Source organism: Lepisma saccharinum, chromosome 23, assembly GCF_977018435.1.
Source record: "Lepisma saccharinum chromosome 23, izLepSacc3.1, whole genome shotgun sequence".
NCBI lineage: Eukaryota > Metazoa > Arthropoda > Insecta > Zygentoma > Lepismatidae > Lepisma > Lepisma saccharinum.
In genome coordinates this window covers 4918877-4990965 of record NC_139251.1, presented here as the reverse complement: position 1 = coordinate 4990965, position 72089 = coordinate 4918877, and the positions used below count along the sequence as shown (strand labels likewise).

Genomic DNA, 72089 nt, shown 5'->3' with positions numbered 1-72089 from the left:
AAAAATGAGTAAACAATCACTAGACGCCCAAGCATTAAAACAAATGCTAAATTCATCAGTCGAATATGTAAAAATTCAGGAATTGGAAGTGGACAAACCTTACACGATAACTTCCGGTTCAATTGTTTCTACCCAGTATGGTCCCAAGGCGCGTCTGTTGCTCAACGCACAATACAGTCTATTTTTACCAGATCGATACGCTAACATGTTATCCGACGAGAAGCTAGCTATTTTAATCGAGAGCAAAACTCGAATCGTGTACAAGGGTACAAAAGAACTTCTTGGTAAGAAAACAAAGCACGTAATAGAATTTGTGTAACGGCTCTGCGCGGAGTATATCCTTGAAAAAAAAATTACACGGAACAAAAAAAAATCTCAGAACATTTATATATAAATAACATACCGAAAAAAAATTACACAAAACAAAAAAAATCTCAGAACATATATATAAATAACATACCGTGAAGATAACATATAGAGCATCAACATGAAGCCCAAAGGTGTCGTGTACCAGATACCATACTCCAATCTGAAAAATCTAGGTGCCCTCGATGGGTTACTCACCAAGAAACAACGCGAGAAGAAACGTTCTTGCTTGACGAAAGGACACGGAATGAAATTACTTCTCAGCACACCTCAATTGAGACGCTTGCAGCGTTCGCGGAAACAGCAAAAGATCGGAGGTTTCATATTCAGCATCCCAGCCATCCTGGCAGCATTGGGGGCCGTTGGAAGTTTGACCGGCGGAAGTGCCGCCATCGCGAAAACCGTCATCGACTCGAAGAAGAACAAGGCAGAATTGGAAGAACAGAAACGTCACAACCTGGCTATGGAGAAGAAGGGGAAAGGTATAACCAAAAAAACAAAAAAGCAACCTCGATGCTTTAAAGAAATATAAAAAAAGAAGAAGCCCTGTCCAACTTCGATATTGAATCTCTGATCGAACTGTTGGGAATAAAGAACTTCAGGGGTGTTTTCATGTCCGATTCTCTACCCTCTGCTGTGAAGAAAAAAGAGTATGGCGTGGTCAACCTGGACAATTACAAAAATCCTGGTACACATTGGATATGCTACCTCAAAATTGACGATAACAATGCATTTGTTTTCGATTCGTTCGGTGGCGCACCACCTGCCAGGTTGGTAAAGTATCTCAGTGTTGCCAACCTCTACTACAATGACAAACGCATCCAGGGTTTCACCGATGTTAACTGCGGCCACCTTGCCTTTCCGTTCTCGCATACATGTCTAAAATAAATAACCCGTCGGTGGAACATTTTCAGAAAGCATTGTGGAATCTTAAATACGATGGGCGTGTTCCATCTCACGAGCGAATCTTCAATCTTGAAACTCACGCTGCACGATGACATCGTCTATCCTAAATCCGTAGCTCTGCGTGCATTCTACAGCATGTACCTCATACCTAACGTCACGCAGCACAACAACAAAATTAGTGTCGGAAGCGAACACATCGTCGTCACGCCAGGCCAATACAATCTTTCCAATTTGCAAGCTCAGTTACCCAAAGGCACGTACCTTTCTCAAAATTCGGTCACGCACAGAGTGGAAATCGTGTCGGCGACGGAGACCGTGGACCTGGGCACCATGGGAGAACTTTTAGGTTTCGAGAACGACACCAAACTCGAAGCTGGCATCAAGCATACGGCAACCAACATTCCTAAATTTCTGGCCATAGAGACTCTGAACGTTCACTGTAACGTGGCAGAAGGCATGATCACGAAATCCTCGGACGGGGAGTTGCTGGGAAGTCACAAGCAGACGGGAATCATAGCCACGTTCAAACCCAGTTCCGAATTCATGGAACCGATCATCTACACACCCTCTTCGCCGATCTATTTTCCAGTATGCCGTAACCGCATAGACGACATAGAGTTGGTGGTGACAAACGAGAAAGGAGACGTGGTGGATTTCGCAGGTGCTACTACGACAGCCATCGTGGAGATCAACGTATAATAAATAACATGCATAGTGAAAATGGAGCAAATCGAAAGTTACGAATTGCAATCTTTCCCTCCCAACCGTCGCACGTTCGCCAATATCAACGAAGCGAACAGGGAGATCGAATACGACGTGGACGTAGGCGACGGGTTCGTTCATCCTCACAGAGCGGACCTCTACCTTCAATTCGACGTGGTGAAGAAGGAAAGCGGAGACGCGTTTCCGCCCAATGCAAATTTGATACTCGTGGACAACTTCGTGCCTCACCTGTTCTCGCAGGTGGAGGTGAGGAAACACAACACCGTCATCGACAGAATAGACTATCCAGGCATCACGTCAACGGCAGTGGGAACATTGAAATTAACCAAAACGGACGCAGCATACTACCAGGCGGGAGGATTCGAAGCGGGGACCAAAATATCGACTAGAAGTCACACGGTGCTCTTTCCCATGCGTCTGCTACCAGGATTCTTCTCCGACTACAAAGAGATCATGTGGAAGGGGGGATTGCGCATCACGTTTCGAAGAGCAGCCAACGACAACGACGCACTGATGCGATACACCAACTTGAACGCCGACGGCACGCCGATAGCCAACACATTACCCGAAGCGGCCAAGTGCGTCATCCGGAGCATGGAACTGAGAATGCCGATCGTGGAATACGAGACAAACTACGCCCTCAAGTACAAAGCAGAGATCTTGAAGAGTCCGCAGGTACCGATTCACTTTCACGGTTACCAGTGCGTGCAGAAGATGGCGTCGGGAAGTCACATGGAATTCGACGTGACGACGCAGTTCAACAACATACAGTTCGACATGCCAGATTTCGTCGTGGTGCTCTTTCAAACCGGTCGCGATAACAACCAGGAAAAAGATTCCAGCAAGTTCGACGACTGCAAGATCAAGAACGTTTATCTGAAGAATGGACGCAACGAAGTCTTCCCGCGCGAGAATTACAACCTCGACATGACCAAAGACGATTACCTCAAACTTTACGAAGCTTACACCTCTTTCAAATGCGTGACCGAGGGAAGCATGGACATGTACTACACGCCCAGCGAATTCAAAACCCGCAGACCCATGTTCGTCATCAACACATCTAAGAGAAAGCGGGTGGTGGTCAACGATCGAACCAACATCAAGGTCGTCTGCGAGTTCCACGAAGCGTTGCCCGAGGACACCGTATGCAGCGTCATCCTGATCGCCGAGAAGTCCTTCGTCCACGACGTGAAGAACGAGAGGGTCACAGAGCAGTTTTAACAAGTTTTTAACATTTTTTCTTGCACAATAAGAAATTTTTGTACTAGCACAATCAGTTACAATAGCACAATACGAATTTCACTAGTTTAGATCAGTTACAAATATCAATTTCATCAGTTATCAGTTACAATATCTTTTTTTGCACTATAGCACGAGAAACAAATCAGAAAATTTGCACAAAAAAAATTTGTTGTTGTTTTTTACACGAGAAAATTAACAATAAATTTTTTTCTTTTTTATCGTTTCAGATGCTGTCGAAACATCAAAAAAAACACATACACACGCACTAGAAAAAAAAGCATGCAACTTTATTTGTAACACACACACATACATTCTCCATCTTCATCAAGAAAATATTATAATAAACATAATTATTTTTATCTATATCTCACAAAAAAACTCTATATCCAAAAATATTACAACATCAAAATAACACTAGAGTCGTTAGTACACGTTGCATGCATTACGGAGGTCCTCTGTAGAGTTTCATGGAAGTTTGAGAAAAAAAAACACGTGAAACTCTACAGAGGTGCGATTATCTAGAGCCGCAGCCGTTAGATCCTTTTTGGGTTGGGCACCACGCACCCTGGCGGGGTTAGGGGCCAGGCATCCTAAAAAACAACAATTATTATTTGTTTGTTTGCGTCACAATACAGGTGCGCGCACGCGCGCGTGTGTGGCACATCGTTCCCCCGAGAGAGGTTTACAAAGGTCACGATATACATTGGCGCCCAGAACTTGGAAATAATGCGTATTCGCTCACCACTGTTGCCAGCTCTAGGTCTCTCCCCCTCCTCATCTTACAGCAATGTTGGTATCTCTATCTTTTTTAGTTGCAGGTGGGTTGCCAACACACTCTAGTTAATAATACTACATATTATACACACACACACACACACATACTGTGTTGCCATCCATCCATCCATCCCTCTCTCTCTTTTACGGCAGTATATATTTGTTGCCGGCTCTTCTTGCTCAGTGTGTGTATGTTACGTCAGTATATAAATTGGCTAAGCCTCAAGCAAGGTAGCCCTTGCCAAGTAAGAAAAAAGGGCTGTAGGTAGGTGTTGGTAATACTGTCGGTTGTTTAACTCTTCCCTCTCTCTCTTTTTCTCCTCTCTCTCTTTTTTTTGTAAAAAGCTATGGCAAAAGTACCAGTAGGTTGGCAAATTGCTTTATGTACTGTAAGGCAAGCCTCAAGAAAAGTTGCCAGCTCCTTGCTTTAGGTTAGGTTAGACCAAAATAAAAACCTTGGTGATTTTTTCGAGTAAAGTGTTGGCAACACTGCAAGCACACAAGATTGCCAGCTCCTTGCTTTAGGTTAGATTAGACCAAAAAAACCTTGGTGATTTTTTCAAGTAAGATGTTGGCCACACTGCGAGAAAATAAGGCTTATGCCTTACAAGAGCAAACCATTAAAGCAAGCCTCAAGCAGTGTTGCCAGCTCCTTGCTTTAGGTTAGGTTAGACCCCAAAAAAAACCTTGGTGATTTTTTCAAGTAAGAAGCTGGCAACACTGCAAGAAAATGAGGCTCATGCCTTACGAGAGAAATCCATTAAGGCGAGCCTCACCGAGCCTCATTTTCGGGCGTTGAACCGGCCCGGCTCACCTACTTTTAGAAAATAACTCTGGGCGTGTACTCTAATATTGTACAAATATTCAACACGTTATTGTCTATTTTCATAATTATAAACTGGGTTTTGTCCCTTTCAGAATAGTTAGATATTTCATATAAACGAATTGAATAGCTACACTATATTGCAATAGCAGTACGTACGTCTTTTCTAATTTTCATATCTTTAAATGTAACTAAAAATTAATTGTTTTCCGACATTTCGTGCCCTCGCGGACGTAGTTCGCTTATTTAGAAAGTTATGAACTTAACAGTAGTTACGCACCCGCGTTGAGGTCGATAAATCAATTGATTGGAAAAGATCGATCAAAGATCAATTGATGACCAAGCTGTGTGGGCAAGCAAGGGTGGGGGTTTTGAGTGTTTTGATTGGTTGTTGGGAAAAAAGGGGCGGGGCATAATGATATGGATTTCCTGTTGTTAATGAGGAGATTAATAAGTGTTTCCGGTCGGGAGTTCATTGATGGTTTGGGGGGCGTTTGCGGTTTGAGGACTTTCATAAGTTTGAGATTGTGGGAAGTGTTTCCTGTTGTTATAGGGGGATTGATATGGGTTTCCGGTTGTTGATGAGCTGGATGGTTATTTTGGGGGGGCGTTTCCTGTTTGAGACCGTTGATGAGTCTGAAATTCCAGGAAGTGGGTGTAACGGTTTTCTGTCTGAATGGAACATGCCCGAACATGTTTTGGGCGTAGGTTTGGAGTAATTTGAAATTTCTGGGTGGTGTAACGGTTTTCTGTGTGAACATGCCCTAACATGTTTTGGGGGTAGCCTTGTAGTTTGAAGTTTGTTTAACGGAAATGGTGACGTAGGGGGGAAAAAGGTATAAATAGAAAGGATAGAGGATAATAGTATCATGTGAGGATGGATGTAAGCGGTACAAGACTGTTTGATAATGGTGTGAGTTTCTACGAGATCAGTTACGAGGAGTTCTGGGAACTTGTTCGTTCTTGCGGCGATCTGGACAGCGATCGAACGGCCCTGCATCGGTTGCTGAGTTATTTCCCGTTTATGTATCTAGCGATACCTGAATCTCCCTGGTGTGGATTTTCCCTGGTCCACGGATTAGGAAAAGGAATTCACCGTCGCTGCGAGACTTTGAAGGAGATAGAAGAGAGAAAGAGAAAAGGTGACGAGAGAACAGGATTTCCGAGTCACGGATGTATCTGCGAACTACGTCGCAGGAAGGAAGAGTTGGGCGAAGCTTTGAAGAACAGAGTGAAAGAGTGGCTTTCTTTGTTGGCAGACAGAAATTCCGTGTGGTGTTCTGGCTGTGATCGTCCATTGTTACTTAACTTAGAAGGCCATCCTTGTTTCCCTGTTGTTCCTCCCGAAGGTTTCGGTGTTCGCAGACGGTTGTTCCCAGACGATTCTGAGGATATTCTGGCTGAAAGTTTATCGCCGATACCAAGGACCCCGTCACTTACAGTATCTGATTTTGAGAATGTTCTGGCTGAACCTTCATACCCGATGCCAAGGAGCCTGTCACCTACAGAAACCGATTTAATTCGTTTTTACCTCGTATGAGAGTGTTTACTCACCACGATTGCTGGACTCGCACCGAGCAGTATGTTATCGATTATCTATCGGTGAATTGGAGATACAGAACATACAGAAAGTGGCCTATAGGATTATGTCAGACTCCGGAAGAATTAGTGACTGCAGGATTTTACTATTCAGGCTTTAGCGACAGGGTATTATGTTTTCATTGTTCGTACGGACTTTGCGATTGGACATCCAAAGATTGTCCGATTCTAGGGCATTACATGTTGATACCCCAGTGTCCTTTCATACAGAGTGGTGCAGCGTTACATCGTAACTCCAAGAGCTGCAAGTATTGTGACAGTATAGAGACTGCTGAGAAAACATCCGATAAACCTAGTGTGGATTCCGTGACAGTGTGCAAAATATGTTTTTAGAATCCATGCAGTGTTGTAATTCTTCCGTGTCGACATTTTGTTTCCTGCGGATTCTGTGCTTCCCAATTGGACAACTGTGCCGTATGCCGGGGTATACCTTAACTGTTTTCACCTGTTGATCAAAATGGAAGCTTGTTTTTTGGACGTTCAAGGTCTTCGCGGAGCAGGAGGAGAATTGGTGTGGAAAGAAGTGGAGATTTTAAAATTTCCTTTCGATAGCGCATTTGACTGTTTAGTGAAATCTCCATATGGTTTGCACTTGTTGAGTGAAAAGTATCGCCGAAAAGAATTACCGGCTCCGTGCCAACAAACACGGTCTGAACTAGGGAGATGGGTGGCTACCGTATGAGAAATTAGGAGACGTTTTATATTTTATGCTTGTGAATCAGGAAGTGTACGTTAAAGGTATGGAGAAAATAAAATGGTTGGAAAAATTACTTGGAGAAAAACGTATGGGTAAAATATCTGTGCGCAACATCGAAGAACTTGAATGTCCAAAATTGGATAGTGTGAAAAAGACTACAGGAAAATGCAGAGAACATAGTAAATGTGAAAACGTAAAAAAAAGTGTGCAGTTGAAAATGTCTGGAAGATGTACAGTTTCTATTGTAATAAGTACGAGAAATAAAAGATTTTTTGAACATTTACAAATGTTTTATTTATAATTGTAGATATAGGTTAACAATATAATTCGATCACAATGTGAAATACAAGGTAGAATCAAAAAGTAAGGTAACAAGTTTTTTTTTCCACAGAAACCTTTATGTCGTGGTTGCCTAAACTGTGACAGGGTATACATGACACTGCACACTAACATTCCACATAGTCACCATATTTGTCTTAGCACGTGTTCCAGCTGGTGACCAATGCATCAATGCCACGAGTGAAGAAATCAGTGTCAAGGCTGTCCAACCAGGTTTTCACTGCATCCTGTGATTCTTGAACTGTGTTGAAGCGTCGTCCTCGAAGATGCTTCTTCATTGGTCCGAACAGATGGAAATCGCTGGGTGCAAGATCAGGGCTGTATGCGGGGTGTTCCAAAACCTCCCCGTGGAAACGTGTGACATGGTCACAGGTGAGCTGCGCTGTGTGAGGTCGAGCGTTGTCGTGTAACAACAATACACCCTCCCTGAGTGCTCCAGGTTGTTTCCGACGTATGGCCTCTCTCAATCTGTCCAATGTCTGGCAGTAGGTCACAGAATTGACAGTGGTACCACGTGGAAGGAATTCCAGGTGAATCACACCAAGGTGGTCCCAAAAGATCGTGGCCATTGTTTTCCTTGCACATGTTACTGTTTTAAACTTTTTGGATGGGAGCGATGATGGATGTTTCCACATCATGGAGGAACGTTTGGATTCCGGTGTCCACAATGGCACAGGTGTCCCATCACCCGTAATGATGCGATACAGAAATGACGACCCTTCTTGTTGATAACGGATCAGGTGGTTCAGACTCATGCCCATTCGTCTGCCTTTGTCATAATCAGTGAGATTTCTTGGTACCCAATGTGCACACACTTTGCGGTATTGTGCACAGAACCATACGAAATGTTCAGTGCATCTGCAATGTGTGACAGTGTGATTCGCCAATCCTCCATAATCATTCCCTCCACCTGACAAATGTTCTGGTCGGTAGCTGAAGTTGACGGTCTGCCACTTCGCTGATCATCATTAATGTCAGTCCTACCATTTTCAAACTCCTTACACCAACACCACACTTGTCTCCTGGATAACACGTTGTTTCCATACACCTCCAAAAGTTTCCGATGGATCTCGGCTGGTTTCTTCCCCTTCGCATGCAAAAACCTGATCACACTTCGCACTTCCACATTTGACCATGTTTCCAGTAACCCTGTCATCTTCGAACTGCGATTCTCCGCAACTGTGTCACCGTGCTGCTCTCTAGCGGTCACCAGGGATACTATCCATCAATACCTACAACACACAAAAAAAAACAGTTACTAGCATATCGTTGTACATTCTCAGGGCACTTGTTACCATACTTTTTGATTCTACTTTGTATATTTACATATGGACATCGATAATGGTAATTTTACACAATACATAAAAGTAACAATGGTTTATTTACAATATGAAATACAATGGATAGTTTACAACAGCAAATATATAACAGATTGTATTTACAATACCAATGTGTGTCCAAGATTGTTCTCAAGATATATTTCAATCATCAGTTCGTTGTACCAAAGTACATAAAAATAGTTCAGTACATCGGGTACTTCTTTTTTTTCTGAAACCATATTCTTTTTTATACAATATACAAAAGCCTCCATTTCGGGTTGTAATTTATGATAACGTTCGTTCATTAATTTTTGCAGAGGTCTAAAAAGATTACACATAAATAAATGTAGTTCAGAGGCTGTGAAAAATAAAAGCATCCGGTGACTGATGTTGATACATCGAGATGCAACGTTTCCCGAAAAAATTTACACCACTAACGGTGATATTTCCTGTAACCAAATAATTGAATCGTCGACCAGTGTCGACGTAATTCAGTAAGTCAGATTTTAAAGCACACAGTTCTCTAATCTGTTTAGAATCGATGTTTACGAGAGATCTCCCCTGTTGCGAAAACTCCCACACTATATTGAAAGGGTATTTTTTTTTCGAATCCTATGGCTACGTACTTGTTTTTTTCCTTGTTCAGAAAATATGTGTTTGCAAGATAGATATCTAAACATGCATCTACGTCATGTAGTTTAGGACACTCGATTTTGTCTGTGGAAATACCAATTTCCCTACGTCTCTTTATGAAACCACAGTCCGTAGTCACATCCATTCCCTCGTCAGCCGTCTCGTTCTTCATAGTAACGGTTTCTAATTTAATAGGTTGCACACGTTTGCGAGGTTTACGTTTGGAAACATCATTCTGATGGGTCATGCGTGTCACAAGTTTGTCGAGTTTCACCATTATAGAAACAGCAGGAGGTTCCATGGTGTGTTCACTAGAACTGTCTCGATGGCACTGAGTGAAAGATACGGCAGCACACATTTTAAATAGATTTCTTCATGACACGAGCCTGGATCGTGTGGATAGAAAAACACGTTTGTTCCCCTCTGGGACACTTGGAATGTGGTAAACATTTGAAGATCTGACGAAAACGGTGTAGGATATATCCATCTTTACTGATACCTGGTGGAAATGTGTGGATGAAATCCTTGGTTGTAACGTGACGCGCTTTGTAATAAGCATACACGCAACAGTAATGACCGCATGTTGTGGCCAATACAATGTTGTTGTAAGTCCAGACCGAGGAATGACTGTTCAGGAAAGTTACGAATTCTTGATAGAAAGGATGAAATCCGTATGAATCGAAATACTCGGCCACATTGTTTTTGTCGAAATAGAAGGCCACCCAGTGTGTACCCCAAGAGTCGGACTTGTCAGTGTTTGCGATGATCAAGGCCGGGGTAGGAAACGTCCGAGGTAAAAGATCTCTCGGGTAAACACCGTAGAAAATGTTTCTGGTGGAACAGTTACGAGATAGAATCTGTCTGATCTGCGACGTGTTCATGCTGCTTATGTTTTCAATAATGTATAATAATGTGTCTGTCTTTGGTCATTTCTATGCTTCCAGGGCTGCTGTCAAGTAGTTTAGGAAACAATTGTATGTTCACAGGTTTTGAAGTTGTCACTTTCAAAGAAACACTACTATGCTTAATAGTACGGGTTATCACTTTGGTGGGTTTTTCCATCACAAGCAATATAATGTTTACATCGGAGCTGTTTCGGTAACACTGTGAGTCAGAAACACAGGCAGACATATTTATGGAAAATTCGGTCTCACTGATGAAGGATGACACTTCTATCTTTAGGTATATCTACTGCAGATTCAAATTCAGCATACAAAAGGCGTTATATTTTCCGTCAGCTCAGGAGAAAACTGCATCTCGGCTCCGATGATGCCTTGTTCCTGGAGACTGGTGTGCGTGTCGTTTCCTGAAGAGTCTGGCGTTATGTCGTAAATCAGAAAAAAAGAATCCGTTCTCGAACATTTTCCGTGTGATCTGGTGTCCGTAATTTTCGTGGTGAATGCCTGTACCGGAAAATAGAGTTTGATAGGCACGTGTTATCAATCCGCTGTTTCCTCCTGTGGTGATTCGTAAAGGTTTGGAAGGTACGAGTTCTCCATATTTCACAAGATGGAAAGAAGATAGGTTATAACTTCTAAAGTCGAACGACTTTACGACGAAAAGAACAACATTCGGAAAAGGACCTTGAAAAGCATTATCGATCGAAATCTGCTGCGTTCCGGCGACGTAAGAATAAGCTTTGATGACGCTTCTGGGGAACGGATAATGAGCAGGAGCGTAAGTGAGTGCTCTGTCTATGGCCAAACTGGTGGTAGGAGTAGGAATGATGTGATTTATGTCGAGAACAGCCTTTAAAATTTTTATTCTGGTGGTAGGTGATGTCTGGTCTCCCCAGATGTAAAATGCGTCATGTGATCTAGCTAGATTTATGCGTACTTCAACACCGTTGAGCAGGTATTTAGACTGGTGGAACAAATCTATGTGAAGTTTTCCCATAAGGTCGACCACGGCTGTCACTTCCGTAGGATTTCCGGTCGTCGGATCATACTGAAAAAACTTTTTCCTTGTGGTGAAACCTGTGTTGTCGGCCGTGATTTCATCTTGATGTTCAGGTGTGTCCAAATACCACAGGGCATTCGTGAGATGCGTGTTTGCGTCATCGCTTCCGTAATTGATAGCTGCTTCGAAGATTGCTTTATATGGGTAATTGTTATCGGCGGTTGTTACAGCAATGCCGTTGAGAGTCACCGTACATTGGGAAAAAAGTGATTGGAGAAGATAATTCACGACCCCGCAGTTTTTTGTGAGGGCAATTTCGGTTTCGGAAGCACTCATGGGACTTCCATCCTGTTTAACCATTTGCGTTTGCAGACGGATATAGGCAGATGAAAGATAGAGAAAATCAGTTCCTGCCCCCGGTATGACAAACTGAATTATATTTTGATTATCGATGGAAGCGATAGGTTTGTAGGTGGCTGTGTACGTTTTTTCCACATTTTGCTGAATAGTTTTTTTTCCGGAAGAGGTCGAACTGCGAGATCATGCACATGTTATCCTCCATCATTATCCAAAAATATATTTTCCTGCGACCTTCTGTTTGATTTTTCTTTTACGTGTTCCCCTAGATTTTGCGGATGTTTTCCTTCGTTTTTTGGATGCTCGTTTTTTACGGATCGTAAATGTTCTAACACGGGTGGCTGAACGTTTTAACATCAACTGAGCAATTCTTGTTGCAGGTTTTGTTCTTATACCGGAACCTACCAGAGAGTCGATTTTCCGTTGTGCTTTACTTTGAAGATTTTGACCCGCTTCACGTACCCGTTGACGAACAATAGTTTTCGGAGTTTGTTGGGTTGTTGCAATATCGGTGATAATGTTAGCTCCTGTTTTTAAAGCTTCTCTTCCGATCGTCTTTGCACCGCTCCAGAGTAGAGGTTTCACCATTCTAAAGAGTCCGGCAATTCTCACCCTTTTTGATTTCTAGTTGAACGGTAGATGGGTCCAATTCCTCCACGGATTTGGTTACTATAATATTCGGTCTGCGAATTCATGGTGATTCATTCGCTTTTCGACAAAGACTGAGAGAAATAGTGGTCTACTGTTTTTTAAAAGGACTTTGCTTTTCTACGAAAATGTAAAACAGCGATTGTAGGTACGGATCCAGGTCTCAAAGGTAGGAGATTTCCTTTTCTATCGTACAACGCAATTTCTATTGTTTCGAAAGAGGCTTTATCCAGAGGAACGTAATGAATCTGGTCGAATGTATGATGGGCTACGGGTACTGTGCAAGATGTATTTGTGTCCGAACACTGTTTTCGGGTAAGACGCAAGAGACGTACCATTTCTCCACCGACCAATTGTTGTTTCACCAGATCGGAGTAAATGAATATATATGGGTTTTTATCCACAACGCTATTGGACATTGCGTGCGTACAATAAATAGATTTCAATATGTCATATCGAAATTTAGCATAGTCATCAGTTTCGTCTATGGGCCTAACGGTATTTGTTGGAGCATCGTCAGGTTCAGGCTTCGGAACCCCTATCACGGATAGATGTTTTGTACACGGCCTCTTTGAAGATAAACCTGAGATGAGTAGGAACAGCTACATTAGCAGGGTCTGTTTTCATTAAATATATCAGATCCTCTATCGTATATGTTGTTGCAGGAAAATAAAATGGCTGTTCGTTAATATAGATTGTGTTATCCGCACAAACAGTAGATCCAAATGCTCCCCATTTCGGTTCCGTCAAAAATGCCAGAATTTCTTGAGAACGGATTTCCTTATTTCCAGGTCGTCGGGGAGAGATTCTGTGATGGTAGAAATCAGGTCCTCAGCACTTGCATATGTCCGAACAGGAAAAGTTAACATTCCAGAATCGGTTTCCAAAACATTGTCGTATAGAGTTGAATAGTATAGTTCTGCCAATCCTACTTCCCACAATTCTGGAGACAGATCGATCCGTTTAGCAAGTTTTACGGTGAAATGGGTGAGTGTGTTGCATGGAAAATATTCCTCCGATGCACATGATAGGAGGTAAACATAGAAATTATCGTCCATTCTCGCCGAACGGCTCACTGGATCGCAGTAACGTTATATTTTGATATAAATATGTTTTGGAAATTATTTTCCCGATAACTGTTTTACGGAAGATGCCTTGATCCATGAATCGAAACTAGGCGGATATCCGAGCCAGCGAACCAGGTATTCCAAATTTTTACATTTTCCCCGGGTGTTCAACATCTTATCAATTTTATACTCGTCTTCAGGATCCGAATAAACTTTCTGTAGTTCGTGTTTGTAAAATGTACCTTTCACAGGTTCTTCATTTAAGTCGTCTAATATGTATACAGGTGCGGGTGTTCGTTGAACAAGGGAATGGATTTTGAAAAGTTCTCGAGACCACGATTGTTCGTATCCTTTCTCGAAATGTCCTTTGACGACAGAAATTCGTACAATATCACCAACATTAAGATCTGAAGACGGTTGTGAAACATGTTTGTCAGGTTTGTTGAGACGTTTCCACACAATGTAAACGTGTGTTTCGTTGACATCTCGAGTGGCCATTCCTATGGAACTGTGGATCGCTGTATTGTAACCTTCGAGAAGTTGCGGTAAAATATCTACATAACGTCTTGTCTGTTTTGAGGTGAAATATTTCCAGATCCGTTCTTTTAATGTTCTGTTGAAACGTTCCACTACACTTGCTTTCACAGGATAATTTGTTGCTGTCGGGAATTGTACATGTTCATTTTTTAAAAATTTCTGGAATGTAGAATTTGTAAATTCCGTTCCTTGGTCGGTCTGTAGTGTGACAGGATTCCGTCTGTTTTCTTCGAAAATAGTTTTGAAAGCTTCGGTTACCGAATTGCTTGTTTTATTTCCTAGCGGTAACGCAAAGGCATATTTTGAAAATACGTCGATCACTGTCAGAAGATATTTGTATCCGTCGTTATGTTTTGTATCGAGGTCATGTCGTTGAGATCAGCTTCTCAAAGCATGTCTATGTTCCATACATTGTAACGATTTCGAGGGAACCTTTTTCTCGCAGGTTTCTGGAGAGTGTAGGTTTCCTGATGCATCAGCCATTTTTTCACCGTATCGCGGGATATATTTTTATCCCGTACAGCTTTCCACAGACGGTCTACAGATGAGACTGAAGCATGGTGTCGGGGATCGTAATATATTTTGGTGAGAATTGTATTGTGTTTCAACTTAGGGACTCCCATGACCGATCTCTCTGTCTACGGCTTTTTCTCAGAGGAACCAGTTTGTAAGCGTCAGGTGTTCTCAGAAAAGGTGTAGTTTTCCTGGAAATACGCACGGTCACTTTCTTTTTCTTCTTCTTCTGTCGATGAGACGGTCCAGGGCTTTCCGTTGGCGACGATGAGAAGTTCAAAGTTTTCGGATCCGGAAGTGTTTTTTCCTGACGTTCCTCTATCAAATGTTGTGCCGTAGATTGGTACACATCGATGATATTCTGTAACCGATGACGTGTATTACGGGGTAATGTCTCTGCCAGGTTCTGAGGAAAATACGTCGATTCTGGTGAAATAGTAGAAGAACCGTCGTTATCTTGTACAAAAGAAATCTGTAATGGTTCTTTGGATTTTCGACTCAGCCATAAATACTCGTCCAGTTCCATTCTGTAAAGACGCCATTTTTGATCGTCTGATATATTTTTCATGTTTAGAATATCTATCATCTTCTTATCTAGAACGGATAATTTTTGAGTTACAGACAATTCGGAACCACGAATACGTGCTAACTGTTCCGGTGAAAGGACGATCATCTTTTTGTAAGAAGATGTCATTTCTCAATGAGGAATGAGAGTACCGAGAAGACCTGATAACAAGGAGCCTAGAAGTAAAGGTAGAAATCCTCCTTTCTGAACAAGAAGCTTTCTGCGTTTCTCGATGTTCACTTTCGGTTTCACAAGATTGCGTATGACCGACTTGTAAGGTGTCAGACGGCGTTTTGCGGACGGTTTATTTTTCACCTTTCCTTTTAAAACGTTCAGGCAGCATTCGCTGATCAAACGTATTGTCTTTTTCGGAGCACTTTTCAATAATGATTTACGGATTTTGGGCGGTGAATTTTTCAACACGTGCAAGAAAGGTGAATGTTTCTTGAAATAAGTCGAATGTCTATTCCTGTTAGAACGTGAGTTGGTACGTGTCTTCCTCGTTTTCCTCATCTCGATGTTTTATACATTCCTGAGGAAGATATACAGTTGAGTAATTCTGGTTGAAAACGTCTGCTTGATAACGTAAAGGATCCGGTGTTAACTGTGAGAGATCAATATACAAATAACTGTAAGGTTGTGTGGTAGCATCAATATATACTTTTTCGAGTTCCTTCATGCGGTGAGGATGAAGTTGTCGTGCAAAGACAGTGAATTGGTTCATATCTCGAGGATTTTTAAAAATAACAAAGTGCTTCACGTTCAACGAAATGTCCCTGCAATTTTTTCCTTGGTGGAAAAGATTCTGTGTTATGAACACCACCGAAATATTTTTGTGACGGCTGCCTTTTGTGAAAAGGTTGACGACTTTTTCCCCTTGTGCAACCATCATAAGATCATCTAGGATTATGAGAATAGGAGTTTTTCCGTTCCACGACTGCCAATCGACGATACCTTTATGATATTGCACATCTCGAAGACTTTGTGGAATACTGTTCTCCTGATCGTAACACCATATGATTTTCTTGACGGATCATTCTACAAGATGAACGATGGAATCGACCATATATGTCACAAAAGTAGTTTTTCCGCTTCCTGATGCTCCGCAAACCATCATGGTGAAAGGATGAGAAAGTTTAGGAATCATGCTGAAGAAACGCCTTACAGATTCTGAAGAAAAATGAAGATCTGTCAGTCTGCAAACACATTTTATATCAGCCCACGAAGGGTTCGAACTCTGGACCGTTACAGACATATTTTAGTCTGCACAGTATCCGAAAGGAAACGATAAATGTTCATGGTCGAGTCGTCGTTTCAACAATACTGGCTGAAACAGCTTTTTTTCATTTGTACTGATGACTTGGAACTGTTTTGTTCTTCTGATTCTGAAAATATTTTCGACCATAGCTTCAGGTTTCTCATTGTTTATCATGTCGCACATGGTATCGAAATTAACCAATTCCGATGTGGAGGTATTCAATGTAATCCCTTTCACTTTACAGATATACTGTGCTCCGGAGAACGGTTTTGTTATTTCCATGCTGTAACTTTTCGGTCCCGTTGAAACAAACTCTTCACAAACCGCATCGGGGCCGAAATCTGCCAATTCATCGGTGAGTTCTCCTAGTGCGTCACCTGTCTGGGGATGGTATTCCATTTCAGGACTATCTATGTAAATTACTGAATCTGTATCACAATAACATATCCTGTCACCCAACTTTTCTAGAAGTTCATACAGTTTCAGACGAGCATGGCATGTTGTGAAGGCTGCGATAGGAACGTTTACTTTCCTGTTCCGACTGACTGCCTCTTCAACGTATTTCCAGTTCACTAAAACGGTGTCCTGATTGATGAATACGACTCCTCCGATTATGATATTTGGGTCCGTCATTTTATCGAGGAAATCTTTCGATTCCTTGATGATGGTTGTCTGGGAAAGATTGTCCCGTTGGCAGAACTTGTCCCATAAAGAATTAAGGCATAGTTTAGCCCGAGTACGTTTCCCGTGATTGACTTCGATACTGTTTTCTTCCAACAGAATACCCTCCTTATCGAAATATTCCTGTATGTACTTCTTCTTATCCTCGTCGTTCTGACACCATGAAGGCCACCCGCTCGCTTCCTGTTTTATTTTCAAGAAGGTGTTGACATAACCAGAAAAAAGTCATCCAGTCTTTGTGACAGGGTCGTACATCGATGTTTCATACTTCCACACTTCCGACACTGAAAGTACTTTGTAGCCTAAACTACATGCTTTACGCACCTCGGCTATGACCCAAGTTCCTGAAAGTACACGTTGATCATCGGAATGGCTGCATGTACCTTCACATTTTAATCTGAAAGCACATTCCTTACAAAATATAAACATCAGTTTTCCGTGCATTTTGGTAGGTAAAACAGGATGTAAAAGGGTTTTCGGTGGCAGAATAGTACATTTGATGAGTCCCTCCATGTTCAAATCCTCATTTACCGAAGGAACAGAATTTCCTAGAAATATTGTAGGATGTCCGACAGGATAGGCACAGTATTTGTTCACATAAGGGTACAAACTTGTAAAATCGTTGCACTGCAATTTCCCGTTTTCCTTTATCTTGTAATAAGTCCTGACTGTTTCAACTCTTCCTCCATATAAGGCCTCTCGTGGATTTAAATTAATGCAGCAGAAAATAGGATGTGTCGATAGATATCTATTCAGTTCAGGATCTGCTTTCAATATTTTGTTGAAATCACATTCCCACATAGTGACGACATGGTATCCTTCAGAACGTAAGCCGCAAGTTTACGGCATGTTGTCTCGTATCTGAAGGCTGCAGTGTTCAACATGTCACTGTGTTTCTGACTGTTACTATCCTGATTGGTTCCATCTTCATCGTCATCTTTCGGATACATATCCCTGTTAACGGATATGCAACGTTGACAACCATGCCAGTAACAGCCCAGGGCCTCATACACTGTCTGCGTCTCCTCGTGATAACCGTACACTCTGTAACGTCCTCCTATGACATATTTTTCACGAGTACATCCACCGTGAAGAAGTATTACATCATTCTGTTCTTCAACGTAGGTTAGCCATTACAATGCAGACTTCGACATCTTATCTGCATGATGGTAACCTCCTTTAGGAATTATTCCTATAGTGTTAGCAGGCATAAATTTCTGTCTGTAAATTAGTGAACAGCAGATGCTATTGTGAGGCAATCCTTGAAAATGTCTATTTTGCATATGTCTAGGAAATTCTGTCTCAGCGTCAAACATCCTTGTCTCAACAGGGTAACATCCTTGATGCAGTATTGGAGAAGTTGGTTTCTGTTGTTGAAAGGTATGTTTCGCATGCATTCGGCGTCATACCAAGACATGAAACGTTGTTGATCTTCACCTGTTTACATGTATTCATAACCGTATGCAGAAGGAGGAGGCATCGGTCGAATGTAATTTCTGTTCTTGTAGGTGTTCCACAAATGCGGATAATATCCTTTCTGAACAGGCAAACCGAAAAGTTTCGAAAAGCCTGCAAGATTTGTCTGAACGTAGTTGAGACTCTCCACAAAATGAAGATTTTGGTATGTCATGCTGATGATTTTGGTACCATCTAAGATGACACGAGGTTTCATTTCTCTCTCCAACATTCTCCGTAATAGAAATGTACAATCGTAACCTTGTGCATTATGTGCACAGTTGGTTATGTCGGAAAACTTATGCTGCAATTCCAAATAGGACAGGAATGTGTCCACAGGGTCATCCCAGAATATAAACTCTCTTGTTCCACAAACAGAACATGGAACCGTTAAATCCTCTTTCTTGTAACATGCGTGACAGGCCGTCTGCACTACAATAAGATTCGGAACGTGAAGAAAAGTTTTTTCTTTCTCAAGATAAGGAACGTCAGTGTAGCATTCAAAGTCGTAAAACACAAATAGAAATTTCGAGTTCTGTTTAGGTTTCGGTATAGACATGTAACAGAAATGATTTACAGGTTTCACACAATTACATACCGTACAATATTTCATGTTGCATCTATGTACTTTCTCATATCTATTTTTCGTGAGAATAATTCTGAAACATCGGGGACACTTTTGGATTTCGCTGCAGACAGTGCCGTTTCGGAACGGTGTAGAAACATGATTCGTGACGCAGTTCTCATATTTGAAAATTCTGTTACATGTTTGACATATTCTACGAACACCCTGCCAGGCACACACGGTGGAGTTGAACAGCACATAGAACATAATTGTTTACAGAAATGGTTATGAGTTTTTTGAAATATGAGTTCGTTACACCCGCGACATTCTTGTTTTGCCGCAAATGCTCCAACACGGTTCACTATCACATCATAATGCTGTCTGAGGTTACCGTAGAGAAGGTATAAAAATTTGGAAGCGTTTTAAACCAGTCCTTCAAACAAAACATCTTTAACATCACGAAGATTGATGTATACAATAATCTTATATTCTGGGAGAACTTGCTGAAATTTTCTCAGTTCGGGAATTCCACTTCCGGCACACGTATTGTCCGTCAGATCTACATCTGCTTTTCCCATGATTTCGAAAACAGGTTTGACAAGATTTCTGTTTCTTCTGTATTGAGTATGGGAAGGATCGTTATCAGCATAAGCTTTCCCTATGACCAGAGCTTCAGCTAAACAGAGTGGTTTTTTCCTATTTGGCACACCGACGATACTTCTTTTTTGTGTGCTTAACATATAATTAGGTAAACAATATGTTCGAGTACCCCCACCACCTCCAACAGGTATATTGACATGGTCTGCTCGTAAAATTAAGCGGTCAGTATCAATGAAGGTTTTCGCACTTTGCAATATTTTGTACATAATGTTCCACACCATATCACTATGCAACTGATCACATCTATGCCACCCGAAATAAATATCTTTCACAGTGGGGTCAGATACGTTAGACAAAGTTAAACCTATTTTGTCTTCATCCTTGGTGTCTTTTTTAACGTAGGTGAGAAGATTTTCAACACCTTCGCGAATCCACGTGTGAGGATCGACATTTTCTGGCGGGTGTGAGACTGAATTCAACACGTCGTCCCTTGGAACGGAATTTAGGATATTCACGTTCTTGAAAGTTATGTAATGTTATATTCCCTATCTGTTCACGAGACACTGAAGTACGTTTCCTTTTCTTACCTTTTCCATTTGATACAGAAGCATTCATTGATGGCTGTTCTGCTGGCGGTAAGAGGTCCGGTCTCCATGACGGTCCTGGCAAAGGCTCCGGGTGTGATCTGGATGCAGCGTTTCTAGAAGTTCCTGTGTCGGATGCGACGGCTATCTGCTTCTCCTTGGTGACTCGGGATACAGGATCGGGTGTCGACGAGGGGGCTGTGGACTCTTCGGGAATACCTGTCCATCCTTCTCATGAAAGGTCGGGTGCGGATGTTGTCACCGTCCGTAGTAAGTGGTCATACTCCTCGACCAATGAGATACTTTCTCCCGCGAAGATTTTCTGCGCAATATTCACCAACACTTCCCGTAATTGTGCAGGTGTTGTGTAATATCCGCCACGATATAGCACTAACAGATCGTCAGCGGATAACTGTACATCCATGATCGTACAATGATTATTTCACGAAGACTGTCTTGTGGAGAGAACGCCGTTATTTATATATGCAAGCATGACGCAACAGTTATCTCCGATCCTAACGGTTCTACTGACCCTATGTAATTATCCCGGAAATGGTTAACAGTCTTCACCACATGTTTTCCTCGTTGATATCGCAATGTAACGGTTTTCATGTTTATCTGTAAACGCAGGAAACAGGATGTAGATAAATTCTTTAACGAAGAACCGTCTGAAATGCTTATCTATCGACAAAGGAAGAAGGACGTAGATAAGCAAATAGCTCGGCTCCTAATTGAACTAGAGAAAAAGTAATTACAGATTCGGAATCTGCAGGACAAGGCCTTTCATTTCCGAGCGGAAATAAAGAAAGTAGAAACCCGGTTAATCTGAAAGAGCATCTTTTTCTGAGAAAAATGACGTTCGGACCATCCTTCTATCTCAATTAGGAGCCGAGATATTCAAATTTGAAATTTTCAAAATTCGAACAGTCGTCCTGCCGGCCCTAATTGAGCTAAACCGGAAGTGATTGCATATTCGGATTCTGCACGGCAAGACCTTTCATGTGAATGTAACATCAAACGTCTCCGACCGGAAATAAAATTTAAACAGTCGCCCTGCCGGCCCTAATTGAGCTAGACCAGAAGTGATTGCATATTCGGAATCTGCACGGCAAGACCTTTCATTTGATTGTAACTTCAAAGGTCTCCGACCGGAAATAAAGAAAATAGAAAATTGCCGGAGGATGAAACCCAGTTCATCTGAAAGAGCATGTTTTTCTGAGTAAAATATATATTCCTTTTGAAAGCTTATAGAAGTTCGGATCCCACTTTAAAACTGTAGGTCCGGTCCCGCATAGCCTTACTGTGCATAAAGTGGACTTAAAACAACAATTCAATAAACCCCTTATAAAACATATATAACCGATATTATAAAATACATCTTTATTATGGGAGACACCTGCCTCAACTAATAACATCCATATTTGTAGACTTTTCCTACCGATATTACAACACTGGTTCATAACATTACATTCAGAAACAGAAAGAAGGAACTTTATATTAGAACAGTTTATCTCAACACTTCTCGACCGGGCTGTCAGAGAGCTGTATATTTAATTAGACCCTTATTATTTTTCTATCAGAGTCTGCCAAGCAATTAACCACATGCAGCAATTAGTTATCTCGCAAATGTTGACACCAACTTGATATGATACTGCAATCCAAATTTACCGGATATACCAATTAGCCTTCAATTACTTTATCTAGCAAGTGTTGACACCAATTTGATATGATACTGCAATCAAAGTTTACCGGATATACCAATTAGCAAGATTCAGCAATTAACTTACTATCTCGAAAGGCGATATGATACTGGAATCTTGGCTGATATTGTTTGCGGCAGCTGTATGTGTTCCTCTACGATCATTTCACACTTAGAAATTGTGAACGAAGGGCCAGAAAGGAGAACGGGGAAGATGTAAGTACCTTATTTTAATTTCATTTTGTCAAATAATAAGTTCATATTTATACATCGCAACCTTTATTAGTGTCGATCATCAGTTTACAAAATATATACACAGAAATTCTTACACATAGTGAAACTCTACAGGTGAGTAATTATATAATATCGGTGTTGCAACAAATCAATAGTGCCGATCATCAGTTTACAAAATATATACACAGAAATTTTTACACATAATGAAACTCTACAGGTGAATAATTGTATTGCAACAAATCAATAAACTTCCCATCTATCTCTTCGAATGCAACAGCAGAAAATTGAACAGTGTGTTAGTGTATTAGTACTGTTAGTTCTAGCTGTTAAATTTTCTCTTTTTCAGAAGCTCCACTATTCTCTTCTCCATTCCTTTCTCCTCGTCCCCCATTTTCTCCTCTTCTTTCTGCTGTCTGACACCTTTAAATAACTCCATCAATTCAAAGCACACTCGAAGAGATAGATGGGAAGGTACATACTGCCCACGTTTTATATTTTCGACGAAATCCCCGAATACCGCAGATTTTTATTTTTTCCCGATTATACATGAAAACATTTTTATCAGATTGTCGATTCTTACTTCCATATCTTTGCACATTTCTTCCAGATTTTTTAACAGATCTTTCGAAAAATGTTGTTTTCTTCTCAAAAGTCTACGTAACACGCAATATGTTTCTCCGCTTGCTTAGCTTGGTTCTTATTCCATAGGTTTCTTCTTTCTCCCCTCTCATTCTCGTTTTTAAGGTCAGTATACAAAAGGTCGAACTCAAAAGGTAACAATGCCATCTGAAAATAAAAGAAAAACTGTTATTATATGGACACGTCAGTATTATACAATTTACATCGAAACATCTTTATTTTGAGAAACAGTGGATGAATTTCATCCGAAATTATCTGAGGTATGTCACCAGAACTGAAATGGAACAGGCCGTCGCAGACATACGTGCCACCATGCTGCGACACCTCGAAAACCAGGAGGAAATTAGCAGGCGCCAGCACGAGTTTGTTACTCAGCAGAGCAACAGAATAGACGCTGCTGCTGAAGCGCTCGCGGAACTTTTTCGCGAACTGTTTCAGCAGGGCGAGTTATTCCGTGCGGAGATGCTGCAGGATAGGAGAAGAACTGCCGATCAGATCGACGAGGATTGGAACAGGTATCTATTTTCATATTTTTCCCATTTCATAATTTTTTAACAGACTATTTTTTCCAGACTTCGTCGTTCAAGAAACATCTCAATACATAATATGTAATTTTTCTAATAGCCGTTATTATTATTTTTCAGAGTTCACCACGCAACTCTTGATGCCGGTGCTCGTCTAATCGGCGACCTGCCCCGGCACCTTTTCCAGCACGAAATCATCGTAGCTGCTGGTCTTGCTGGGGCAGGAATTCCTATCCCTGGAGCCGCTCCGCACGACAACGTTGCTGGTCCTGCGGCTCCTGGCTAAGAGGTCGTGCCTGTTCCATCTCCTCCCCAAATCCCTCAGCAGGAAAAGGAGGAGGCACCGCCTTCTTCTCCATCTGTGGTGGATTTGGTGGAGGATGACGACGACGATGATTTTTTACGCCCTCGTTCTCCTGAATAAAGCAAATAACATGTACAGAATACAGGTAATATTTCTTCATCTTACCTTAGACCGCTCTAGTTTTCTTCAGCTTCCGAAGTATCCGTCTCCTCTATGATGGTCAGAAATCGACGTGTTGGAGGACTCAAATTTCGACTGAATAGCTCTTGAAGATGCTAGAAAGAAAATCATATTTTCTACTTAGGTCACTTCTTCTTACAGGGTTAACACTGTACTCTGAAAGCTCCTCAGGGTCCAGAACACGACCTTTCACCCCATCACTACGCCTGTCGGGTCTTTCAAACCTATGCCACTCTTGAACCATTTAAAAATTTCGTTCAACGTCAACACAGACTCTCGATAATGTTTTCGAAACATCTGCATCAACGTCGAAACATCGCAGTAATCTACCATCATGTACAGCCTGTGGCATCCTACCCGATAGAGACGAGGAATTTCGTCATTTAACAATTCTTCCAAATTCTCATATCTAACCAATTCGATTCCTGAAACAACACGATTTAGTCTCTCATCCGCCATCATCAGATATCTTGTTACCTCACATTTTGGAGGAACATGTAGATAATCTATATTTACATGTTCCGAATTTAATTCCGATTCGTTCTCTTGGCATATACAGTCAAATGACGAAATTCCTGACAATACGGCGAAAGGTCCTGCATTGTACCCGTGAGCAGCTATCTCATCTACAACACGGTCTGACCACACACCGTATGGTAGGTGGCAATATACCGGCGCTCTTTCATAAATAAAATGTGTCACGCATAATCCATGTCTACGGTTCTTGCAAAAATACATACTGATCGGAAAACCGTCACTTTCCATTTCCATATACGTTTCCGATGGTAAATCTTTATTATAAAAGGTAACCAAAAGGGTCTCCCTGTACCTCACAGGAGCATCGAAAATTAATAATTTTGAACCGTTATTTACAGCCATCTGTGGTTTACCAGACTTCACTTTTCCTCTACCAGAAACCGTAACAGGATATGCCAGACACATCGTCTCACCTGGAGGACGTTCCGTATACCCATATAAAGGATTGCACGTTAGATCCTTCAACACAGACTGCTTGCTTTTTCTCGAAGGTTCACCAGCACCGTCGATACAGTTTCGCTTACGGTGTTTTTTTACTTTCTCGTATGCATGATGTGCCGCATTCCTCTCTTCCCAAGATTTACGAAATTCTTGTTCACTAATCCAGCTCGGCACATCCGTATTCTCTTCCGTACTCACACCTGAACGCATCGGCGGCTCTGGTGAACATTGAGAAGTAGGATACAAAATCCATAGTACTCACCTCGGAATACAGATTTTTTACCTAGCTCGTCCAGGAACAAGTGTCAGCAAGGGCGTCCAGGAACAAGTGTCAGCAAGGTCGCAGATGATTACTACCTGATAGCTTACAGTCTGCCGAACTGTGTAAGTGAAACACTGCAAACTTCTTATATACCTACCTGCCCCTCCTCTGTAACAATTCCCTGATATTCTCTGCGCATCCTCTCGCGCAAGGCATCCAACGCCCACGTGCCTCGTCGGTCCTCCTTTTTTCCCGGTATACTAAGAAACTCCACCTCCTCCGAGAACACGACTTTTTTTATTCTATTCACACCTTGCCTCTCGGAAACTTTATTTCCCTTTTGCCCGCTCTCGATTCCGCCGCCTACTAACGTATCCTGCACACATTCATACCTTATCAACGTTCCCACGAACTTCTACACGCCCATTCCACGAAACAACCGACATTTCCCGACACGTGTTCCACAATCTCTCCATATCGCTTCAACATCCCAACACATTTCCTTTCCAACTCCTTTATCTTCTCAACCGTCGACTCTTATCAACTTCAACAGTCATTTACGCCCCTTTATTCCAACCGCAACGGAAACCCATATCAACTTTCCCAGAAACCAACCGTCACCTCCTCATTAACAACAGGAAACCACCTTATCAATCCCCTCAACCTCCACAGAAAAACCACCGCTTTTCCTCCTCAACAACAACCAATCAAACACTCCTCACAAAATAAACACAACCCATTTTATGACGTCACACCAATCAAATCCAACCTCACAAAATTAACAACACGCATTTCATGACGTCATCACTCAAAACACCACCCTTGCTTGCCCACACAACTTGGTCATCAATTGATATTTGATCGATCTTTTCCAATCAATTGATTTATCGACCTCAACGCGGGTGCATAACTACTGTAACTTTGTTTGTGTATGGGCTCTAATATGTTACATACAAAATATATTTACAAAATGTTCAAAATTGTCTATTTTCTTAATAATAAACTGAGTAAGCAATAACCGTTTGAAGATAGTTAGTTAGATATCTTGCATAAACGAATTCAATAGCGACATTTAATTGAATAAGCAATATTTATTTCCTTGGTTAATATAATGGTTTTCCGTCATTCCTCTCAAATTTCTACCTCTCCTCTGTAAAAAATTATCATGTTCAATTTTTAAAATTGAAATTTGAAATGTCTAGCATTTTTTAGTTACAGTAGTTTCCGTGGTGAAAATAAAACTTCTTTAAGTTCCCTAGTATCCATTTTCAAGATAATACAATGGACAAAATTTGAAACCTAACTTACGGTAAAGGTAAATTAATTTAGTTATATCTAACTCACTATCCATCACTGTTCATTTTCTTTAGTAATAAAATTAAGGAAATATATGTATCCTTCACCTGACAGATTCAGCTCATAATTTTCTACGGTATATTGTTAGAATGTATTTTTGTGCACCGAATAATTTTTAAACAACATGATCCACACTCTTAGTTTTCTTCTGGTAATCAACTTTCCTAAAACAATTTATTTTCCGTAAGGTATGGACAGTTGATTCGAGTCATCTCTTACGTGACGTCAGTACTTGAAAAAATATGACAATAAGGTATGAATTTTAACGTATGTTTCTAACTTCAATTACAGGCCTGGCTAGTACGACAGTATTACATGTCTAAAAAAAATTCATTAAAATAACCATGATGTAGCTATGCTCGAATTTTGAGTACTAATTAACTAAGTTAAACATGACTGTTTATGTTATGTCTGGACTAAATATATTTATGTAATAGTCATTCTTGTCTGATGCATGTTTTCTAACTAGGAATTTAATCATATGTGATGGTGATTTTCTCTAGGATAATAAAAAAGTTTTCGAAAGCACTAAAAACTTTCATTTAAGCACTGAGTGATACAAAGTGCATTTTTTTTAATTGTTATTATATTCTTTGGCATCATGTGTCGCCTCAGTCGAATATGACAGTGTACATTTTTAATTTGCATTGCAACATCTGTGCTTAAATTAATCCGTGTGATTCATAAATATTGAATCCTATGCAGGAGATTTGTTGGTATTTTAGATATCAAGATTAAATACTTTCCAATTTAGTTTGCAATTAGAAAAATATTTAAAGATGGTATGTCAACTTCAAATTTAATTATTGTATGTAAAAGTTGTAAAAGCCATGAGAAAAAATGGCGGATTTCTAGCCCCTGAACGGATATAGACGTTGCTAGGGAATATAAAACAGGCATTTTCACCCTTTGAAAAATGGTAAGTGAGCGTCTCGTGCTCTCGCCGACGTGCTTCGCTTATTGGAAAAGTGTTCAAAGTAATGTTATGTGTGTATGGGCTTTAATACGGTACAAATATTGTCTATTTTCTTAATAATAAACTAAGTATTTAATATCTGTTTCAAGATAGTTAGTAGGATGTTTTGTATAAAGGAATTCAATAGCGACACTAAATTGTATGAGGAATATTTCACGTCTCTTGTCACTTTCGCATTTTTAAACGTTATTGAAAAATAATTGTTTCCTGTCATTCCCCTTGAATCCCTACCTCTCCTCAGTGATAAATTCTGATGCTCATGTTTTGAAATTCGAAAAGTATAGCATAATTCCCTTACAGTACTTTTCGGTGAGGGAATAAACGTTCTTTAAGTTCCCTAGTAACGTCCGTTTCCATTGATAAAAGAATCACGGCAAGCTCTAAAGAATTGTTTGTTATTATACCTGTAAACATTAAGTTGAAACAAGCATGATGTAGATATTTATATTAAGTATACCAATATATACGTTGCAACGTCCCCCGGTTGTACACCAGTCTCAGAAAGTTAGTCCGTTACTCCCTTAGTCGGGAAAATGAGAATTTTTGCAAATCATCAGGGCTTGCTGGTTAGAAAAGAAACACAACACAGTATTCAAAGTTAAACGCAGTTTTATAATCACTTAATTTCCTATCGTATGTGGACTTACAAGCAAGGTACAGATTTACTTACGTTGCTGCCTGAAGACGAACAATTCTATAGCATATTAAATCACATCACAATCACTAAACACACTTGCATATAGAATTAACTTTGGTCAAGACAAACGTAAATGCACGAAAGTTTCTGTACTTAATTATTATTTCCGAGTATAGTCAGAATGAAACGAAAATAATTACTAATTACACTATTCGGGCATTCCATTAGCTGTTACCAAGTTTCTGTTGATTTATCACCTTCACCTGTTTTCTAACTCAGTTTGTCGTCAGGTAAAAAACATTCAGGTGGGTTCACTTCCTCTGCTGAGATGAGAACGTGACGTCAACAAAAACAGATTATGACGTATTTCTAAACATATACACAAGTTCAAACTACAACTGTATCAATCTAACTATAGTTGTCTGTGACAATTTTCATATTATTTGAAGTAACAAACATTTTTATAATCTTAACTTCTTACAAATATAAAACCTTAAAATCTCAGGTTCGTTACAACGTAATTTTATCTGGCTGGACTGAATCTTCTTCTTATGTAGATGTCACCCTTGTATGAGGCACCTTTTCAAAACCGGGAGTTCATTCCTGTCAGTGTGATCTGTGAGAAATATAATGGAACTAACCCTTAGACATTCGGTAAACAAAACCACGTGCACGCAGAAATTTATTTATTTTACATTTTACTTGGGATTACCGCTAAGCAGTTTTTCCCATATCTATATATGTACTGTACATAAACTTACATTTTTTAGTACATTATTATTAAAAGATACTATGAACAATTTTTTTCTATTAAATAGTTAAGCCACATTTTCTAAAAAAAAATAACAATATATATCCAACTGTAATGTTAGGTTCACAAATCAAAGATTCCAAACACTGAGGAAAAGGAATTTCACAGTTTATAAGAGTTTTATAGAATGTCTCTCTTTCTTGTGTGTATCTATTACACTGAAATAGGATATGGTGTATATCTTCCTTGTTGCCACATGTACAGTTTGGGTTTTGTAGAATCCGGATCTTTTGTAAATGACTTTTAGTAGTTGTATGTCCTGACCTAATACGATTTAGTGATACTATCACATTCCGTGAACCTTGAACTTTTGTAAACCAAGGCCTCATTCTATTGAAATTAGCTGTCCTCTGATAAAAGCTGCCTGCATTTTGAAATTCACCTTTGCACCATTCCGTCCAGTTTTCCTTCAACTTTTTCTTCACCCTCGGTAGAAGGTCTGTGTACCAGGTTTTCAGCTCCAGTACAGGTTGAATTACCCTAGCTTGTTTTGCATACAAATCTGCCATATCATTTCCTAAATTTTGACAATGTGCTTTAACCCAGGTTAAATGAATTATCTTTCCCCTGCTCCTTAAATTTTGTAAAGTTTTTACACAGTTTATAATGTATGGGGAGCATTTAAATAATAAATCATAATTGGACTGAATTGAACATAATACACTTTTGGAATCCGTTAATGTTAATATTTTTTTTCTTGCAATTCATATGTATAAATTAGTGCTTGGTAAATTGCATAAGCTTCAGCTGTAAAAATGGAAAAATCTTCCGGTAAATGTATCATAATTGATTCCTTCTTCTGTACATCATAAACAGCACATCCTACATTTTGACTACTTTTTGAACCGTCTGTATATATAAAGTAATAATCTTTCCATCTTTCCATGTAATCATATTTGGTATATTGTTCAGGAAAATAAATATCTCTATATTCACAAACAGGAAAATCTAGAGTATATATTGGCTTACTCCTTACTTTCAATAATTTTTTATGATCCTCATAGTACTCATTATATAATTGCACCCATCCTATATCTTCGCAGTTATTAATTTTGCCTGTATCATATAATTCAACCAAGTCGAATAGAATGTCGTTAAACAGATGATTAACTTCTGACATTGTTTTTAACAGATATTTAATAGACATTTCTATTTTCCTATAACTTAAGTATCATTCGCATGCTTCCATGTATACAGCAACATTGGGAGTACTCTTCATCAGTCCTAGACACTTTCGTAGAACTTTCCTCTGCATTACTTCCAAAGGTCGAAATACACGTTCCGAAATTGTATTAAATACTATAATCCCGTATTCTATTGTTGGTTTGTAATAGTTTTTGTAAAAATTCATCATGATACTAGGATGACTTCCCCATTTTGTTGTAGCCATGGAACGAAATACATTGTAAATTACTTCTGCCTTTTTCACTAACATTTTTACATGATGTTTCCATGTTAATTTACTATCAAATATAACGCCAAAATATTTCACTGAATTTTCTATGGGAATGTGTAACTTTCTTGTGTATTGATTCACATTTTTCGGAGCTCCTTTTTTACTAAATATAATCAACTTTGATTTTTCTGACGATATATTCATAGACCTATTCTCAAGAAATTTCTTTATCTCTATTATTTTCGCTTCCATGTTGGTGACTCCTTTATCTACTTGCTTGACACTCTCATATATACATAAATCATCTGCATATTGTATAAATCCAAATGGCTCAGGACATATTCTTTGAACATTCATTAAATATATATTAAATAGTAAAGGACTTAAAGGGCTTCCCTGTGGAAGTCCCCTTGTTATCCATCTAGAACCCTCAACTTTATTGTGAAAGTAAAAATATAAACAACGATTTTTTAATAGATTCCAAATTATTTTTAGATGCTTATAAGGTATTTTCAGTTTTTGTAGAATGTTTAATAATTTATTTATATTTACATTATCATATTCCCCTTTAATATCTAAGAAAGCAGAAATAAGACTACTTTTCCTTTTCATTGTATCATAAATTTTTGATGATAACATTGCCAAGGCATCTGTACCCTTCCTAAATCCAACTTGAAGTATTGAAAATAATTCCTGTCCCTCTATATGCCAACTTATTCTCTTTAGAATTATTTTTTCAAAAATTTTCCCCAGTACTGAAGACAAAGCTATCGGTCTATAAGATTCTCCTTTATGTCAGGTTTCAATATTGGTAAAATCATTTGAGTGTACCACGATTGCGGTACATTTCCTGAATTCATTATATAGTTGTAGATGTTACAAAGATATATTATACCACATTCCGGCAAGTTTTGAATCATCGAGTATGTTATTCCATCTTTTCCTGGAGTTGTGTCCTTGGCTCTAATTATTACGTCTCTTATTTCATCGATCATGATATTGGTGTATAATCCTTGTGAATGTCTATCTTTAGGACTGAAAGAGAAAATTTCATCAGGGGCATCTGCAGGTTCGTGTTTATTATTACATGTTACCTTCATAATAAATTCATCTTTCCAGGTTTCTTTCAGTGGTGTTAATCGAGGGGTATGTGGTTTGCGGATTGATTAAAATTTAGCCCACACGGTACTGATACTCTCTTTGTTATTTATGTCTTCACAATACTTTGCCCACGATTGTCTTTTTGCACTGATATAACTTTTCTTGGCCTGCGCTATTGCTTTCTTATAATTAATCGAAGTTTCCTGATTTGGTATTGTTTTAAAAGTTTGGCAATCTTTATTCCACCAGTGTACTATTGGATACTTTTTTACAACTTCCTCTTTTGCCCTTGTACATGATCTGTCCATAACAATACTAACAGAATCTAGAAAATAATCATATGTACTCTTATCAATATTATTTAAATCTGTATTTTTAAATAAGATTGTAAGTAATTTAGAATATTTATTCCAATCAGCTTCGTTAACTTTCCATTTTCTGAGCGGAATGGTGAAAGATCTCACTGAATTAGTATCAGTATAAAAGAAACATGGATAATGGTCACTGGTTCTTTGATCACTGTCTGTTTGCCACTGAAATTGACCACATATATCATCTGACATTAACGTTAAATCTATAGCTGTTGGCCGAGTACCTAATCTTTCTATATACGTAGCAGACCTGTCATTAATTACAGTAAAGTTGTACAAATCCATACATTCTACTAACACTTTCCCCAACTTATCTTCATCCTGATCTCCCCATATTGTGTGATGGTAATTGAAATCCCCTGCTATAATAAATGGGTTTTCTATGCATTAAAACATTTGCGATAATGTATTTGTCGTTAATTTCTGTGACTCTGCACCTGTAGGAATATATATAGATATAACACTAACCTTTTGGTTCATAAAAGCAATTTTAATTCCTACGACTTCAATTTTGTATGTGTCGTATATAGACAATGTATAATCAAAAGATATAGGTTCAAATGGAATGCTTTCATGAATCATAATTGCAACTCCTTTACTATCATCTTTAATCTTTTCATAAATTATGTGATAATGATTTACTTTAAAATAATTTATGTTTGATGGATTCACAGAGATTTCCGATAAACATAAAAGTTCAGGTCTATATTCATCTATTAATTTCACTAGATTTTGCTTTCTTGCTTTCAGTGATCTTACATTCCAGTGTACCCCCACGAATGTTTTCCATTATTTTTCCTTCCACACCCTAAGGTGTCTCTCCAAAAATTTCCAAATCCTCAATAATTTTCTGCACCTGGCCATTTATTTCTGAGCATTCTGTTAGTATTTCTTTTATGCTTAATAAGTCAGAATTTTTAGTTAATGTCGCAATAAGTTTCGCCATTAATTGTAACAAATTATACATAAGAGCCTTCTGAGATGTTATGTGAGGAAAGTACACGATTGTTTTCTGTTCTTCATTGTTGTAGATTCCGATGTTCACCTCCTGCATGCTTCTATTTGTACTATTCACGTCTTCCTCATTATTCCTTGTCTTAATAACAGTTCATGTAGACTTTCCATTTAATTGTTTTTGATTACTTTGTAATTTCTTTAGAGAACATTTACTTGATTCTCCTTTAGAATTTCCATTATAATTCTTTGTTTGTGAATAGGAATTTAGTCTGAAATTTTTTCCATATTTATTTTCAAATTTGGAATAGTCTCTATGATGTTCTGGAGGAACTCTTTTCCATGAAACATTTTCCAAGTATGTATCTGATTTTCTTTCACCCCAATCACTTAAGGCTTCAAATCTGTTTTGTATTGTTATGCTATTTCCTACAACACCAGTCTTTCTTGTGTTAATTTAACTTATTTGACTTTTGTTTATATGGTTTTTTATTTGATCAGCATATGAGTTGCCTTGAACAACATAATTGCTTGGAACATTACCTGTTATTACTTTCTCTCTTGCATCTTGCCGGGATAAATTATCATATGCCATAACTCTCATGATTTCTCTTTCCATTTCCCATTTTACACATGACTTATCAGTAGCAACATTTTCTCCTCCGCAATTTAAACACTTCGGAGTTTCATTACAATTTTCATGTGCCTCTCTTCCACATCTAGCACACTTAGCTTTATCCTTGCATATGGCTGCTGAATGTGCGAAACTGTAACATTTCTTACATTGCATCACATTTCTAACTTTAGGAGTAACATCGAAAATGTGACTAACCACTATTAACTGTTTAGGCATTTCTTGAGATCTAAACGTGATTGATATTAGCTTAGTAGGAACAAAATAATATGAACCATCATCTTTTCGAATTCTCTTTTTCATTCTTTCCACTGATATTACTGTCGGGTCTTCAATACTTTCCTTAATTTTCTCCTCTTCAAATTCAGTGGGTACACCATATATCAATCCTTCCTTCACCAATAAGGATTCTGGAATGAACACATCAATATTATTTTCTTTATGAAAATGCATATTTTTCATGAAATTGTTAGCTTCATTCCTGGTGTAAAAATAAATCTTTGCTCTATATAAGCCACTTGGTTGGATATATCTGACCCTTATATCTTTCTTTCGCAATTCATTGCCTATTTTCATAGAGTTAAATTTCTTTTCTGCACCTTTTGTACTAGTCATTATTACTAAATATGGCCCATTATGTGTATCATAATACATATTACACTTGTCTACATTATTTTCTCTTCGACCTTCTCCAAACGTATTTACTTTATCTCTATTATCTAACCTGTCTATCCTTACCGCTTTTGCTGGAACTTGATCATCTTCAGAAGATCTGACTCTTTTAGCTTGTTTTCTAGATGTTTCTTCTATAATGTTATCTTCTATAACAATTTCATTGTCTTCTACCAAGTTCGTTATAATTTCTACTTGATTATTAAGTTCCATATAACCTATGGCATCCGCCATGACGTTAACAAGAACTGCCTTACGCAAATCACATTAATCAGTATAATTCCTTTTACCGTAGTTTTAAACTTCAACTTAAATAAGTATATGGGTTTAACTCAATTCCAGTCACAAAATTCTCTCTTTATAAACAGTACTCACTTAATTAACAACTATTAATATTACCACAATATTACACAAACAGCTCAGTTTCCCTCAACCACAGTCTAACCTCCTCGATTTTCGTGCACGCAGAAAGCATTACAAACTCATAGAAGTAAAATAATACACACGATAATCCAGCGTTGTTACAGGATTCATTACGTAAAGCAAAACAACGGCCAATTTGTAGTATGGGATACGCTGCCACAAATGACGTCTCACTTTAAACCCAATGCTCTTTCCTTTGTACTTATTGCTTCATCTTTATGGTTAACTCTTTGCACCAGCAATCATTTCCCATAAATTTGGCTTCTTTCTTGCATGCGAATTGAATATATGTTACTTGCATATCTTTAGACAAAATGATATAACATGGTAATGTATATTTGTAAGGTTTGATATAGATAGGAGTGTATTTAAAATTTGTTGGTAGATTTTATGTAAATAGTATCTTTTGTAAATAAAATATATAATGGGCATAAACAGCGATATGCAATGCTGTAAGTCCAATAACTATATTGATGATTATCAAACCAAGACAAAGAAAGTTCGTAAATTTATTGCGGTTGGAAACTTTATAACGATTTTTGTTCCGCCAAATATAGTGCACTTCGTAAAATAACTTGGTGACATGGCAAGGCAAGATATGTGTGAACATTTTGTAGGAATATGCATTGTAACTTTCAATGAGCTTAGAGATTTTTGTACATAATGATATTTTATAACATTGGTTATTTTCTTAAAATAATCATGTGAACAGACAGAAAGTAGTGCTACTTTCAACATGGCGAGTTCTATGGGTGCGGGAAGGTTTTCGTGTTCAGTGATACATCGAATCGGTGAGACGGTTTGCTTACAGAAGGTCTCAGGGTTGGTGATTTACACTTTAGACAATTAAGAATTAATGGAAACAATACGTGCTGCAAAAATGCCCGTGGAAACTGTTGAAAAGGGCATAAAATAGGACATAAATTTACTCCCTTAAAGAAGGGATAATTGAGGGATTTTTTAAATTTCCCCTGTCTTTTGGGACGATATCATGGGGGTCTTATTCAGGCATTTTTCGCCTTAGGGCCTTCATTCATGGAAAGCATTTATGTCAGTGCAAATTTGGGCAAATTTGTCACGGGCGATTTTATAACAAGAACATAAAAGCATTCTGCGAACGACGGTATATAATTAAACATCATTACTCTCCCTATTCAAATGCGTTGTGTCAAAGCACAGAAAAAAAGAGGGTACTATTTATTCCAAGTGCAATAAGCTATGTATGTATTATTGATTCGTTTGCAAGCAACGGAAAATTTATCTTCGTGTGTTGTCACAGATCCGTGAAATTGGAGTGCAAGAGGTACGAAAATTCAATGTCATACTACCAAAGTTTTGTACAGTTTTGTACGCCTCGTATGAAATTTTGTAACGCCTCGGTTCAAGAGATATTCAATCTTCAAAAGGTTCACTCCAGCGTCAACTTGGAGTGCAACATTGCCCAATGTGTTCGAAAATGGACTTAACATAATGTACATGTTACGTAGAGTTTTGTACAACTCCTTAAATAATTTCTAACGCCTCCGATCAACAGAAACTCAAACTTCAAAATTTGCACTCCTGCGTCAACTTAGGGTGCAACATTGCCCAATCATTTTGAAATAGGGCTTAAAATATTGAACAGGTTTTCTAAAGTTTTGTGAAACTGGAAGAAATAAAGTTTTGTAACGCCTCGGTTCAAGAGAAATTCAAACGTCAAAAGTAGCCTTTCAAGCTGATAGCTCACTTAAAAAACACGGTACATTTGCGATAATGAGCTTAAAATAATTTATATGTTTTACATAATTATATACACCAAGAAAAAAAATAGCGCCTTGGTTCAAGAGAAATTCAAACTTCAAAAGTAGCCCTCCAAGTAGACATCTCACTTCAAAATTGCCGAACGTTTTGGAAAATGGGCTTGAAATAATGCACAGGTTTGTACACTTTTGTACAGCTCGAACAAAATTGTAAATCCTGAGTTCAAGACAAATTCAATCTTAAAAATTTGCCCAATCTGTTCGAAAATAGGATTAATATAATATAAAAATTTGTACAGTTTTGTACACTTCGAGAGAAGTTTTGTAACGCCTCGGTTCAAGAGAAATTCAAACGTTTTCCTCGAAGACACCATGTCACTTTAAAAATGATGTACATCTTCGAAAATTGGCTTAACATGATGTACAGGTATGTACAGTTTTATACACCTCGAAAATGCTTGTAACGCATTGGTTAAGGTGAAATCCAAACTTCAAAAGTTTCACTCCATCGTCAACTTGGAGTGAAACATTGCCCAATCTGTTCCAATGAGGCTTAATTTAATGTACATGTTTCGTACAGTTTTGGACAACTCGAAAAAAAATGTTAACCCCTCGGTTCAAGAGAAATTCTAACTTCAAAAGTTGCTCTGCTATTCCACATCCCACTTCATAAATGCAGTACTTGTTTCAATATGAGCATAAAATAATGTATAGGTTTTGTTCAGTTTCTTGCCGCGGTAGCTCAGTTGTTAGGACGTTTAACTACCATGCGAGAGACCTGGCTTCGATCCCTGGCGTGGGAGAACTTGGATTTTTTCCACCTGTTCAAGCGGCTCCGGCGCCCACCCAGCGTCGTACAAAGTGGGTACTTGGAGGAAACTCTGGGGGGGGGGGGTAAAGTTGGCCAGAGGCGTGGTGCTTATCACATCAGTCCCACTTTCGGCTGTGATGAAGAAAGTGTAGGGCTCTAACTCCACACCCCCTATATGTCTTTATGGCGTGGTGCAAAGCACAGTGGAGCAATTTACTTTTTTTATACACCCCGAAGAAAGTTATAAGTTCAAGAGAAATTCAAAAGTTGCCATCCTAGTTGACGACTAAGTTCAAAACTGCCTTATATCTTCGAAAATGGGCTTTAGTGCAATACTGCCGTACATCATCGAGAAGGCAAATGCAATTGCACTTCCATAGTAATATATATCTACAGCACATAATGGTTTTGATACATCCCTCAATTTTATCCTATGAAACACGTTTTTGAAAGGTGTTCGGACCATGGAGCAGGTTAAGGACTGGACAACTGTGCTAGACACCGCCTTCAGGGGCGTCAAATCGGGGTAGGTGTCCACTTTGGGTAGCGCCAAAAATTTGATTATTTTATATATATAAATGAACACCAAATTGGTTTTTTGAACAATTGAATACTACACAGATATCTCATATTGGAAACAATTACAGGAGATGGAACAAAGGAGGTTCCGAAAAGAAACATCGATGGCAGTACGATGTGATAGAATATAATTAAACCGTTGTAAGATACGAATCTTTTTGGTGAAAGTGCCTATGAAAAACAGATGTGAAAATATTCTAGCAATATTGTTTCCTCCTTCCCTTATTTTATTATTTTATTACCGGGATGTAAGTTAGAAAAGGCACTAGCGAGAGGTTTTGTAACAAGGCTCAGACCATTCTATGTTCGGAGTGACGCTTCCGTCCTCCAGGTACATACCTGCGCTCTATCTTCCTCGGTGTTCACTTACACAAACCAAATCCAAAACTGATCTCGAAATTTCCTTGCGATCTTCTCAGATCGGTTCGGTTGCTTCGCTATACAAATTCCAATACCTGTCGATTCATATCCGTCTGTCAGGCTGGTACCTTTCCACGGACGAGGCAAGTAATGGAATTTGTAAGGTCTGCATTCCAAACCGACGAGAACATCCTGTTTCCGTAATGTTTCGTTTCAAGTACACCTTCTAATTTTTACCTACAAGTCAACATACCCCCCTGTCAAGAAGCGTCATCTCCGATGGTCGCTTGTCTGAGTGTATCATCTATTGGTTCATACAAGTCAGAAATTCCTTTGAAACGATATAATAGTACATCAAGAAACTATCAAACCTGGTAAGCAGAAACATTTTAGCAGTACCAATCCATAATACTTATTATTATGCATAAATAATGCATAAACAACGAAATACCCATTAAAAACCAAAGAGCAGTAAGTTGATGAACTAAATATATGAATATAAAATTAGTATAGTTCATTATAATACACAACCATAACCATTACCAGCACAAGAGCTTTTTTTTACGATGTTTTTATCCCTTAAATTGATTATTTTAATATTACGTTATCACTGGTGTTCTTTGCATCGACAATGAAAACGTAAATCATGATTCACTATACACTATAATACCCAAATAGTCAAATCCTTGAACCAAAGTTTATAATTATTTACAAATCTGAATGAAATAATATTCACTTTTGATAAGGCATAGTTTACACTGCATGCCATAATTACACTATGTAATCACTTACAGAATATTCACTGTTTAAACACATTTTGCTCAAACCTGAAGGGTTCAATACGACATTATTTCGTATCATTGTGTATAATTTCTCTTAATCACTTTGTTTTATCATTTTGAAAGTACCAGTTACTTCTAAAATAATTCACGCAATGATTGCAGATCAGTATCATTTCGATTACCCATGTCCTGAACTGTTCACGTTTGTCCATGAATAGAAATGTATCTGACTTCGTAGCACAATTGAGACGAACCTAGTTCCTGTACTTTATGTTGTCTATTGGGACTTCAGTAGGGATTGAAGTGGTGAACGTTGGCGTTTCCAGTTCTTCGAACGTCTTCATTTTCGCACCTTGTTGGAACTTGTAATGATTGATGACATCCTGAGCAGCTGGGATGCTCTGGTGAATTGACGTTTGGAACATGTAATGCTACTAATTGGTCCTGCTGGGAAGGATTTCCAATTTCGTGAAATACTTGCCTGCTATACTAAGGTGTTGTAAGCTGGGAATCAGATCACAGTGGAAGAATCACATGTTGTCCTAGGTGAGAAACCTCTTACGCTTCTTCTCCAACTTCCGCAACTGGGACAGAAGGTTCTTCTTGGATGCATTGTACTGTCTTAGCATTATCAATTCGAATGTAATAGACACATATTCAATCAATGCTGTTCCTTCTTTGTCTTGTCCAAACAAAGTGTAGCCTCCGGGAACATTCTTCTTGACTTGGCTTTCATCTTTCTATTCTTTAATACGGCAAGTCCATCGTCCATCAAATATGGAGGGGGGAAGGGGGGTTGCTTCTAAATTGGATTTAAATCTGGAGTTGTATGCTGTAGAAGGTGGAAGACTCTTTGGTGGCGTTGGTCCACGAGTTTTCCTCTGTCGATATTCGACGATGCTCTGGTTTTGTAGGTACCTGTTAGAGGTGGTCTGAGCCATTGAAAGGAAGGAGGAAGAGAAAATAAGGATAGGAATGTAGTAATTGGACATACACCAATCGACATGTACTCAGCCAAGTGAAGGGCGGCTTTAGAAGTGCACTGTCTGCCTGCTGGAATAACTAACTAACTAACTAACTCCCTAGCCTTCTTAAACCCGAAGGTTCATGGCTGCAGCAACACAGGTCTTCCATCTTTCCCTATCTTGAGCAAGTTCTATATACTCTTTTCCATCCCTACCGATTTCCCTTAGGTCCATCTCAACGTTGTCCCTCCATCTTCGTCTTGGAATTCCTACAGGTCTCTTACCACTCACCTGTCTCCTCATCCCTTTCAGGTCCAAAGATTTTCCTAAGGATCTTATTTTCAAATACTCTCAATTTATGTTCCTCTTTCAATGTAAGGGACCAAGTTTCACATCCATATAATACTACAGGCAAAATTACTGTTTTGTATATTTTAACTTTTAGTTTCTTAGATATTAAACGAGGAGACAAAAGTTTATGAAGAGAGAAGTAACATGCATTTCCTGAATTAAGCCTACTTTTTATTTCCTCTTTAATATAATTTTCATTTGTTAATATTACTCCTAAGTTTTGAATTTGGAAACTGGTTCAAACGAGTTGTTATCAATAATTAGATTTTGATTATTACCTAACACTTGGTTTCGGCCTGTAAGCATATATTTAGTTTTCTCTTTGTTAACTTCCAAACCTATCTCTTTAGCAGTTTTGAAAAATATTTTAGCATTATTCTTAATTGTATTCACATCTTCCCCCAGTAAGTCTACATCATCTGCATATGCTAACAACTGAGTCACACCATTTAATTTTAGTCCTACTTTAGTTTCTTTTACCTTCCTAACAGCATATTCTAAGGCAAAATTAAAGAGCAATGGAGATAATGCATCTCCTTGTTTTAACCCATCATGAATTGTAAATTTGTCAGACATATTAATACCCACATGAATTTTACTTTCTGTTTCACTGGTGCATATTTTTATCATATTAACAAGCTTCTTAGGTATTCCAAACTCTACTAATATATTATATAATTTATCTCTTTTGACCGAATCATATGCTTTTTTCAAATCAATGAATAACTGATGGACATTTTGATTATATTCCCACTTTTTTTCAAGTGTCTGTCTGATGTGAAAAATTTGATCTGTAGTTGATCTGTTACGTTTAAATCCACATTGATAATCACCTATAATTTCATTAGCATTTGGGGTTAGTCTTGTCAAAAGAATGTTAGATAATATTTTATATGTTGTTGAGAGTTGAGAAATTCCACGGTAATTATTGCAGTTCATTTTATCACCTTTTTTAAACACAGGAACAATTATGGATTCTTTCCACTGTTGAGGGATTTCTTCTTTATTCCATATTAAACAAATTAATTTATGAATTTGACATATTAATGAATTTCAACCATACTTAAATAACTCAGCTGGTATTAAATCAATGCCAGGTGCTTTGTTATTCTTTAGCCTTTTAATAGCATCCTTAACTTCAGTCAAGTTAGGTTCTGGAACTAAAGGTTCTGCTGTGGGGACTTCATTTACTTCTGATTTATCTCCTACATGAACATTTAAAAGTTCATTAAAGTAGTTCTTCCATCTATTTAGAATATCGCTTGGGTCAGCTAGAAAATCACCGTCTTTATCTTTTATCAAGTTTACTTTAGGTTTCCACCCCTTTCTAAACTCATTTACACCTTTATATAAATCTCTGATATTTTTATTTTTGCTGTTTGTTTCAATTTCGTTAATTTTGCTTTTCAAGTAATCTCTTTTTATACTTCTAAATGTGCGGTTAACTTCTCCCTTTATTCTATTATAATTGTTTAGATTTGTATCATCAGAGTTATTTAACCACCTAAGTCTAGCCTGATTTCTTATTTCTATTAGATTATGGCATTCATTATCAAACCATGGCTTACTTTTTCTCGGTTTATGGTATCCTATACTTTCTTTAGCTGCTGATTCGATTGCATTACGTATGTGCTCCCAATTCTCATTTACCCTGCTGGACAGGGTGTCTAATCCATTGGCTAAGTGCAAGTCGGTGGTGATGTGCCTTAACAGGTACTGTCAAAGTGATGTGATGGGATATCGATACAAGATTGTTTAGCCAGCTCTTTGGAAGAAGAAGGAATATGGGGTGGTGCCGTTGATCGTCTGATATGTTTATTTTGTTCTATTCTTACAGGAATTATTTGTTCTTCATTTGTGACATTTATACTGCGAGCTTGTGGGGTAGGTTTTTGTTGACTGGTTGTTTGTTGTGCAAAGGGACGACAAAAAGAAACAGGTTTTAATTTTACGAACAAAACATGCCGTAATTAATAAAATTAAGATAGTCCCTACTACTATTAAAGATATCGCTGTCGCCGTATGTGACGCAGTTTCGAAGGGCAGTGCATTATTATTATTATGATTATTATTGCAATGAAACCCAAGAATTATCAATATTTATGAAAATTAATTCATTTACTGTTCTCACTCATATGTATTATTAGGAATTTGTTATATATATGGAATTACGAGAATTCCAGAAATTGTGTACTAAGGGATATCAGATACGCTCAAGTGCGCACTATACTTAAATGGCTATCTATGAAGATAAAACCTGTCCCTAGCCTCATTAAACTTCACATAAGTGAATTATTATTATTGAGAGCCTAAATTTATACATACTGTATATAAATATAAATTGTGCACTATTTCATTTAAATTATAACAGGAGTGTATACTCTGCAATATACATATGTATACAGGGTAAGTCAAATGATGAACCCGATTACAGAAATTTATTCTGTGAAATCTAATAAACATATGTTATTGGGAGACATGCGCTTCGAAGGGTCAACTTTCAAAGTTTAGTTTCCACGCAGTGTTTACACTTTCTACCGCTAGGAGTCAGCAGCGAGCAGGAAAATGGAGTTGACTGGAGAAGAGAGATCTTTCTGTGTGCTTGATTATCATGTGAACAAGTCTGTGATTAGTGTGCAACAGCATTTCCGTACCAAATATCAGAGAGAACCACCTACGGGGAAGGCCATTCGTAAGTGGTATGAACATTTCAGAGATTCGGACTGCATCTGTAAACGAAAATCGACTGGCTCTCCATCGACTGGGGAGAACTGAGAGAACTTCAACTACCACAGAAAACTGTCTGGCAGGTTCTGCGGAAACTTTTACAAATTAAACCCTACCACTTGCAAGTAGTTCAAGCCTTAAAAGACACTGATTATGCTTTGCGCGCGTCCTTCTGTGCTGATTTCCTCGCATTAATGGAAACGGATGGGTTCTCTGAGAGGTTAATTTAAAGTGATGAAGCAACTTTTCACCTTTCAGGGAACGTGAATAGACACAACGTAAGGATTTGGGGAACTGTTAACCCCCATGCATTTGTGGAACACGAACGCGATTCTCCCAAAGTGAATGCCTTTTGTGCCATTTCCTATGAAAAGATTTATGGGCCCTTTTTCTTCCATGAACGTACTGTGACAGGACTTGTTTTCCTTGATATGCTGCAACTATGGCTCCTTCCACAGCTTGCAGAGGATAGCGCAGATTTCATTCTCCAATTGGATGGCGCAGTGGTAGCGTCATCGCCTTGTAATCAAGGGGTCCTGGGTTCGATACCCGGTTGAGGCACATAGTGGTTCGGATCCCACTTTAAACTGTAGGTCCAGTCCTAATGGGCCTTACTGTGCATAAAGTGGACTTAAAACACCAAATCAAATCAATCCAATTGGATGGTGTCCCTGTTCACTACCATGGCAGCGTTCGGGGGCTCGATGGGGCATTGGAACAACGTTGGATGGGCCGTGCATCTCCAGAGGATTGACCTCTCCTTCATTGGCCACCTTGTTCTCCCGACTTGACCCCATGTGATTTCTTCATGTGGGTTTTTGTCAAGGATCATGTTTACGTACCACCACTTCCAACAACATTGGATGACCTGTGTGCCCGCATCACAGCAGCCATTGCTGATATTGACCTCAACATGCTACACAAGGTTTGGCAGGAGATAGACTTTCGGCTTGATGTGTGCCGTGTTACGCGAGGTGCTCACATAGAACACTTGTGAGTTGTTTGAAAAAAACTTTGACAGTTTACCTTTCTTAGCACATGTCTCACAATAACATTTGTTTATTATATTTCACAGAATAAATGTCTGAAATCGGGTCCATCATTTCGACTTACTCTGTATTGTTGTAGAGAATTTACACTAAATATGTTAATGCTCGTTATTCTCTTAATGTTCTAATTTCTCTATTATATAAGTTTCTTGCATAATCGTGTTTCACTGTAATCTTCGAATGCAGATGATGTGAGTTTTGGAGAAACATGCGAAACTTCTGTCACTTTTGCTAGTTGCTTGTTGTTAATTTGATGTCACTTTCACGATGACGTCCGCTACTTCGTTCTTTGGCCGCTGTAATACGAGATGTATGTGTTTTGTTGATATCGCTCTCTTCCAAGTCGAGGAGACGAGTGTTGCAATCTTCATGAAAATAAACCAGTTTATTCAACGAATGACAGTTTGGCGTGGTTATCACGAAATTCTATTTTTGAAGAGGACAGTTCCTGTATATTTTGATAAGATTTAACAAAATAAATGCATTTAGGTTTTAATTAAACATGGATGCTTCGAGTGGACTGCTTGTTTTGTAGCGTCACTTTTCTTCCCCTTTGACTAATCGCGACGATGACGATGAAATGATGGAATTACAACGTTCTTTCCCATTTGACTTTCTGTGGAATTATGTCCCTTTGACTTCTGTCTCTTCGGTTACGGACTGTTCTACAGACATTTCGTCAATGTTATCATTTTGTTCTTGTATTTTTTCCTTTTCTTCGAAGAAGGGTTTGAGTCTTGTTATGGAAAATGTGTCGATTTTATCCTTTCCTCGGCCGTCCTTGTAGCTTATTTGTATGCTGTTGGCATTTACCATTTCAAGAACTGTACCATGTATTTTGAAGTAATTTGCGAAGTGCTTAGGTACATTTCTTTTCGGTACTGTGTCTAAAATTAGCACTTTTTGTCCAGGTTGAAATTCAACATGCCGTGTGTGTTGGTCTGAGTACTTTTCCTGTGTTTTAAATTTCTTCTGGAGATTTTCCTGTGCTTCTTCACGCATCGCTTGCAATATGTCTAGGCGTTCCTTGTTAGAGTGCTGCAACGAATTTGGATCTATTCCTAGCAATGAATCCATCGCATTCTTTGGTTCGTAACCGTACATAAGGTAATGTGGAGAATATCTCGCTCCTGTGTGTACTTCTGTATTTATCGCAAAAGTTATGGCCGAAAGATACAGATACCACTGTGCACATTTTTTCATTACATACGGTCTCAGTCTTTGCTTTAATTTCTGAATGTGTCTTTCGGCGGAAAACTGTTTCGTGGAAGTCTGTGTTTGCGAATCTGAGTCTGACGTTCAATATTTGACTCAATTGTTCCATGATTTTTTAAGTGTGCACGATCAAGCGTGATGTTGTCTGGCACACCAAATCGCAAAATGATCTGTTCCATTAATGCATTGGCAATCGTTTCGGCGTCAACTGAAGGTATAGATGTCGTTACCATGTACCTGGTCGCTTGATGAACGCAGATGAGAACGTAGCGATGTCCGTGGTTGGCTGTGGCCTGCAGTGGACCACACGTGTCGATGACCCATTTCCTGGCTGGGGTGGCGATCGGTTCGAACGTCTGAAGGGTGAGCTTCTTTGGTCCGAAATCTCTCTTCGACATCTGGCATTCGAGGCAACTTTTGGATTTCATGTACACCCATCGTTTTAATCCTGGGAAGTAAAATCTTTTCCTGAAATTGTCATACGTGGAAGATGGTGAAGCATGAGCTGCATTGTATTCACTGCAATGAATCTTCTCGAAAATTTCATCTTTTAATTTGTGTGGGATGCACAACAGAAGTTCCTCTGTCTTGTTGTATCGATGACGTCTGTACAGTTTGTTGTCTTTGATGACGTAATACTGTGCTGCCCGTACTACTCCTGGATCTTGCATCGGATCGTTGTTGATGACTTTATTGATAGGGCCGAATAATGGATCGTCTTCTTGATGTTGTCGAATGTTGAAGTTTTCGTCCTCTAGGTGGAAAATTAGTTCAGGGTTGTCTTCACTGTCGGCAGGAGCTTCCTCTGCTGGATAGCGGCTTAAAGTGTCGACAAGGGCATTTTCTGATGACTTGACATGTTTCACATCGAAGGAAAACTGCTGTAGTTCCAGAGCTCTCCGTGCCCGCGGACCTGTCAAATTTGATGCTTGTCGTAAATATGATATGGAGTGATTATCAGTTTTTAAAGTAAAATGGCTGTTTAGCAAATAATATTTAAATGCTTTTACTCCATAGACCACTGCAAGAAATTCTAGTTCAAATATTGATTTCTTGTTCTCTGTGTCATATAATCTGCGAAGGCAAGAGGGTGGCGTGTGCTTCCGAATCTTGCCAAATGCTGGCTGCGAGGCCAACTGTAGACGCATCGGTGATGAGATAGGTCTTCTTGTTATGCGAATACGGTTTGAGAACGGGAGAACTGAGGATTTTATCCTTTAGTTCATCGAACCCTTTCTGGTGCTGCTCTGTCCACATGAACGCAACGTTCTTTTTCAAAAGTTTATATATGTTATCCGCTAAAAATGGAAATCCGGACACATATTTCCTAATGTAAGTGCTAAGAAGCTCTTCACGTGTTTGTTATTGCTAGGTGTTGGAAAATTCTTGATTGAATTAATGATTTTGTCGGAAATTTTCATCCCTTTCGCAGAAAGAAGATGTCCCAAAACGATGGTTTCTGAAAATGCGAACTTACATTTCTTTATTCCAACTGTCATGTTTGCTTTCCTAATCCTATCAAATATTTGTTGAATTAGGGAGAAATTCTCTTCAAAAGTGGAAGTTGCTATGCACAAATCATCTAAATAGGTGGCTACTTGATTGACGGGAAGACCACTAAATACAATGTCCATTAGTCTTATCATAAAACTACTGGATATCTTCATGCCCATAGGTAAACATTGGTAACGGAATGAACCACAACCTGGAATTGCGAAGCTGGTAACTGGACGTGATTCTTCTGATATTGGAATTTTAAAATAAGCTTGAGCCATGTCCAGTGTAGTGTAAAAAAAAATTACCCGCAAGGCGTGCTAAAATGTCATTGCAATCTGGAGTGGGATATGAAACATTGTATATTACTTTATTAATTTCTGAAAAGTCTGAAACTAGTCTGTAGGTTCCATTTGGTTTCTTAACTAAGAATATGCGATGACGAAATGGTGAGTTTTCACAAGGTTCAATGATCTGTTGTTCTTGAAGTCTTGTTATTTTATTTTTCATTTTTTCCCTTAAATTTATGGGTATGGGAATTTGCCTAGCAAATGGAGGAACACATTCAGCAACATCTATGTGTGCTTCCATTGCGTTTGTTTTAGAAAAGCACTCAGGATTCCAATACATGATATCCGCATAATTATAAATTAAATTTTGAATTTTGAGCTTTTGGTCGTCTGTTAGTTCTGGATTTATATCAATTTGTTTAACGTCATAAAATTTCCTATGTTTAGTGAGTCGTTTTAAGGTTTCCTTGTCTAAATTTTCGTCACCTTGCTCGAATGAATGATGTACTTTATGACCACTATTTGCATTCGCATTGACGTTAGTGTCATAAATTTCAGAAATTATTTGGTTACTTCCTGCTGAACCAATTGGAATGGTTTTCTGTATTACTAACGTATGATTTTTTTGTGTTTGTTAGCAAAATGTGGGGTTCTTCTTCATTAACTAATGCATAAGGTGCTAAAACATCTAATGAGTCCAACAATTCTTTATTCGGTTCAAATGTGTTATATTTAGTCCCAATCTGGATGTTTTCTAGCCGTAGTTTTACATAAGTTGAGGATTTCGGTTTTAATGTTATTTTATGTTTTGCTACAAATGTTGAACTTTGATTTAAATCTAACATTTGAAATATTTGATCAGTAATGGTGTGTACTTTGTTTTCGTCACTGGAAAATTGCCATTTTGGTGAATACCATAATCTCTGCAATGAGATAGTATTATCTCCTAACGATATATTTGCTTTATGTAGATTTTAAAAATCTGTGAACAAAATTGCATACTGGAATTTTGTATTAGCTATTCTGAACGGGTGACAGTAAAATTTCCCACCGATTCGGAATCGTATGAAGGCAATTTGTCTGACAGTTATGGAATTTCCACTTATTCCTGCTATGGTTGAATTTATGTTTATTCTTTTTTCATTTGTTGGAACCAAGTTGTCATTTATTATACTACAATTTGCACCTATGTCTACAAGTACTTTACAAGGTTTCCTATTTACTGTTGCTTCTAGAAAACTAAGATTATTCTGTTTAATTATGGGAACTGTATGCGAACTTTTCCCGTGACGACCGTTCCCACGTTCATAGGGTTTCAATAGTTTAAAGAGGCATTAGGTGATTGTTATTCCGATGAACTTGTCTGATTGTAATATACTTGTTGATTATATTGCTGGGCTGTATTTTGTTCACTTTGAGGGCAACAGTTTTGGCAGGGTTGCCATCTCTGAGCTTGTTGAGGGTGTTGTCTCTGGAATGGCCTATAACCTCCTCTATGGTAATTGGAACGACCCCTGTTCCCACGTTGGTAACCATTGTTTGAATTATTTGATCTATAAAAATTGTTACTTCTTTGGGAATGTGAACTATTCCGACCATTATATCTTAGGCTTGCAGGAAATCTATTATTAGTTCTAGTAGGCTGTGATCTATTTCTGAACGTTTGTGCACTATTCTGAAAATGATTAATTTGGATTTCATTCATTTTAATTTCCAAATGTTTTAATTGATCTTGTTTTTCAAATTTTATTTCTGTTTGAAGTTGACTGTTTACTTCCTGTTAATGGACATGGCAATTATCAACAAAATATTTATGACCGGAGCAGATATCAAAATTCTAACCGAAGCCAATGGCGAAATGGAAATTCGCGCTTTCAATCTTCGCGATTTTTTTTCCCCACGCGGCCGGGGCGAAACCGACGACCTGCGCTCCCACAACGCCCGGCGTGTAACAGACGACCGGCGCGAGGGACAAAGATGTGATATTTGCCACTTCCCTAATCATAATTCTTCTGTTTGCTTCCAGAATAGATACAATTTAAACAACTAGGGACCGTGCATAAAGGAAACATATGCCCAGCAAATGTCGTAGGTCGTACGTTAACTGTTTCAACTTTTCAAAATGCTGATTTAATTTATGTAAATGGTAAAGTTGTTGGTACGCAGCGCAAGTTCCTTCTGGATAGCGATAGTCAAATCAGCGTCATAGGAGATACACCAGTTCCCGCCCATACACCTAGATTTAAAATTAATAGAATTGTGCAAGGTGTCACCAATGGACAAATACAAACAAATGAAGTTGAAATTTTGACCTTTTCTTTTAACTGATATTTTTTCCGACATCCATTTAGATACATTTCAAAATTTTCGCATGGCAATATATTGGGAAATGATTTCTTAAAGAGTCACCAGGAAAATCTTGCTTTTGAGTCAAATAAACTTGTTTTAACACGTTTTGGTATCCTCCCTAGAAACCGAGGGAAAGAAGTAAACCTTTCGCTGTGTCCGTGAAAGTTTCAAATATGCTAACACACCATTTACAACTCGAATTTGTGGCACCTAAGCAGATTAGAGTAAAACCTAGATATCACTTATACATTCCCGTGAAATTAGTAAATACTGGAGATAAGACTATGAATCTTTTGGAATCGAAACCAGTTTCGAACTAAATATGGCTTATTAATCCCCCGGGCTCTTCTCAATTCGGATTCATACGTGATTTGAGTAACCAATCCACTTATGCATAACATTATTATTAAAAAGGGGACAAGACTAGGAAAAGCCGAAACTTGGCATCCACTTTGCACGAGTGCCAGCTATAGCCAGCGTACGTATGCAAGTAGGGAAAGTTTACGTGAAAGCAATGTTCAGGCAGAAAGTTTGGGAGAAAGTACCAGTGAAACTTTAGCTCAGGAAGAGAGTTCTGGCGAAAGTACTCAGAATGCACACGTAAATTTGACAGAAGAAAGAAACCAGTCCAGAAGCGTACAGCCCGATGTCACGACTCTTGATATTAATCCTGAATTTCAACCCGAAGAAAAGGACGCATTGTTGCAGTTATTGCACAAGTATTGACATGTTTTTTTCTTGGTTCGAAGAAGATATGAATTACCGCTTCATCTGATGATCAAGTTGACACTTTGTTACGGCAAGGCATAATTCGTCCGAGCACTACACCTTTCCATTCCCCTGTATTTTTAGTTAGCAAAAAAATATGGTAATTACAGATTAGTCCAAGATATGAGATTTTTAAACTCACGTACTGTATTTGAAACGCTTTCGATAAGTAATCTCCAGGAAACGCTCTACAACATGGGTGTGTACTTTGTGTGATCTTAAGAGCGGATTCTTTCATATACCGTTATCGGAGCAGTCAAAACGGTACACAGCATTCACAATTCCAGGGAAAGGTCACTCTGAAATGCAGTATGCTGTACAAGACCATATTACCAGTCCCACAGCCCTCATACGCTGCCTTCAGTTGGCTTCCTCTTGTTTAAATATTGATCATTTTTTTATCTTATATGGATGATCTCTTCTACTATACCGAAAAATTCTCCGATATGTTAACAACCCCTGAAAGGCTACTTCAATGCCTGATTGCTGCAGGATTACGCCTGGCCCTACGTAAATGACATTTTGCCTATTTGCAAACTATGGCACTCGGACACAAGATTGGAAAGCATGGCTTTTTCGTCTCTGACAAAATAATTGACACAATCACAAATTATAAAATTCCAACCACTAAAAAGCAGGTTCGACGTCTTTTAGGACTTTGTTCATATGTCCGAAAATTCATAAAATCGTTTTCAGAAATAGCTCAACCATTACAGAGATTGATAGGTGAAAACAAGAAATTTGTGTGGACAGACGAGCAACAAGTAGTTTTTGATAAGCTTAAACAAATACTAATTACAGCCCCGGTTCTGTTGCCATACAGACCCGGCAACTCGTCTTTATACCGATGCATTCACAAAGGCGATTTCTCGTGTTCTAATGAAGCCTAACACCCAGAATGAATTCCAACCTATCGCATACTGTAGTCGCACGTTAAAAAAACACGAAAAGAAGCTAGGAATAATTGAATTGGACCTTACAGAAATTTTGTATTCTTTTAAAAGCTTTAGATTTTATTTGCTTGCTAGGGAGTTCGATTTATTCACAGATAAACGAGCTATTACCTATATTGCCACGTCACGTCATCTTTCTGATCCCAAAACGTCACATGAATCACCAGCCCTTCAGCAACTAGGAGAGTGTCCCACAAGTTTAGAGCTTCTTTGTCTTATATACAGAAAATGTGTTATACTTTGTCCAAGGCAACCCTATAGTTGTCTATACGTTCTCATAGTTACAGAACTCTTAGAACGATTTAAAACTACTATGGTTTTCGTGAGTTTTAGTGAATGATAAATTATGTGTATGACACATCCAATAATCGGTTATTATTTTTGTTAATGATTGTAATGTTTTGTAATTATTATAATTAACACATGGCGGCACATATATCATCAACAATTCAATAACAAAATGGTATCTTGATAAAAAGTATGGCTCTGTGAGCCCCCCCCCCCTCCTTACCTCAGCTAAGTTAGTTTCTCGTACGAAAGGGATATAATTAACTATATAACAAAATCAGAAATTATTCATAAATATAAAGGTAATTTTATCTATCGTAATTTAACATTCAAGCAATTAATAATAAAATAAATAAATCCCCAATTCATACAATACATCACCGGCAATTTGTGCATATATTCTGGATAAAATTACTTTCTCGAGATTTCGTAGTGTTGCAACGAGCTGTCAGCAGGAAATGTTACTAGGAAAAGTTGTTTGCCTTAGTGACCTCTATACTCTGCCAATGTTTCTAACACCACACACTGTATATATTGCTCATAGAATATAGTCCGTCACTGAAGATGAGATACTGGGTCTCTTTGATGGCGTAGTGGTAAAATTGTTCCCCCTTAGAAGCACAATTCAGATTGATTCGGGTTCTACTTTATACTGTAGGTCGTCTCGATTATCTTTCCTCGGCATAAAGTAGACTGAAGATGAACTTGACAAACATTGGAAACAACACAGAGGCAACAAAGAGGTGGACATTCACAACTTCAGACGGGATTATGGCAGACCTCATTACACACGAGGCAAGATGTCATCTTCCATGTCTTCACTCATCTCATCTCGATACCATTCTAAGTTGTCACGGAGCGGGGATGTTCTTTTAAATCCAAGTGATTGCATGTATGTATGCTCATACTTCTATATTCCAAATTTATAGTTATCAATTCCAGCAAATTTAAAATAAACCACAAAGTAAACCTTGAGTGTCATCTGGACAGAAAATATAGTTTTTCTTAAACCTGTTTTAATATCCTAAAAAAAATGAAAACATTATACAAAATAAAGAAAACTCGTTCGAATTATCTATTAATTAACAATAAATCATGTGTGCTATTCTGAAATGAAATGATCCCTTCCCTCCACACACATACATAATTTGAATTTGTTTTCCCGCAAATTAAACACGTTACAGTACTACTGATATAAAATATCAATTTACTTCCTTATATTAATTTATTTGATAGGATATATATTACAAAAATATCAGTCATATTTACTTGCCATAAGTTATTACATGCTGTTATTTTTCTATTCTCATGTCATCTTTTTATCTGTTCACGTAATAACAATAATGATAATAAATATTAATTCACTTGTTTTAATAATTAAGCAATTGTTAGAAATATCGATCTGATTAATCTATTCCGTATAAATTTTATAATTTGTAGTTTTGTAGAAATTGGACTTGCTGCTCATCTGCAATTAACGTGTTTGCTTGCTAGATTGAGTTGGTTTGTTTTCATTCGTACTTCTGTCACTTTTGGAAAATCGTGAAGATGAGTATGAGTGGTAGATAATATGTTGAAATCAACGAAGGAACGCTCGCAAAGTATATCCATGCCCAGGGCGGGATTCCAACATACCATAGAGCACTATGCGTGGTACTCCGTACACGGAGACCGGCCCATTCACGTACTGAGTATGAATTAACAGTAAACAAATATTACTATGAGAGGTATATTAGAAGATTTTAATGACAACTATAAGTTGGCATGTAAATACGTTGCTCTCACTATATTATTTTACTTCTTGCATATATCATCTATGTAATTTCACACTTTATTCCTTGACTTAGTGCTCTGTAAGGTTTCATACTGTGTTCAGCACTTAAAATAACCAATTAACATTATTATAACATAGGAGACAATTGGATCTCATTTTTCTAGATACGAGACTGTATCTAATATGCAGCAAGTCCTCTGCCGTTGTGCTCTACGACTCCTACAAACAAATCAGACCATGTAAATTGTCATTGTTCATTGTTAATTGATGACATTCCATTGCAAAGGCGTTGCTGTTATGTTAAGTTTGTTCTAAAATCCAATTTATGAACGCCCGACCCTGTGGCCGAGTGGTTAGCACATCGCGCTGCGACGCCAAGGGTCCCGGGTTCGAATCCCGGTCGGGCTTGGTTGTTTGTGAATGTCCATTCATCAATTTCATCATTTCATCACTCATCCCCATCTTCGCAAATTAGCCAAGAGGCACAAAACGCGAAGTAAAATAAATCAAATCAAATCAAAATCAAACCAATTTATGAACAGAAAGACTAATCGAGACTAAACCTACAGATTAAAGTGGAATTCGAAACAGAAATGTACCTCCACTGGGTATCAAACCAGAAACCACGGGTGTGAACGGCAGTGTGGCCATTAGGCGTCAATGCAATGCAAGTTTGGAATGAAATTTTGAAGTTTGAATTTCTCTTGAACCGAGACGTTACAAAACCCTTTTCGAGGTCTATGAAACTGTACAATACCTGTACATTATTTTGATCACATTTTCAAACAGATTGGACAATGTAGCACTACAGCGTCAATATAGAGTTCAACCTTTGAAGTTTGATTTTCGCTAGAACCGAGGTGTTACAAATCCTTTCTCGAGGTGTACAAAACTGTACAAAACCTGTACATGATTTTGATACAGCATTTTTGAAGTGAGATGTCAACTTAGACCACACACAGTGTGTCGTAAAACAACTTCAAAAACGCTAGGGTGCTTGTAGATATCATAAAACAAGTAACTTCTCCTCATAAACTTTGCCTTTAAGGTGCTTAGTTTATTCGCTATAAGCTCTTAAAATCTACCTTGTATATATGGAACCCATAACAGCTAACGACCATTCTAACGTAACTTCTAGGGGCACTGGTAAACCTGAGCAAACTACAAGAGATTGATGGTATTTGCGATGTTGTAGGAAGTATTATATAATATTATATTATATTTACAGTACATACAAACTTAACAAGGCAAAGGATTTTCAATAAATTAGGACTGAAATTCAAGAATGTTCATTATTGAAACTCCCCATGGTGTTTCGACTGTCATTCAATATCAATAATCGCAAGAGAGGCTTGCTATAGGTGATGAAACCGACGAATGAAGAACAAACGCTACCATAATGTGGTCTCCGCCTCGTTTCCAAAATGCAGATTGTAACAATTTATTTGGAAATTATACCTTGGCATGTAGCGTAATTTCTAATCTATTCCGTCACATAATAGGGAAGAAAGCCCCTTACTGAAAACAAAATAAAATTAAAAAAAATCGTTTAAAGATAAAATAACTCAGAATAAATATTATTAAAGGTATCAACTCCTTATTAAGGTCAAGCCATCGTGGAGGAGTGGTCCCCATGACGCTTCACAGCGCCAGGTTTTCCGTTTTCTTTTCCCAACCTGCGCATGGATGTTGTTTGTGAGTTGTTCCTTTATCAATTTCATCATATCATCACTCATCTCCATCATCGCAATTAGCCAAAAGTAGCAGAAATGGAAAGTAAAATAAACCAAATCAATCAATCAAGTAGGAACAGAAACAAAATTATCAAGCACCGAGCTGTATGCACAATAACTAAACAAAATACAACACAAAATCCCGAATAATCTTGAGCCGCCTCTTTGGCCGATTACGTTTAGAAATGAGAAAAGGTTCTAGCTACCAATGGATTCGGATTCGATTTCTTGTGTGGACAAAGGTGTTACTTCGTCATTCATCATTATGGATGCGATTTGACTGGAAAGGCAGAAAGGTTAAGTAAACTAAGAAAAATAGAAACAGATGAGGAATGGCCTAGAAACTGATCCGCGTATAAGAAGCTTGAAATTGTTAGTGGATCTTACAATAAAATGAAAAACGTCGTTTGAAAATAAGATAATTCAGGATAATATTACTAATGATGCTAATTTAGTTTTCTTTAAATACTATTATAGGTTGAAATTTGGATGCTTTAGTAAAATGCCAATCTTTCAATACAATGTATAATGAAGAATATGGATCAATTATAAAGTATTCTGCGTTTTCTTTTGCTTAACAATATTTCTTGATCGATGATAGAAATGTTTCTGACCAAAATCATTTGAGTAAATAATTCGACATAAAGGTGGGGGGGTGGCGGGGAGAATGTTTTACCATTTTGGAGGGGAGTGCGTCATAGGCTTTGGGTGGATGGACACCCCTGCATGAGACAGATGACGAAATCGACGAATGAAGAACAAATGCTAACATAATTTGCTGTACGCCTCGTTTCCAAAATGCAGATTGTAAAAATTCATTTGGAAATGATACCTTGGCAAGTAGCCTAATTTCTATTCGAATCTGTCACATGTAATACAGGAGAAAGTCCCTTACTGAAAATAAAATATTGTTAATGGTTCTTGCAATAAAATTAAAAAAGGTCGATAAACATACATTAATTCAGAGTGAAGATAATACAGAAAAGGGATCAACTCCACATTTAGAACCTACTCCATACTTATGTCAAGCTCCGAGCTGTATAAAATAATAGTATTTAAAGAAAGCTAAGTTAGTATGATTCTGTTGAATTAAACATCTTATTCACATGCAAATAACTATTCTCTATAAACTCAAATAAACAGGTTTCAGCACAACGGGAGTAATTCGTAAGGTACTAAGAAAGCTCTTGATTTGTATCTACTTCGCCAGCGTAAGAAATACAGATCAAAGAGAAAAAGGTCAAGATCATAAAATAACCAAAGTACAATGGGTATTCTGGAAAACATTGGCTAGAAGAATTGAAGATTAAAAATGGTAAACGCTTTAAGTGCCACAATAATTCAAACACCGTTTTCCACGTTAATCTGTGAAAATGTGCCATTATTTATAATGTGGTAAACGTGAAACGTGGTTGGCAACCCTCTACGTAGTTCAAAGAGCGTGTAAAGAGTTCACTAGTGTGAACGTTCTTACGGCCTAACATAAAACTTACAAAACTGCTCTGGCTCACTGCCAATGTTAGTGTACTGAACCTTATTCTTCACAGTTTGTCTGCTCGACTAACCTGCTCTTAATGAAAATTCTAAAGGCATAGGAAGTCGTGTTTCGTTTCAACTCTATCTCCGCAATTTCCCACAGGTAGGTAGAAAACCTGTACATAATAAACAAATCTAAAAATTAATAACAAGTCAATCGAACAAAACGACACCCTCTCCATTGTTGTGTGAAGATATATAGAATTGGTATAAAAGTTTGCCCCCCCAAAAAAAATTCATGACGCAGGCGCGTAATCAAAATCCCCTGTGGGCACCCTTGGTCTCAAGCCTCTCTAGAGATAATTGATTATGAATGATAGTCGTAAATCAATGAGGAGTTTTATAACCATATGCAAGGTGTACGAGTGTTTAAATAATAATGTTTAGATAGTTTGCCACCAGATGGCTTTGATTTGGATAAAGGGGCTTGGCTAAAAAATACGGGAGGTCAGAGGAAAGCAAGCCTCGTGTGGGAACTTCACTTCTCACTGATTAGCTTAGGTTAAAGCAAATTAAGTTGAGTTATCTTTTAGTGTTGAAAGAGGTCATCTTGGAATGGTACAAAGTACAGCGAGTAGTTGTTTTGTAGTGGTTTAATACTTTAAGTTTTTACGTAGTGTATTTAGTTGGGATTTTTAGTTAAAGCACAGCACTCTTTGTTCTTTTCTGGGAGGAAATGAATATTAAAATGAAATTACTATAATCTCCTTTTGGTTAAATAAAGTGTAAGGATGTCCTAGTTATGTAAAGATTTAATTGTATAATTTAATTGTTTCTTTATTATTTATTGTATTAAGATTGGGAATTTATATTCTCATAATCATAATTCATGTAGTCTCAAGCTCTTAGCTTCCTAGTTCCTGGGTGTGTAGTTTCGCGTATGTCAGTTCACTCTGGTGCAAATGAAACATATATGTAGATTAACTTATACTTTAATAACATGAAGCACGTAAATAACACGAAATATAATGAAGGTTTCCACACAAACTGTACACGAATATGACGAGGCGTACAACACACGTACGTCGTCTCACGACTCAACTCGGACTCACACTGCGCATGCGCACACTGCATGGCAACAAGCTTAATAAGAATGACAATTCGTCTGAACATCACGGCCCCTCTTGGAAGATCAGCTTCCAAATTTAGAATACATAATAATTATTGCCTTTTACAATATAACATATTACACTTGAATACATAGATTACAATAAACACAAATTTTCTTTCTGGTTACATATTTACACTTTCTCAATTGGTAGAGGTGCAAGCTTCATAATAGGCCTCGTTAGTTCACCGTCTTTAGTTTTAACAGTTGCAACTCTTACCAAACCATCTTGTCCTTTGTGAGTTTCGATAACTCTACCTAATTTCCACTTCAATGTGGGTACGTTATCTTCCTTTATTAACACTAAATCATTGACTTGAAGGTTATGCAATCTCTTCTGCCACTTCGGTCTACTTTGAAGTCCAGATATGTACTCCAAATGCCATCTTCTCCAAAAATGCTGCACGATTTGTTGACACCTTTGCCAACGCGTCAGGCGGTTAATTTTGCTCTTGGTGAAATCATCTTCTGGAATGTTAAGTAGGTTGTCGCCAATCAGGAAATGCCCTGGCGTAAGTGCTGTCAGGTCATTGGGGTCACTTGACATGGCTGTGATTGGACGAGAGTTCAAACAACCTTCTATCTACACTAATACTGTGTAAAGCTCTTCAAAATTCAACACAGCATTGCCCACAATACGTTTCAAATGATATTTTATGCATTTTATGTTACTTTCCCAAATTCCGCCAAACCAAGGTGAGGTAGGGGGATTAAAATGCCACTTGATTCCTTCATTTGTCAGAAAGTTATGAACAGTTTCTCTATGGTTCGATTCTCTCAAAAAATACAACATTTTATGCAATAGTTTGTCAGCTCCACTGCACAAATCGTCCATATAAAACTGTTGGTTTAATTCTTCTGCTGCAATCGGGTAATTTTCACCTTCATCGTCTGCTAACTGACGTAACACTCTCGTAGCAAGAAAAGCAGTTGGTGCCGTGCCATACGTGAGCGTATTTAAACGATAAACAATCACAGGTTGATTGGGGGATTCTCTCCACAAAATTAATTGGTAGTCTCTGTCCTGAAGATTCACCTTTATCTGGCGATACATCATACGAACATCACTCGTCAATGCAATAAGATGGCCACGAAAACGTAACAAAATGGATAGTAACTCTGGCTGTTGTTTACCTCCATTCATTAACACGTCATTCAAGGACACGCCTGTGCTAGTTTTACTCGATCCATTAAAAACTACCCTCAGTTTCGTACTTGTGCTTGTCTCCTTTGTTATAGAATGATGCGGAATGAAATAAGAACTCGCGGGGGTGCTGGGTGGTTCACAGTCCGCCACTGGTGTCATATGATTCAACGCAATGTACTCTTGCATGAATGACTGGTATTGTTCTAGTCTCTGGCTATCAACTCGAAGCCTACGCTCTTGACTAAGCAAACATTTCATCGCCTTATCTTTCGAATAACCTAACTCGTCGCGGTTGACCTTAAATGGTAAGCGTACGACGTACCGACCATCATCCTCGCGATAATGCGTTCGTACGAAATGTTCCTCGCACAATTGTTCTTCTTGACTCGGCACTCGTAAGTTAGGAATCTCCTCAGATTCAAAAAACTTATTCAGAGTTTCGTTCAGATCATTTTCTTGTACAACAGATAAGAAGACAGAGATTGTTGAGGTCTTTGTTGAGGAGTTTTGCCACAAACAACCCATCCCAAGCGGGTTTGAATAGCCACGGGTTCATTCATTCTCCCCTCTCTTCTTCCACTCATGAGTAACAATGGGAAGAGATCAGCCCCGATAAGCAACTGAATGGTGTCAGGTTTGTGATATGTAGGATCGGCAAGTTCAAGGTTACGTAAATGTTTAAAACTCAGAGTGTTTGGTACACACGCTTGTGGCACTGTGTTGGATATTTTCTTCACAATTAAGGGCGAACAATGATAGGATCTGTCCCCGTTTTTAGAGAGTATGTTCAAATCAACAGTAGAGTGTGAATTGCCGGCATTTACACCCGAAATTCCAGTAACCGACACGAACACTTTTTTACGTTTCAAGCCTAATAATTGGGCTGCGTTCTCGCTCAAAAATGACTTTTCACTAGCACTATCCAAAAGTGCTCGCATGGAGTGAAGTTGATTTTGTTTATCCTCTACTCTCACAACAGCAGTCGGTAACAAGACACGCGTTGTGTCACACTGCGTTTCAGCTGTTATGTGCGACACCACTTGCGGCGTTGCCACGTTTCCACTTACCTTAGCTCTTTGCGAAGTTTCACGATGGATAGACGTGTGGTGAGACTTACCACAAGACCTACACGAGCCTGATTTACACCTATCCACAAAATGGGAATTATCAAGGCAGTTGAAACACAAGCCCTTCGATTTCACAAACACTTCCCTCTCTGGCACAGATAGGCTCATGTATTTTTCACATTTACTCAAAAAATGCGATTCTCGACACATAGGGCAAGAGGACGACAGGTGAAATGAATTAGCACTTCTTCTAGCACCGGGTTCACTGTAGGGGGTTTCCTTTGGGATCCTGGTTTCGGGTCCTTGGAAGATGCAGATGCTGCGAGCGCTCTCGCTCTGTTGTCCAGGAAGCCGCTCAGCTGTTCGAAAGTAGGAAGTTGCTTGGACGGCACGCTCAGCTCCCATTGTTGCCTCGAAGTACTGTCCAATTTCTCCACGGTATGAAACACTAGGATAGCGTCCCAATGCTGCACTGGAATGTCCAACACACGTAAAACTCGAACACATTCTGTCGTCACGTCAACAAGCTTGCGTAAGCCGACAGCAGACTCAGTTTGTAATGAGGGTTGAGACACGAGCCGCTTAATTGTGTCGTTCACTAGCGCGTGTTTCTGTTCATATCTGTTAGTCAGAATGTCCCAAGCTTCTTTGTAATTCGAATCGGTTATCGCTATAGACTGTAACAATAACGCGGGTTCACCACGGACGCTCGATTTCAAATACTGCAGTTTGTGCGCGGGCGAAAGTGACGGGTTGTTGTGTACGGACGCCACGAACAAGTCTCTAAAAGAAAGCCACTGCTGTAGATTGCCTGTGAAAGTAGGCAAATCCAATCTTGGTAGACGCACATCACTCACTGTCTTTGTCTCGGTCACGGTCACGGTAGTTTTCTGTTTTTTCGCGATGTATAACTTGGCCAATGCTTCATCGAGCCTGTCCTGCACTGAACCAATTTCCTCATCATACTGCTCAAACTGTTCGTCGGTGCACTTTTCTGAGATTTCACGGATCAGTTTTTGAGTGTCTTCTGTCAGTTGTAATGCTTTGTCTATGTACACTAAAACATTACCTTCGGTGAGATCATCTGCCGCCAATTTCTTCTCTAAACGTGTGACGTCACGTTTGAGGAGACGTTTGTTTGAAAGTATTTGCTCCATATTTAAGTCTCAAAACACGTAAAGTACATACACGAAAATCACAGTCACACCCGGCAAGGATACGATGCACAGAATTGCTGGTAAGCACAAAAACACCGTCTCTCGAAGCTCAAACACAAAACCGTTAATAGGGCGCACTTTCTCAGCGGGAACACAATTGATGACCGGGCCGTAACGAATCGAATCAACCATTTATCCGGGCACAGGAGGACCATGAATAGCTTCCTAGTTCCTGGGTGTGTAGTTTCGCGTATGTCAGTTCACTCTGGTGCAAATGAAACATATATGTAGATTAACTTATACTTTAATAACATGAAGCACGTAAATAACACGAAATATAATGAAGGTTTCCACACAAACTGTACACGAATATGACGAGGCGTACAACACACGTACGTCGTCTCACGACTCAACTCGGACTCACACTGCGCATGCGCACACTGCATGGCAACAAGCTTAATAAGAATGACAATTCGTCTGAACACCTTGTGTCCTAATGGAGGACAATATTTCTTAGTGAATAATTTTAAAAGACGTGCAATAAGAAGCTGGTCATACACCATAGCATAGTTGGCAAGTAAATTGCAGGTTTTACATACATAAAATGGCTTTCTTTGACGGTAGTATTCCGTTCCATACTGTGAGTCAAACAGGTCAGCAGGATGCATTTGATAGACTCCCCCTGTTGCCATCATCTACATTACGCGAGAATGTTTTGCCAATTTTTATATAACATCAGTGGGCCGCAATGATTTGAAAGAAGCATAAAAAAGAAGTATATCATTACTAAATGTAAGATGGACTGAATTAGAAATGGTTTGTGTGTTATATGAACGATTAAATCCAACTGTGTCAGAGAAATAATGTTTCGTCCTAATCCTTGTAACTTTGTGGAACTAGAAATATTTTTGAATGAAATTGAGAAGGCTTCCATTATTTCTAGGGATTTTTGTAGAAATAGTGAAAGAAAGAGAAAAGATTCAATTTAAACTGGAGTTCAAAACAGTCAAGTTGTAATGAAATCCCAGGTACCGAAACGTTGTTATACATGTCAATCTCCCTTGCACATGATAAAAAAAACTGTGCTAATAATAAGCATAAAACCTTATTTAATGCTGTGAAGAAAGAAGAAAACCCTGTTGCAGTATTCATAAACTGTGTTTTGAATAATAAAGTGGAAACTAAAGCCTGTTTAGACACTGCAAGTAGTTATAACTTTATTAGTACTGAATTATTGGAGAAGTTACGTCCTGGTGCTGTTGTTCACGAAATCCCCTGTAATATTACTGTAAACTTTTGAAAAATTACTAGAACTGTGTTCTAATAGTAAAGTGTTTCTTAATCTTTCAATAGGACATTTTTGTTGGGATATTGTTGCCCATGTGTCTTCAGAATTTCCAGTAGACTTTATGAAAAGAAATACATTTGATATTAATCTTTCGAGTGGATAGGTGCAGTTTCGAAATTCTGGTTATGAAGAAACTATAATTTTGGTGATGAACAGTGTGATTAATCTTCCACTTTTTCAGGAACAGAAAAAGAATACCTACCCGTATGCCGCAACCAGAGTTCCAACTTATCGTTCACCAACGAGTACATGGTCACGGAGTCGAAACAACTACCAGGAAAGAAACGAAAATTTGCAGCAAGGTTCAAGGTTAAGAGGGGGGAGGTGCGTGCTTCTACCTGCCTGCCGTTATGAGCTGTCTCTACTGAAAAGCAAGCGTATGGAGTAAACAGCGAGGCCACTGACCTACATTCTAACAACACAGAAACAGATAGTTTTTAGGAAGGACATTGGAACAATAAACTTTGTGAATTATTAGAAAACTATAAAGATGTTATTTTTGGGAAAATTGGAATGTTTCGCGGATTTAATTACAATATTAATTTATCTGATCCAACACATGTACGAAGATCTCCATACCCAATGACGCGTGATATACAACAAAAATTACATGCAATTATGAAGAACGTACTAGAAGAGGGTGTAAAGGTGTTGCTCACCTTGGGCTTCCCATTTTATCATTACAAAAAATAATGACAAATCTGATAGACTATTTATTGGCTATACTACTGTCAATAAGAAGATTATTTTTGATGCTCACCCGTGCCCTTTAATTCACGAAACAATGGTATACCTTAGCATTTTCTCTAAGCTTGATATTTGTAAAGCCTTTCATCATTTAGCACTTACAGAAAATAGTAAACTTGTTACTGCTTTCGTAAGTAATGACGCTCAGTATTATTACAAAAGAGCCCCATCTGGAATTCATTTTGGCCCAGCGGGACTGGCAAAAATGATGACGCACATGTTTGATGACTTGTGAGATAAAACAGTAGAGTAGTTTGCCGATGATTTATTAATAATGTCAGATAATTAAGAACAACATCTTAAAGATTTATAAGATTTCTTACAAAGATTGCGTAAATTTTGGGTAAATATTTCTCAAAAGAAAAGTAAATTCATGGTAATTGAAGTGACATTTTTGGGATTTCTTCTAAAGAATCAGAGTATTCATATTGATCCAGAAAGAATTAAGGTGATTTCAAAGCTGCCTAGACCTAAAACTTTAAGAGGACTGAGATCATTACTGGGGTACTTCAATTATTTTTCCAGTTTCATTCCTTCTTATGCTGAAATAGTAGCTCCTTTATATGATAAAAACACTGTTAAGAAAACCTTTCAGTGGGATGAAAATTGTGAAAATAGTTTTCAACTATTTAAACAGAAGTTGATTGAACATACCATATTATCTTTACCCGATTTCGGCAACAAGTTTTATCTTGAATATGACAGTAGTTTAAACTCCTATGGATGTGCACTACTGCAAGAATGTGATGATGGCGAGTTGCGTCCTGTAGCTTATCACTCAAAAAGAATTAAAGAAAATGCTAGAAATATAACTATTTATGAACATGAAATTAGAGCTCTGATGATGGGATTAAATAAAGTTAGTTATTAGCTATTTAAGACATCAACCTTTTGTTATTCGCACTGATAATAAGTCATTCTTTTATATGTTAAAACAATCCAAAAAGTACACAAAATATGCTCGTTGGTTGGAATTTATTTCCGAGTTTAAGTTTGAAATTAAACATCCGTCTGGCGCTAAAAATGTTTGCGCTGACTTTCTGTCTCGTATTTATGATTGTAATCATTTTGAATGTGACGACATAGATGAAGATGAAATTCAGTATATATTCCTTAGTTTGTGGAAAACTCCTACCTTACTAGATAATTTAAAAACTGAGCAAAATGAGGATTCTAAAATTATGGAACCACAAGCTAAAATTCTAAATAAAACTGTTGTATAAGATTATTTGTTAAAAAATGGACTTTTGTTTCTTAAAACTAGAAGTAAAGGTGTACCTTACAAAGTGTTAGTACCTATTTCCTTTATAGATAATCTAATTGACTATTATCATAGCAATGCTTTGGTGGAAGTCACTCTAATTGGAGTAAGACACTGCGAAAGTTACAAACACATTACACATTTTATTGAATGACTGACATAGTGAAGAATAAGGTACAAAGTTGCTTAACGTGTCTAAAGGCGAATCAGTTAAATGTAGCTCCCGCTAATGTTCTAAACTCTGAAATTGTAACTAATTCTTTGCAAGAGGGTATATTCAGATATAATTGGACCTCTCCCCAATAGCAATGGTTATAAATATATTCTTGTCTTAGTTGATGCAGCAAGTGGATTTGTTTGGTTTCAAGCCTTGAGAAGAGTCACTTCTAAAATTATTATTCAACATATACATAGATTTTGCCTTCAAATTGGGTTATTTTTGTGAAATCAGTTGTGACAATGCTTCATACTATGTTTCTGAGGAAGTTTTATCAATTTTTATATGGAATTTGAGCACGACAAATTACAATTTTACCATATAACCCTAATGCTAATTTAAGTGAAAGGATTGTTAAAAATGTTAAAGTAGAATTGAGATGTTTCTGTTCTGAGAATCAAACTTCTTGGTCTCGTTTTCTTTACAAAATTCAATTTGGTTTCAATAACACATGGCATAGCTCTTTAAATACCACCCCAGCTGAATTATTTCTTGTCAGAGCACTGAATGATCCCCTAATGGTAAATTGGGAATAAGCTAATGAAGAAATATTATCAAATGAGCAAGACTTGAAAACTGAATGGTCTCTAGCTATCAAGAAAATGAAGGAGGAATGGGTTAACAGATCTAAATTGTATAGAAAACGATATACTGAACCAAAATTTCAACTTGGAGACTTAGTGATTATTAAAATTCAACCTAAATCTTCCTACTAAAGGTATTACCAAGTCTTTTTCAAATGTATATGATGGTCCATTTAAAATAATAAAACTTCTAACTAGTAATTCTGTATTATTGGAGAAAGTTGGAGATTCCAAAAATGTTAAAAGGTATCATGTTGAATTTTTGAAAACATATTATAGTCAACGTGCAAATTATGTTGCTCACAAATCAGTTGGAAGTCATGGGGGATATTAATCAAAGAGGTTTCACTATCTTATGTAAGAAGTGTACTGTTTTTGTGATTTTGTTATACAGATACCTGTTGTTACAATTGTCATCGTTGTCATGTTTCGTCATGTGGCAACAACATTCCAAATACTGGTGGAAGTGAGATACCCTCTCATATCCACTAATATATATTGCAGATGCTTCCTGAACTCATCCTCATGCATCGGCAAAATTTTGTCGACAAATTGCACCTGGAAAACTACTCCCAGCTGAAGATGAAAAATTTATTTAGAGCTAAGTTGTAAAATGTTGTATTTTGGTTATTTCTTTAGCATATGGTTATATAAGGTTGACTTCCAAAAAAGGGAGGGGTTAAATGTATAACCATATGCTAGGTGTACGAGTGTAAGAAAAGAGAGAAATGTGTTGTTAGTTTGCCACTAGATGGCTTTGATTTGGAAAAAGGGCTGTGGCTATGAAATACCGGAGTTCGGAGGAAAGCAAGCCTCGTGTGGGAACTACATTTCCCACTGATTAGCTTAGGTTAAAGCACGTTAAATGAGAAACTCAATATACTGACCAAGGCAGAAATTTACTATATTATAAAACATAAACTAAACGTAACGTTTCAACCTTCTAGCAAGGTCTTCTTCAGACTATGTACCAAGTGCAAATGTACTAAGGTACAAGAAAAGGACGATATATACACACAAAATTACTCCCCTCCAGACAATTCGAAAGTTGTTCTGGAACATTCTCGCAGGTAGATTTCCTTTGTCAACTTTACTTTCACCTGAAAGTGAATGTGGTTGTACTCTTTATCTCACGCTCTATTTCCTTCATTATTCTTCCCTCTACTCTCCTCTTTCTCTTATCCTTTCCACTCTTTCTAACACTTCCTTCCATTCTTTGTTTATCGTCAGTCCCCCATTCCAGTTAATTGTGTCTACTTCACCTTTCTTCTGTATTTCCTTGTCCTCTTTCCATTTTCTCACTAGCATTCTCTTCTCCCTTCCTATCTGCTTAGCCTCATTCCACTCCATGTCATGTCCTGTTTCTCTCATGTGTTTAAATATAGCATTTCTCTCTCTCTTAAGTCGTACATCATCCCTATGTTGTTTCAACCTGTCTTTCAGTCTCTTTTTCGTTTTTGCTATGTACACGCTCTAACATTCTTTACATTTAACTTCGTAGATAATCCCTTCCTCCTCCTCTTCTCTGTTTTCCTTTTTCTTGTTTGCATTCTTTGCTTTTTTCAAGATGCTTCTCCCTCCTTTCCTGTAAGTTTTAATGAACGCTTTTCTAAGCACTTTGCATATGTTTTCTGTGGTCTTCCTCATACTCCTTATTCGAAACCTCCTGTCATTCTCTTTCTCTTTCTCTTTAATTTCTCTTCCAATTCTCCCCTGCCACTTTTCTTCCTTCTTCTGTTTATGTCCAGTCTATCCTCCTTCTCATAGCTATTATTTTCCAGCTGTTTCCATAGGCTATTTATTTTGCCTTCTTTTTCACATTCTTTTGTGCATATTTTCTTGATTCTGTCCTCCATATGCTTTATGAAATTTTTTTGTCACCTCACTTACATCACTTCTTTTGTGGCAGATTACTCCTGTTGCACACTTCTTCTAATGCCAAGCGGTTTCTATTTATTGTCCACTCTTCCTTTTCATCGTTATATTAGGAAGCTTATCTTGTCTTCTTCTTCTATTTCGAGTTCCAATAATATCCCTTTTTCTTCATCTTGTATTTCTTTGGAAAATATGTCGAGCTGCCTCTTCGTTCCCTTCCATGTGCCAAAACAATCGTCCACATATCTGCAAAACAGAATCATTTTGTCACCTCTTTTTTCTACTACTTTCTTTTCCCATTCATTCATAACCAATTCAGCCTATGCTACATTATACTGTAGCCGTTATTCCAAATGGTTTCCTGCTCCTTCACTACCCTTTTATTATCATATTCTCCTATAATTTATTTTTCCATCCTCTTTTTAATAATGTCCAAAACGTGTCCCCTCCTCGTGCTCGGGAACATACTTTTCACGTCTAAGCTAAACATTGCCGTCTTCATCTCCTTAAACTTTAGTCCTTTTATAAGGTCCACTACTTGTTCACTGTTCTTAACTCCTCTGCTTTCTTGCTGTGTTACTAACACTTCAACAACTTTCTTTAACTTATTTTCCAAGGGATCCAAAATATTGTTTCTGCAGTCCATTACTGGTCTCAACTTTATCTCCTCTTTGTGTATCTTTGGAAAGCCTTTCAAACTTTGTAGTCTTCCTGTTTCTTTTATGCACTTTGAATCCTCTCCTCCTACAGTCTTGTATGACCTTTTCTCTTTTAGTTTGTTCTTCTTCTGTTCCACAAATCTCCTCGTATCCGTTCTCTTTTAGGTCTTCATACTTCCTCTCGTACAATTCTCTATCCATCACAACAATTGCTCCTCCTTTATTTGCCTGGTCTATCACCACATCACTTCTTGTCTTCCCTTTCGTTTTGACTCATATTATCTACTTTTCTTTGTTTTATCATTTTTTTCTTCAGTATGGCTGCTGTTCATCTTATAAACTTGTAACTTTCTGGTTCTTCTTTTATAAGGAGCCATGCTTCTCCAATGCCATATATGACTTCTTCATAATCTACATTTCTTTCTTTGACTTTGAAACCTCTTCCTAGTTTTAAAAGAGCTTCCTCTTCTTTTGTTAGGTCTACAATCCCTATTACCACAACTCTTCTTCTGGTATCTTCCTCTTCTTTCTCTTATCTCCTTCTTCTTTCCATCCTAGTCCCTCTCCTTTCTTCTTAAACTCCATTTTTATTTTCTCTCTAAACTTCTCCTGCCAGCTTTTCATTTCTTAAAATGTATATTCTCTCGTAAAAATGGTGCTACTATCTTCAATAGCTTGTTCACTTCTTGTCAGGTCCTCTTCTATTATTTTTATCGCCTTTCTTCTTGCCCTTATTTCATTCCATATCAGTTCTTTTCTATTTTCTGATCTAATATCTTCAATCTCCTGGTGATGCACTCCCTTCTTACTTATTTTAAATCCTTTAGACCTCTCTCCAAACATTTTCTCAGAAACTTATCTCGTTCATCTTTGTGTAGCACGTTAAGTTGAGTTCTCTTTGAGTGTTGAAAGGGGTCATCTCGGAATGGAACAAAGTACAGGTAGTAGTTGATTTGTAGGTTTTTAGTATTTCAAGTTTTTATGCATTTACTTGGGATTTTTAGTTAAAGCACAGCACTCTTTGTTCTATTCTGAGTTAGGTCTTTTGGGGGGCAAATGAATATTAATATGAAATTACTATAATCTCCTTTTGGTTAAATAAAGTGTAAGGAAGTCTTAGTAATGTTAAGATTTAATTGTATAATTTAATTCTTTCTTTATTATTTATTGTATTTAGATGTGCAGGTTTATATTCTTATAATCATCATTTATGTAGTCTCAAGCCCTTCATGCATTATGTTGTTAAATAAACATCTTTAATATCAGGACATTTTTTTGTATAATTCCTCTAAACCTACAATTTTAAGTCTTAAGCCTTGCACTGCCATATCTATATATTTCTGCTAGGTTAATGTACAGAGTTCAGTTGCAAGCCTTGTGTCCTAATGAAGGACATTTCTTAGTGAATAAGTTTAAAGGACGTGCAATAAGAAGCTGGTCATACTTTCTAGAATGAAATTTCTTGAATTTCAGAACTAATTTTTTGGAAATCCTATGCCTTGGTAAGTTTGAAAGTACTGTATATACTTCTTACGAATCCATACTTTTCGTAGTCGCTAAGCTAATTGGTGGCATTATCGATAACATTTACCTGTAAATAAAATTAGTTACATTGGCATACTTAGAGGTGAGGATGAGAAAGGGATGACATTTAAAACGACCGATATTAGTTTGGAATTCAATGTTTTCTGGGCTGCTGCGATGAAAAGTGACTCTCCCAATGCCAATCAACTCCAAGTTCATTTTACACTATACTTAGATTCATTATTTTCCTGTCTAATTAAATATTGGGATAAATAAATAACCGGACAACGCCGTGAAATCACCTAGTGTTACTATAAAACATTCTACTAAATCCTGTGTAAACTTAAGATATCTCTAATTTCGTTAGGCGCAGTTTGTTATCTATGTTTTTTACTATATAGGACATCAAGCCATTACTTTTGTGAAGAATGTATTAAATTAAATATTGTAACTTAATTGTAAATTTGTTATAAAAATGATACCAATAAATAATAATAATGACACAATTGAAATTGTAAAGATTCAAGTGTGTGTCTGTGTGTCTGAAATTCCTTCGTAACGGTGTCAAAATGTTTGCCACGGTAGAGAGATATTAGAACCTTATACCAGCAATAAATACTACATAAATTAAATGACAATATGTAAGCCTACTATACGAGCGTTTCAAGTAAATGTAATTGATTTAAGTTTAAGTACGAATATTTAAATCGAAGTAACGAATTTATGTTTCTTACCAAATATTCCTGGGAGAGTAAATCGTAGAACTTTGTTGCTTTGATGAGCATTAGGAAAGAGACTAAAATTTGTTTTCCCAAAAGAAAACTGTGTTGAAACACATTCTGCGTTTCGGCATCTATGTCGACACAACGAATAATAGGTAGTAATTTTATACGTCAAGGGAAACAAACATATCATGTATGTTCAGCTCACGCTTTTCATTAGAGCAAAATTAATAATTTATAAAGTTCCGTTGTCTTTTCCAGCAATCCATATACCGCTGTTGCTTCACAAGGTGGCAACCTGACAGTGTGAGTCAGATGTGGCCATATCAACAAACTGTTTAACATCTAAATATCTCGATTTGCTCAAATTTGTTTTCTAGCACACGAGTCAAAATCTAAGTAGATGAAAAAGATATTTTTAAGAAACGTGGGAATACATAGTAATTTGGTAGCACAAAATGCACTCTATGGTTCCTATACATCTTCAAGAGTATAAAAATAAGATTACCTTTCGTACTAGTATGAAAGGAAGGGTGGTTCAAAAACACCCAGAACTGTCAATAGAATTATTCTACTTGTTGTTCGATTTTAGACCTATTGTATTATGTCCAAACTATTTTATCTGACATTCTGGAGTTAATTCGAGCAAAACATGGTTTCAAATATGACAGCTCAAAGTGTCCCGAACAAGTCACGATATAATGTGATCTAATACAAATGTATTTCATCTCGTTTAACCTTCTTCGTCAGATACTATTAGTTCTATTTTTAAAGTTTTATCGTATAAGTGCGATTTTACGGTTCTGTAAATTTACCCCATCTCTTGTGTTTAGCCTCAACCTGGCAATCTAGCTTGTTACTCCCTTTCTCGACCTAACTTAACCTAACTGTCTTTGTAGCCAGGATAGCTCCTCCACCTGGTTGTGCATATGAAAGATAAAACCTCTTTCATTTGGTAACAGCAGAGAGCTGCGCAAGTGAGAGAGCAAGGAGGAAAATGGCACGATGCAACAACATTGCTTTTGAGGGCGGTCTATTGTAATTTGGAAAAGAATGTAGCCTTTAACGCCGACGATTCTTGCATCAAGGAATGCAAGTGTTTTGAAAATTATAGTCTAATATGATACAACGACACATTTATTTAATAAATCTAACCTTTAAAAAAGTGTTTTATCGTGCATAAAAAACAGTTATTTTAGTTAGTGAAATATAGAATACATTCTTCAACTAGGACAACTGTATATATATATATATATATATATATATATATATATATATATATATATATATATATGTATTCATATATATTCATATTACACACATATACACATATATACATACACCTTATATATATAAGATGTCCCAGAATTGGGTTGCATAACTTCAGGAACGTGTTCCTTACACAAAGAAAAAAGTATATGTAAACATAGTTCCTGAAATGTTTGGTTTCCAAACTATAGACTGTCACAACACGTGCTCATTGGAATTTCTCTATTTTCCAGAGGTAGTTTCCTGTTACAAAATCAAGTATTTTATGAGTGGAAGTGGTACACACTGAGTGGGTGTTAATACCGAAGATGGCCAGATCGCTGCCAGGATTAATTTGGCAACTTTGGGAATTTTGAGCCTCCTGTTGTTGAAAGAGGATGAACTCGATCTACGACTTCTGAGCAAGAAGAGGAGATTCTGGTTATTGTGACCGCAACTCTCCTGAAATCAGCACACGAAGTTGAGCAAGGCTAGTGGATATTCATCTGGAGAGTATTTCGAGGACAAAAGTTGTGTATCCACCATCTGCAACGTGTACAGACATTATAACCAGCAGATTACCACGGGCTTATCGTGTTCTGCCAATGGTTTTTGAAGCAATGTGCTATAATTCCTAACTTCCTTGCATTTGTGATCTTCACAGATGAAGCACAGTTCACTCAAGATGGAATAGTGAACTTCCACAATCAACATGTATGGGCTGAGAAAAATCCACATGCACATACTCCACCACATCACCAAGATGGGCTATTATTTTGGTGACATGTTATTCGCACCTCATGTACTTGTCCATAAACTTACGGGACCGGTGAATATACGATATCTAGCAAGAAACCTGCCTGCCATCTTGGAAAATGTTCCACTGAACATACGTCAATAAACGCACTACATTCATGATGGTGTTCCTGCACACTTTAGTGTTGTTTCCCGCTGGTATCTAATCGAAGGTACCCTGGTCGGTGGACAAATTGCTTGGCCTCCAACCTCACCCAATTTAAACCCCTTGGATTTATTCTTGTGGTGCTAGTGTATTCGTCTGCATTGACAGATGTGGATACTCTCGACAATCGCATTGTAGAAGTTGTGAGATAATACGGAACACGCCAGGCATTTCGAAGCGTATTCGAGTGGCCATGTGACGTCGATGTGCGGCCTGTATTTAGGCCAGGGTGGCCATTTTGAACATCTCGTCTAGGGTACTGTGAAGAACTAAGTGCCATTAACGGAATGTGGAAGATAGACAAATTCCAGTGACAAATTCCAAATTCGGAAACCAACCATTTCAGGACCTATGTTCTGTTTGAGTAAGAAAGTAATTACAACATTGTCAAGAAATTATT

General features: G+C 38.0%; 1 protein-coding gene and 1 pseudogene across 1 annotated transcript; both read right to left on the bottom strand.

Annotated features, from left to right (window-relative positions):
* Positions 1 to 38826: 38826 nt before the first annotated feature.
* Positions 38827 to 44480, bottom strand: LOC145977846 (chloride intracellular channel Clic pseudogene; annotated as a pseudogene).
* Positions 44481 to 59571: 15091 nt separating this feature from the next.
* On the bottom strand, positions 59572 to 60543 carry LOC145977845 (uncharacterized). Its single transcript, XM_083110168.1, has one exon. The coding sequence runs from the start codon at positions 60541 to 60543 to the stop codon at positions 59572 to 59574; it is 972 nt and encodes a 323-aa protein (XP_082966294.1).
* Positions 60544 to 72089: the final 11546 nt, after the last annotated feature.

Bases quoted from the DNA above. Each gene is read 5' to 3' on its own strand.
- LOC145977845 (XM_083110168.1), bottom strand. From the start codon at position 60,543: ATGGAGCAAATACTTTCAAACAAACGTCTCCTCAAACGTGACGTCACA.